Genomic DNA, 70,694 nt, shown 5'->3' with positions numbered 1-70,694 from the left:
CAAAGATTTGATCACATTTTCCTGGATGTAACGTTCTTTTAATGAAAAAAAGAGAGAGGTAATACTTATAGAAACACTACTGAGGAGCGGTGGCACCGCTCCTCGCGGGATGTGGCTCTGATCTCTAACTTTCATTTCTCGCCTTTGTGTTTTTTTTCCTTTCCCAGGCAAACAAACAACATGATGAAATTTCTGCGGATGATATATTGCCCGGTTGATGTCAGTGTATTAGAAGTGTGGTGTGGGGTTGATTCCGCAAACAAAGCCAGAATTGATTCTCCTTATTGAAATCCGCCACGTAATATCTGAGGGGATCCATCTGGACCGCAAAGCTCTCTCGCCCTCTATAAATAAAAGCAGACTGAAGAGGGGAGAGCGGAGGAGAGGGGGGAAAAGGAAGGAAAACGGGAGCCTCCCCTGGAAAAGGGGGGATCGACGTTGGAGAAGACGGAGGAGGAGGAACTTAAACAATTTGGCCTGCTCGGTGGTGCTGAGACTTCGGCGCTGCCAGACGGCACCATATGAAGGCATTAGCGAGACAAAACACCGCCTAACACCCAGTCCAACTTCCTAGGATCAATGAAGAGGCGTTGGCTGCGGTGCCTCTGCTCAGTCAGCCACTAACTCTCCTTCTGTCCATCCAGTGATCATCACCATGTGTGCACACTGTGGCCCCGGAGTTTGATGAGGATGATTTTCCCGTAGATGGGATGATTAATGTTGCTGCTCTAAGATGCTGAGTGAGATTGATGCTGCCCGCTATCCCCTGCATGCCTAATCTTTCATCCTTACAGTAAATATGACACAATGTCCATATGCACGTGGAAACGGCCTGATTACAAACAGCTTGCGAAGCCCTCGTCCCGTTTAATGATTACATCCAAAGGCACTCTGAGTCAAACGGCCGTTTCCCATAATGAAATTAGCTGGTCGCGCTATCTGCCCGCCTCTGAGCGCGAGGCAAGGAGTTTCCGCGAGGGTCACCCCAGCTAAGTAATCCTAGTTAAGCAACTCGAATGCAAATGAGATGTAAATCAAGCTAAAACGGAACACTGGTTAATTTGGCCTCCTGACATTGCAAACAGTCGCAGGGGGATCCGATGCAAATTGCATGCAAATGACAACTGACGGTCTTTGTCTCCATTGGCTCAAGGGTATGAGCCTACGAGCTCAGGTTCGTGTCTGGTTTTGTCTATGCAAATATTTGATGTATCCAAGTGGAACTAAAGAAAGTAAATACCCACTGGAGAGAGGGCTGGAGAGGTGGACGAGGTTCACAACAGGTCACGAGGCTGTCATCGCAAGAGCTGAGGCATTATACACCCACACCGCGCGGCCCCGGCGCGGGAGAGGAAAAATCCAAAACCTCAGACCAGAGAGCACGAGTGAGCCAGACGTTACATTCCAACCGCTCCGCGTTTACCAAAAGCCAGGACCCAGCTGTGTGTGATCCAGCCAACTCCTACATCATCTGGAGCCTTGCCTTATATATTCACTGCTCAGATCAAGCCCTACAGTACAAAGCCCCACATGTAATTTTGGCAATCCTACCAGGCCTGTATTAAGACCTGACAGAGAGCGTATCTAAATCCAAAGCCCCCTGGGAAGAGGTCAAATCTTTGTGGAGACGAGCCCCTAAAGACCAACGGGCTGGGCAGAATGACTTTCCTAGTCCATGTACCGACCCCCCCAGTATGGATTCCCCTACACAAGAAATTGATTGTCCCTGCAATCTTCTATCAACCATCAATATCAACCATCAAAAGAGGTGGAAATCAACTAGTGGCAGCTTCTGTTTGTGTCTCTTTTCATCTACTAAAAAAAAGCCATAAAATATGAGAAATGACCGTCTCCTTGCCTCTCTCTTTTCTCCATACATCACAAAGTGTGTCTCGGCTGGTTGTGCACAGAAGCGCACACCCACCCTCTTCAGGCTTCAGCGCTCTCTCGCCTCTCATTTACTCTGAACGGGGCGACTTCATGTGTTGCCCCACTGAACCGACGATTTGTGGCTTTGCTTTTGCATGCGCTGAGAAGTTAAGACAGGTTCAGCGTTTCAAGAGCCAGCCAAGAAAAACACGTTTATTAAAATGCTCCAGTGCTGCCATTAGCCAATGAAATCATATCATGAACAGAGAGGGCGAGGTGGTTGCTAGGGCAGGCTGTCGCTTCACATCAAAACTAAGGAGAAGCTCGTCACAGTGGTTGAATTATTGCACCATGTGTATGAAGCTGCCTTGGCTCATGCAAACTGCTAATCAAACTTCTGCTTCGGCCCCTGTCAAAACAGGACTAGAAACCAGTTAGCGACCGCCCCGCAATCACCCATCACAAGGGGAAAATGAGTACTGCTGGACAGTTGCGACTGGTTTCTATCAGTCACCGTAAAATCGATTGCTAAAAGCCAAGTCAAGCAGAACCAAGAGAGCAGTCAGTTAGTCCCTGCAACCACCAGACTCTTGGGAAGAATCTCAAACTGGCTGGCAACTGGTTGCTGGAGGTTGCTTACTGTCACTAGGTGAAAGTGGTCACAAAGACCCTTGCAAATATTTTGGTCACTCGTTGATCGCAGCAGTTGCCCTAGTTTGCATGGAAGATGCTGACTTGTCTTGTGACTTGCAGACTAGTTGCAAAGTGGTAGCGAAACTGTGAAGAGGTTGACACACAAACAGAGACCATTCTCCTTAAATGCTACATGTCTTTTGAAATGTGTTGGTTGGAGCACTGAGACATGACTTTAACAGTGAAGGTGAATATTTTCCATTTAAGGCTTGAGTTACAGTTTTTTAAGTTTCAGTAGTGCTTGCTAGTTAGTTGGGGAGTGATTGCACACAAGTCAGCACATTTCATGCAAACTACGAACTACAAAAAAAATCATCGTTATTATCCCTCGATCACATCAAAATTAATAAACAATAAACCCAGAAATCACAGAATTTTAGAAACTATTTGAAATCAGAAAACAGACTGGTGCCTAGGGTTGGGCAATATGTAAAAATCTTCCTACCGAAAATTTTCAGTCCAATAACTGCGATGCGCAATATATTAGCGCATGCGCAGACTTTTTGATGGGCGGAGCTATGTAATCATGCACGGACTGATTTGCGCGTTTACAACACAGAAGTCCAAACATGGATGAACTAATTTCCCCCCAAAATTGGGCTGTCAGTGTTTACGCGGTCATCACAGTTAACTCAGTCTGCGCTCCAGATGGGTTAATTGTTAATCGCGTTAGTCGTGATAACGGCGAGTTAACGCTGACAGCACTAAAAAAAATATATAAAGTCGCCAATTTGGGATGAAAGAGGTAAACCTTAGGATGTAACCAAAGCGGTGTGCCGGTTGTGCAGACGTATAGTGAGAGCAAAGTACTCAAACACGACTAACTCGCATGAGCATGCACGTGTCCACCATCCTGCTGAGTATGCTAGGCTATCACCAGCTTCGGCAACAAGCATTTGGGTGCACTCTGAGGGGGGTGCTGTTAAAACAGCGCTATTATGTTTTTTTTTCCTGTGGATTGCTTCTATTAGCTCCATCACTATTAGCAAACTTACTCATGGGCAAATAAATAAATAAATCGCCCTTGTAAAAACAATCGCCGATGGGCTCAGCCTATCGTCGATAGTCGATATATTCGTCCAATCGCCCAACCCTACTGGCGCCACTGTTTTCATGTCACATTCGAGCTCCAGTCCATAATAATCTGATATGTGGCTTTTTACTAGTGCTCATATATTCCACATATAATAGAAACCAAAGAAGCTGCTCTCAATGATATATTTTTGGGGATGTTTAAAATGGTATTAAAGATCTCACAATCGTGGCTGTTGAACCTAGTCATTAAAAGTTATTGGATTTACCGAACGTTGTGGGTGATCGCGATCACATTTCCAAATGAGACAGTCATATACAGCACTCATTTCAAATGCACATAAACTCTGCTGAGAAAAACATTTTACCTCGCAGGTAAACAAGCGATACATTTCCGTCTGTCTCTGACTCAACCCGTTAGTTCAGATTCAAATTAAGTTTCAAGTCACGCTGATTTTTTTTCTTTTTAATAAACTTATTGAACAACACCTCCAAACTTGAGCTGTCATTTATTGGTTGACTCATGCAGTGTCTCCCTCCATGTGGCAGGAGTGTTTTGGGACAGAGAGGGCAGACGACGGACAGAGAGTGTGTCACTTAAAACACTTTAAAATACATGGATGTGAAAATGTTCCATAGCCCATTTATTCCCATTACTCATGAAATGAACGAATCATTTGGTTCATATGGTCTAAATTACTCCTAGAGCAGAGGTCTCAAACATAAGGCCCGTGGACCAGAATCGGCCCGGCGAAGTCTCCAATACAGCCTAATGGGAAAATATGGAGGAGGACACAAATTTTGGACATTTAACTGTGTTTTCATATATTGAATACGTCTTTTTTTAAAATGAAGATTTCTGATTTATTAAACCTGTAATTAAATTTCTGTACACTGAGAAACTGAAGTTTCGCTGGTCCAAACCATTTAAGATCCAACTGTGTGTAACCCGGCAGTGTGAAAGTTTGAGTTTGACATCTCTGCTCTAGAGGGTTGAAATAAGAGGATGAAATGGTTTGATAAGAAGGAAAATATGTAACTGAACAGTGTCTTTTCGGTTCTTTGGGTGTGTGGGGGTTTCCATATGTGGACTGTTTAAACAACAGCTTGTGACTTCATACATTTTTCAACATCTTTAACTCTTTTTGCCATAAAGACGGCAGTCACTGCTGTATCTGTAGGGAAGAGGTGAACATTTTATTTTGTCAAGAAACATTTTGAGGAAAGTGACATTTGAGTCCAACTGATTAATACCCAAACACCTTGACGTTGCTGACCTCTGAAGGAACTGAGAGCCAAAGGAGTGCAAATCATATTATTATTGTTATTGTTATTATGGAGTAAAAACTCAGTGACTCAACATCTCCTGACCTCTGGACGAACTCCACCAGCAGCTGAGCTTAAAAGCCCACTAACAGAGTTTAGCGTGCTGCCCTTTCAGTCACTCTTTACATGAATGAAACTGTGCTGGACTGTGACAACAACAAGTGTGTGCAGAGAAAACAGGAAGAAGGTAAACAGCCAGTTCTGCTTCGGGCTGGTCCACCTGCACTGATCAGGCCTTGACGCGTGTATGCACTGTTTAAACTGCACTTACTTCTTTGTGAGATAACAAAGATGGATAAAGGTGTGGCTGCGAGTGCTTTTTGCATGTGCTGCTGCATCGCTGCCGCCCACTGATCTCTCTGTGCGCGCCTAGAGGCCCTCCAAGGCCGTGTGCGCAGCAAAACAAGCGCACCTGTGTCTTCGGTCTACGCCGCGCACCCCGAGCTTACGGGTGATGAATCAAACTACTCCTGTCCTGCTTTCTCACTATTCATTTCATTCATAAACCCAAAAATACTGCACAAGTCGTCGATTGGCTGGGGCGGCGCTACGCAAAAAGACGCCGAGCTCTCCCCCGCCAATGACAGACGAGTAGTACGCTCGCTCCCTCTCTCTCCTGGTTTTCATGCTCCCTCTTTAACCCTCTCTTATTTTTGTTCGCTCTCTCTCTCGCTTTCTCACTCCCAGCCTCAGTGCATTACAGCAGTCAAAACAACCGCCTGGCTGAAGAGAGCGTAGCGCAGAAACAAGTGCTGTGTTTTCAGGGGGATAAGGGGAAGGAACAGCCGGGCAAGCCTACCAACCTGCAGCGTCACATGCCTCGAGTCACTCCTAAAACCCCCTTCCCTGAGGGAGTGAGCCTTAAGTGATGATGACTTAGTCCTATGTCACACTTTAAGCCAAGCCATCTGTGTGTTTTGTCCAGTGCTTCAAAACCTTCAAAGCCACCGCACATCATGCACTTGCAGCCAACAAGGAAAAGCACTTTAAAAAAAAAAAGAAACCTCACAGAATGATTGATCGCCCGATTGACAGTTGTATCGACTGAACTTTAAGTGAGCCCTCTTGAGATGGGAAGGTGGTTGACGTCGAACCTAACTCGATATGACCCAATTCAACATTCACTTCCCCCCCTTCCTCCGATGTGCAAATCTTAAGCGACACAGAGAAAAGCAAAAAAAAAAGAAAGAAGAAGAAACAACAACAAGAGAAGCACACATGAATCAATAATAGCAGTGATCCAGTGACTTCATGAACTCGGTGTGAGTGTGCCACTGTTTGTGGGGAACTGGGTTGACAGGGTTCATGAGGGATTTTTAAGGTACCACACTGCCATCTATAGACAGGCTCGAAGGCTGTAGGCACCTGACGGATTACATCATCATGTTGAGGGCGATGATGTGTTTTTCTAAGATGCTGTGGCTCAGACAAAGAGAAGTAGGGACGGGGAAAAGAAGAAAAAAGTTTACAAGGTGCGAGTGCTTCTGTATGAAGAAAGAGGAACATCAGAGGCATTTCTTTTTTTTTTACTGAGCTTTAGAAGATTTTAGATTTTAGATCACTTTTTAAAAAAAGAACCGATTTAATCAGCGATCATCTGACAATAACACCCACATCTACCAACGTGCCACAGAGGATTTCAGCTGTGGAGCAATGTTTCAGTCTCACTAACGTGTTCTCCTTCCTCCAACCATGAAAGCCGGGCAAATACATTCAATGTAATTACCAGTCTCTCCTTTCATATCCAGTAAGCGGCCTAAGGATATGGTAATCTGATCAGCAGAGTCAATGATGTCAGTCAAACCTGCATTTTAACCCTGTTCCCCCGGCTCCTCTGAAGCCGCTAATGCTTCCAAAACTGATTCAGATTACATGTCTGATAAGTAGCCTGGGGCGATCTTGGCGACTTCACTTGAATGAGATGACAAACTGTCACATCGTCATGTCAGCAGGCGCCCGGTCCTTGCACAAGTGGGCACGGTGAATAAATATAGCTCCGACAGCTCAGGGAGGTGATGTTTGCGGCTGAAACAAAACCGAGCACGTGGGTGTTCGCTTTGACACCGAGCCTGTTCCTGCTGATTTTTTCCGTAAAGGATGACTAAAACTTTCCTTCCGCCATTTAGATTCAACATGACCAGCAAGGCGCCACGTTATTTCATCGCAACCCCGTTTATAAATTTATAAAAGCCGGTTCTCAGATGGGCAACACTATATGGCACAGTTTGAAAACAACACAAGCTTGTGAAAATGTAATTGAAGGATTCTGTGGGATCTCAGTGCCTCCTAGTGGCAGAGAGATCCCACTAGTGCACTGCACTGGGGGTTACACGGCAATTAGGATGGTTAAAGAAAACTCCGAAGCTTTGTTACTGCTATTAAACAGCATGAACACTAAACAGAACATGACTTGTTGTGTAGCAGGCCAGTGAGAGGAAACGTCAAGCTGCTTCATCCTGGCGTGTAGTTTGGGATCTTAAAAGCGCACACTGGGACTGTACCAAAGCAAAACAGCTGATCTCCCCACACCGTGGAAACATTTAGAAGTGGCTCAACTGCATGGATTTAAAAGAAAACACACTGCTCAAAGAAATGAAAGAAAGATGGACTCTCCCCACCCGTCCATGTCTGTCACATGTGGTCAGTGTGAACCTGCTCTCATCTGTGAAAAGCACAGAGGGCCAGTGGTGGACCTGCTAATTCTCGTATTCTATGGCAAATGCCAATTGGGTGCTGGGCAGTGAGCACAGGCCCCATTAGAGAGTCCTCAGGCCCCCCTCATGAGGTCATTTTGTACCTCTGGCAGTGCTCGACCTGTTCCTCCTTAGTCAAAGGAGCGGATACAAGGCCTGCTGATGGGTTAAGGACCTACGACCCTGTCCAGCTTTCCTGGAATCTCCGCCATGCTCTTGAGACTGTGCTGGGAGACACAGCAAACCTTCTGGCAGTGGCGCATACTGATGTGCCATCATGGAGGATTTGTATTACCTGTCCAACCTCTGTAGGGTCCAGGTATTACCTCATGCTACCAGTAGTGACACCGACCCAAGCTAAGTGCAAAACTAGTGACAATACAATGAAAACAGATGAGGTGGGGAATAATGTCAGTGGCCTCCACCTATGAATCCTGTATTTGCAGTGTCTCATTGTTGCCCCTGTAATGCACCTGTTGTTAATTTCATTAACACCAAAGCAGCTGAAACTGATTAACAACCCCCTCTGCTACCTAACTGACCACATCAATATAAAGTTTAATTGACCTGATGCCGCTCTGATTAAAAAGTGTTCCCGTAATTGTTTGAGCAGTGTATTAATGACTGCATATGAATAAAGCCTCAAAAGAAAACAACAGCAGATTTAATGGGAGTTATTCCACTCAAGGCCAGAAAAAAACAAACAAATTTCAACTCTGTTGAACTTCCCAGACGTCACAACCTTAAGCCAAAGGCACATTTTTAGAACATTTTTCTGCATGACCAACTTTGAGCATCGCTAACATGGATATATCAGTTTCAAAAGCAAAGCTCTCCCAGCTGATTGTCTGCGGTGCAGAGTAACAGAAACAAGCAATAGTGCCTTAGATCTTTTTTCTGCTTTCTGATAATTCACAGAGGAAAACTTGAAAACGTGCTTTTTGGGCAAACTTTAAACGATGATATCAACATGTGGGAGAGCTGGTTCATCAAAACAAGATCCATCTTCTGAAAGCTTACCTTTTTACCTTTTAATACCCAGCACACTTAAAATTATTAAAATAATTTTCCAATGTAGTGAAAATTTGAACAACCACTAATTTGAAGCCTTCAATGTTTAATAAACTTTACTTAAAAACATTATAAGAAAGTGTGCTTAAGTAGTCAGGGACAGTTCTCCAGGCTCCTTGAAGGACCATGAAAGCTCTTCTTGCTGCCTCTTGTTCCAGTCTCTGTTAAGATGATCCCATGTTTCAATAATGCTGAGGCCCCGGCTGTGGGGAGGCCAGTCCATGACTGGTTTGTTTTTGTCTTTTCCACTCGAGGCATGTTTTTAGTGCAACATGAAACCAAATGCTTCCCTGATGGCACTGAATGGTGAATCACAATCCAACAGTAGTTTGACAAGATCTCAAACACCGCTGTCTGAAATGCAAGCCGAACTATAACAGAGCCTCCACTGTTTTACCTCTCTCCTGTTTCTGTCTGTATATATTGATTTGAAACATATTTCAAAATTGTTCTTCATTTCATTCGAACTGTTGCCACCCATTTTCAGTCTTGTAATTTGTAATCAGTTCTGTAATTTGCCATATCTCAGTCTTTTCTCTTCCCTTCCTTAAGAATAGCTTCTTGACAGCCACCCATCCACTGAGATCCTTTCTAATGAGGCTTCAGTGAACAGTAGATTGGATCAACTGAAGGGCCAGATCCATCTCTCAGGTCCTGTGTCAGCTTTTTTTTGACCTAGTAAATCTTTGGGAATCAGCTTGTTGGCACAAAAATCCTATTTCATGCCACAGACTCATTAAATCGGAACTAATTGTGTGTGTGTTTTTTTTACAAGCTGCTTGTAACTGAGTGCCAAATGATGCAATTTCAAACTGGTTCTTTGCTAAGTTGTCTGTTATGTGGAGAAAACACCAGCTCATCTCTTGAGTTGGCGCTTATTTTTCCTCCCCCACACACACTTGAATGATTCATAGGTCAGTGTTACATGATCTAATTGATTAAGGCTTACGCTACAACTACTACACTACCACTTAAATCAAATACTCTGAAAACATTTAACAGGATTAGAGCAGGGGTGTCCAACTCCAGGCCTCAAGGGCCGGTGTCCTGCAGGTTTTAGATGTGTCCTTGATCCATAACAGCTGATTCAAATGGAAGTTCTCCAGAGGCCTGGTAATTTACTAATCATTTGATTCAGGTGTGTTGACCCAGGGTGAGATCTAAAACTTGCAGGACACCAGCTCTCGAGGCCTGGAGTTGGACACCGCTGCATTAAGCTGGGCAAACACTGTGCAATTTTTTCAGTCGCGTTATTCAGCTTCTGCTCAAACTGCATGATTGACTCGCAGGGGTTAGAAGTTCGTAGGTCACGATGCAGGGTCTCACAATATACGGCCCGATGCTCTGACGCGACCTGAGTGCTCACACTGTGCGTCCATAAAATGAAGGTTATAACAGAAATTCTGTCGCTCGCTCTCCCTCTCTGTCTTTCACTCACACAGACACACACACACACACACACACACACACACACACCCCACCATCAACTTTGCTAAATTGCTAATGAAAAACATTGACCAGGCAGCTGTGATTGAGCAGCAATGTCCATCCAACTCTTTTCACGGTTGTTGTAGTCGTGATGATTTTGTGAGGCCACATCGAAAAGGCTCAGATGAGCTTGCCAAAGTTCTACAAGTTGTGCCTCCATCGCTTGTGTCCAGATCACACGCTGCACTGCTTTCATTGCTGTGTTTGCACGTGCGCAGTGTGAGAGGCTGCGGTGACACCCTCACGACAGCCGACGGGATTTCAAACAGGTTTGATTTTCTTACGACCAAGCGATTGATGATCGGGAGCTGGTTGTGAGGTGTTAATCGTTTCTCGTTACCCCACGTATACTACACGATGCACGACACACGATGAAGGCGAAACTCGGGCCGATCACCAAAACGGTCGCACGACTGAAAAATCGGCTCAAAATGAGCCAAAAAATCGCAGTGTACGCCCAGCTTTAGAGGATCCGATGTTCATTTAAAGCTCTTTTTAATCTTGGTAGCTTTGCACGATTCAGACCTGTGTGTCTTCTACTTATACCGGATGCCTGTATTAAAACTTTCTTCTGACCCTTACAAACAGAAGCTCTGGGCAGCAGTTGTGATCCACTCTCAGTGACATCATAGAGAGCCACGAGTTGGAAAAACTCTTAAACCTTAACATTCAGTGCTGTCTGAATATAAGGAAAAGCATAATGAGAGTAATTTAACGTGGACTCACTGAAAAGCAAAATGTAATTTAAAAATAACAGAAGACAGAATAGACTTGGGAATTAATAAGTAAATGAGCTCAAATTTATTCAAGTTTTGATACAATATTTAACAGAAATGAGAGGGCGACCCTCAGCAAAGGTCTTCTGGCTACAAAGCTGCATAAGAGACACAGAATCAGTGGTAAAAAAGGCTCTCGAGTCAGAATGGATCTAACTGAACACAAAACTGATGAGAATACGTAAACAACAGTAAAAATAACATGAGGGAAAAAAAAAAAAAAACAACCTGAAGTCTGCTTTAGATCAGATCTTAGTGTCGAATTGTTAAAAACACTGAAGACAGCGTTTCTTTTCACAGCCTCCCGACTCTGCCAAGCAAACATAACACACATCGTGAAGAGACTAGCCCACTCTGTGGATTACAGAACACCAGATCTGAGTGCCAACAGTGGTTAGCCGTTCAATGCCTCGTAAATACAGCAGTTTAGCCACTCGAGCCGGGCGCTGTCCTAGTTTGATACTGACAACAAATGACAAGAATTCTGGTGAGCACTCGTGAGAGATGCTCAAGTGAGCATGAAAAGGGTTTAGTGTTACAGTCCTTTCATCAGCAGAAGCCCTTCATTCTCCAAGAACGATGACAAAACAGTTCACCCGAATGCAACGCGTTTGTTTTTAGTGGCGCTGAACACAACCTCGCTGAAGTGTGCGCCGTGAAAAAGGCACAATTTAAAATGTTCTGTAAACAAGAACGGGCTTTAAATGGAAGAGCCTCTCCTCGGTGCTTTTAGTGGTTCAGCGTGTCATCGTCAGACAATCCCACTCCTCTTAACAGCTAAGAGCGCGCACACAGGCCGCAGCGGTACCTGAGAAAGTGACCTGCTGAAATGTCTGGCATCATATTTAGTGTCACTTTAAACTGGCGATCAATATTAAAGCAAAGCTCTGGTACACATCAAACTCTGGACAACACTGTAAATACTAGAGCCCGACAGATATCAGCATTTCTAATGGCGCATCAAAGTTGAAAAGTGGAAAGAAGACAAATCTGTAGAGCATATTTTCAGTGTTGATGTTGCAAAATTTTCGTTCACCAGAGATCACTCCTCTGTGACTTCTCAGTAAGCAACACCTGTTTGTTACACCACAGACAACAAGCAGCTGATTTGAGCAGATCCAGTTAGAGTGCTTTTAAACTACACGTGCCAAATCTTACGGAAATGTGGTTTTACTAAATATTGCTGCTTATATGTCGGATTTTTAAATCGCCGAATGTCGGTTTAGGTCTTAATAATCCTACATCAGTGGAGCTCTAGTAAATACTGTGTATGAATCAGCCTTTAACTTCTGAAATTGCACCGGGTGTAAAAGCTACTCGAACCCTGAGAAAAGCCAACACGGGCTTAAACGCACACTGTGCTATGAGGCGTTCAGTTTAAGTAGGACAGAGTGATGCACTGTTACAGCACATCAGTAAACCCTAACAGTTATTGGTCATAGCCTAACCAATCAACATTCACCTGTTACTTTGTTATGTCATCACAAACGGCTTCATAGTCAAAACCTTTATTCCGTCACGCCGAGCCGCAAACTCAGTCTTAAACCGCACATCGAGACGATTCAAATGACCTCGATGCAATACGATAAATCTGAGGGCAAAGAGAGCACCGTGCCTGGACTGACACCGATAAATCGCCCTGACTTAAGGTATCTGAAATGAAAAACCTGGATCAGAGAAGGCCAAATAATGGACAGGTTTGTATATACCCATCACTGCAAGGTAATACAACACCAGCTGTAACTAATAAGACACAAATCTGCGTTAGTGTCTCCAACGAGTCCAGTGAATCGGTAATAAAGCACAACAATGTTCATCAAACAGTTGTGTACGAATGCCATCTGCAGCTGTTTGTCTTCACAGAGCTCCAACACAAGCAGCAAGAGTCTAATGACTGACTTTGGACAGACTTCTAAACCTTTGGTGTACGTCACCTCTCCAGACCAGTTCAGTGTCCGTATAACTGACAAAGCTCTGGGTTCAAATCAGAGTCCTTCTTGATGACACTGAAATACTGACATTGTGGAGAAGAGCTGTCAAACAGGCCTCAAAAACAGAAACAAAATGCCTCAGAGCGTGTGTCAGCTGCAGTCCAAAGGAGAAGAAACAGAGGCCTGGATGGCAATGGAATTACATGGAAGTTTGGCTCCTTCAACTAGTTTATTGGATCCCGTTGATATCCCGTTTACATGGAAATTCCATTTATTCCTTCACATTGTTCAGAGAAGCGGAATATCCAGAGGCAACTGGTCCAAGTCGACAGACGAGAAGAGGTCAGTGATGCCCTCCCCGTCAGCCACGCTCACAACGCAGCCCTCCTCATTGTGAGAGAAAGCCACGGGGGGAGTGAGAGCAACAAAACTGCACTCAGAGGGGGGCTGGAGGGAGGTGAGAGTGGAGGGCATAGGAGAAACGGGGGATGAGCGCTGCTGTGTCGGCTCAGACTGAAGCTTGGAGAGATTATCAATTCCACAACTGCTGTTAGCGTTTTCTGGAATGACATGGGAGTGTGAATGAGGAGACACCGGTGAGGAAGAAAGTGATCAAAATCACCCAAAAATCTCAAACCAGAGTTGGAGCTGGGCACAGTACTGTTCAAGGCTCCTGTGACAGCAAAGCAGTTATGGCGTCGTTTCCTCCTCCTCTGTTGCACCAGAGCGCTCTTTGCCTAATCTATGTGAGCCAGACGACAGGACGCTCAAATACAAGACTCACCTCTGGAAGACTGAGCGAAGGCCGCGAAGGGTAAATCGAGCATGGAGTCGCTGTCATTTAAACGACTTCCACTGCCCTCGTCAGCAGCTGAATAACCTGTGGCTTCGATAGGGAGGGGCTCATCGGAGCAGATGAACACATCAATGGGCCCCTGAGTGCTGCTGAGGTGGATCTGCAGGCTCTGAGCATTGAGAAAGCAGACATGTGGATTTTGATTAACGACTCAAAAACAGCAGCAGTTCCACTAGAGAACAGAAATGACTCTAATAACGTTACACCTCGTCCGACTGACATGTACCTCGTGTGGGTGTGGCACTACGAGTTGAGTCTCTGCGGGGGCTTTGATCACGATCACAGTCTGATCTTTCAGAGCAGGAATCCTATAGATATCCTTGTAAGTCAAATAGGCGTATGTGAGCCACAAAGTCAAGGAAGACAACATAAACAACAGACTGGTGTTTGTTTGCCGCTGGAGCTTAGAGTTCAACTGATTCCAAAACTCATGCACGTGTCGCAGCAGCAGTGTGGTTTCACCTACATCGTGTCAGCTTTTCGAATCATAACTGTACGACTGCAGGACACTGCATGCTCACACTGCAACATCTTGATGCATTCTCAATCATCCAGGAAAGTAAATCTCCAAAAGTTGAATCTGTTCATCTGGACGTAGCGTTTTGTGGGAGAAACGTTTCGTCACTCATCCAAGTGACCTCTTCAGTCTCAGCTGACTGCAGGTTTCCCCAAACCTTATAAACAGTACATTTGCATAATGACTGAAACCAGCCCACTGAAGGAACAATGGGCTGTGAGGTCAGTTCCTTAATCATAATATGCAAATTCCCATGACCACTGATCAACAATCACTGACCAAAACCCACCGATCAAAGAACACTGATCAATGGCCATGAGTACCATTCACAGAGAGTTGGGGAATGGCTGCAATCACAGCATTGTAAGGGAAACCTGCAGTCAGCTGAGACTGAAGAAGTCACTTGGATGAGTGACGAAACGTTTCTCCCACAAAACGCTACGTCCAGATGAACAGATTCAACTTTTGGAGGGTCACACTGCAACAGTTTCTTTATCACAAGGTAGACCTGTTCTCTTTACACTAATGTGAGCCACAATTCATAAAACAAACACCACCCCAAAAAAATCACTATAGACTCCTTAGGAAAGTGTTTTTTCCCCCTGCCACAGGAGAAGCAGATTTATCCCACTTGGGCTTCAATTTTCCTTTTAGCCAAGCCGGCAATTAAATACATTTGTGATGACACAGCAATCAAATGTGATCAAGTGGCAAAATTCACATATTTGTTGCCAACTACAAACATCAAAACTCACATTAACTACTGGCCACAATGTCACTGATGTAAAACAGACATTCCCTAACAAATATGACACAGCTGCTGCAGGTGGGATTTAACTACAAAATGACCCGCACGCTCTTTAACACAGGCACGGTGCAATCAGTCCGTCTGCGGTTATGAATTGGATGGCAGTTATTTTCAAACCTGCAGTTGGTCCGAGCCGATCTGCAATTGCTGGGAGACAAACTGCCCTCCCACCAGGGAACCAATCACCCTGTAATTGAAAGCGGGCGTTGTGGACCAGCTGGTTGCTGCAACTACTTGGAATCTGCCATCAAATTTGATTTAAAAAAAATAAATAAAAAATTCAACGCAATCACCAGACAACCACTGCTTTTTATTAACCACAAGGAGGCTGTGTTCCGAGACATTACTGATAATTAATTCCAGGTATTGTTTGTACTTTGAAAGCAAGTATTTTTCCTTGACTGGAACAAATAAACTATTCCTCCTTTATGCCAACAGCACACACACCACTACAGTAGAGACTGTCTCTGGTCAGCCATTATTAAACATTGACAGTTTACAAAGAAAGAAATGTACCTCTAGTGCCACCTGCATGTCTCATGGAGTCAATGCAGTTTGAAAGGCAGACATACTGAGACTTTGAGAACACCTCAGAGCTCCTGGTGCTGTTACTTTAACTGCAAACACTAATAGTTCTATCCTAGTAGTTTTACCCATCAAACCTGCCTTCAGAGTATTTCCTGGGTGACAATACAGAGTGAAATGAAGCTGAACAGACAAAGGATATCTGTGACTGTGGCAGTCCTCACACAGCTCATGAACCTGCTCCGTACAGCTTTGGATCAGCTGGTCCAGCTTCCTCTCCTTCTCGCCGAGAGCCTTCAGCTCGGGATGATAGTCTTCATTCAGTTGTCCGCCCCTGTGCACAAGCATTCAAAAAGACCCGGGTCAACAGCGAAACAAGCAACACTTAAGATATCCAATCTGCATTAGGAGCAGAAAAAGCCCCCTTGCCCTTCTAAATATACATTTATGCATAAGATGGGTCTATGGTTGTTACTTACTGGCTCAGTTTATACTTACCACCACTGGATGTGGTTTTTAGACTTCTTTTTGATGAGCTGGATCCCTTCGAGGACGTTTGTGATATCATAGATGCGCCTCTTAGAGGCGCCAAGTTCCCGACACACTACGTTTAAATCCAAAACCCCATCGGTGGAGCACCTCAGGAGCTCTGCAAACTTCCGGGTCAAGAAACCCAGTGACGTATCGAAGCGCGACCTCTCCCGCTTGCGCATTAGGGAACCGAGACCTGGAGGATAAACAGAAGGGTGGAGACTGAGATTTTTTCTTGCGGTAATGGCTGCACCTTGAGAGTGTCTCTTAACCCCCCTTTTCCTTAATTACCTACTCGGATCAACTCGGCATGGTTTGCCGTGATTTTCAGGATTTTCCATTAGGTTATAGTATCTGGTACTGTAGCTGTTGCCTCCAGGGGCAGGAATTGCCATAAGGTTGGCTGGTGCTTGTGTGTCTGTGTGTGAAGGTCTGTCAGAACTTTCTCTCAACAAGATAGTTTTACATGCATGTAGCTAAGATTACAGATGAGGCCGAGTTCAAAGATGGGCAGCGTCTGACTGCTCAGTTAGTGAATAAGGCTGCCATTCATGACCCAAAAACTTCAAAATGTTAATCCTTGTGATATTCATCAAGTCCCCCAAACTGTATCTGTCACTGACTCATTCAAGGATGAAGATGATGCCAATTTTGAGTTTAAGTTTTATACCAGCACAGTTCTGCAGTACACCAATGACACAACTGTCTAACAGGTAATATGACCAAAAACCTTCCAGTCCTTTCTTGTACACTAGACCTACAGGACATCTCATTCTAAATCCGTAGGCTTTAAGATGAATCTGGTGGCCCTTTGCATTTATAGCAGCTTCTACTGTTCTGGGAAGACTTGCTACAAGATTTAGTGTGTGTGGGAATTTTTGCCCCGCTGATCCAGCAGAGCACTTATGAGGTCAAACGCTGATGTTGGAATTAGAAAGTCTGACTTGCTGTTGCAGTCCTAGAGTCCAGTGAATACTTTACACCACTCTGTCTGATGCAAGCCTCACATCACCAAGCACAGGAGAACCATGAAGCTCCTGATGCACACTTTTTGTCCTGATGTTAATGCCAGAGGACCTTTGAAACTCTGCAGTTACTTAGTCAGCCTAGCTTGGCAATGACTTTTTCACAGTGTGTACTTTAGCACGTTGTCATTCTGCTCTGCAAGAGTGCATGCTCTGACACTTCAAGGCTGAGTTACTAAATACTTCTGCTTGCAATAAAACCACTTACAGCTGATCATTGAATATTTAGGAGAGGACCAAGTTCATGAACAGACTTTCTGCACCAGTGCAGTCCTATTATAGTACTAAGCTCTTGAAATAACCCAGTCTTTCACAAATGTTTGCAAAGGCAGACTGCATGAGTGAGTGCTTGATTTTATACACCTGTGGCTATGGGATTAAATCAAGCACCTCAACTGAGTGATTAAGCAGTGTGGCCCAGTTAGTCCATTTTTGAAGGAGAAGCACATCAAAGTATTCGACACCATTAACTTATCAACTTAAGTTTTTGCTACACACGCTACTGGAACAAAATATCACCCATTAACTATGCTCTCCTGTAAACTGTAAAGCTGCGTCTGAGAGGTTTTATCCATTTCTTCCTTGGAATGGGCATGTTTTTCCATCTGATAATCCAGAGCACAAGTTTTTATACATCACACAGCCTTACTGGTTTCTCCGGTGTTTGTCAGATGGACCTCTGGCAGCACTGCCTCCATCCTGGAGGTCTTGGGCGGGTCACCGTCTTCCAGCTCCAGCTTTATTCTTTTGCCTGAAAATATTTAAGACAACTTTAAGACAACTTGCTTGATATTGCAATGTCATGCAATTTGGGATGCGTTTTCCCCTAATTTGTCTCAGGGCTGCCATTTTTGCAGTAATATAAACTTGTCACTAACCCACTGCCTTTTACTTGAGAACCATGTAATTGTACGATGTGAGCACGTCTCTGCATAAACTAGTAAACTCATGTTGCCTTCACGGACTAATTGCTTTAGTTATTTCAGGCTGTCACTTATTACTTCGCAATTGGGGCAGAAGCTAGCTTCCCTCATCAGTGTGTGTGTAAGCTAACAGTAGGAACACTCCCCATCCCCCGCCCATGCTCAGCATGCAGCAGTTGTTTTGCAGCAATGATAAACAGCACCCCGTTACCGGGCTCCTTACCAATGTTTCCTCACACAAACTCGACGGCTGAAGTGTGCAGTCAGATTACACGTCACCCGAAGCCCGACATTTACACAAGTCCCCGACCATGGGCGAAGGTAAAACAAGCGTAAAGCTACCGGAAATACGCAAAAATTCGCGAACGGTCACAGTCCACCCTTCTAAATAAAATCATACTCACGGGAGTTTAAAAGTTGAACTTCTTCAATTAAAATATGACATCGTTGTGAAAATAGCATTAAACCTAAAGTATGAAATGATCCATTATAGCTAGTGAATGTTATATTAACTATTAATGCAAACTTTTTAAATTCTATATTGTGCCGTGTTTTTAACCAGTTTGAAGAAAATCTGTAAAATAAATAAATAAATAAATAAATAATAAAAACAGCAGAAACTAAACAATAAACATTACATTTTATACCAAATCTTACCATCTACAGTTATTTTTTTTACTACTGTTGATTATTTTAGACGTTATACTCTCTTTTTTTTTTTTTTTTACAACAAGTACACCTATGCAACTTTCAAACTAAATACTTTTTCGGACAAGCCTTTATTCTGAAAGGGTACTTCCTGGCTAACTAGCACGCGGCTGACCGATAATAACCTTAACTGATAAACCACCAAGTATTTAAGTCTCTCGCTGCTTGCGTGCCCACATCAGCTGCGAAACCGCACTTCGTTTCTGAATTATAAACGGCCGTAACAAATATAAGCCCTCGGGCTGTTTCGAGCTTCACTGACCCCTGGTCTCTGGTGCTGCCTACCTCCAAGAACTCCACTTTCACAGCGATTCCCCACACAGAGGGCCCCGACCTATTAGGGTCCACGCAACTTCTGTACACTCCTGTTGGGCTCTCCAAGAACAAGAAACCAGCTTTTCTTTTACCGTCAAGCAGAAACAGTCACTCTGCTATCTTATAATCATTTCTACTGAGCATCCTGACGGGGTTTTAAAGGGCTGTGTTTCAAGCTGTTAGCTGGAAACACAGATTTCCCGGTATGGTTTTAAACCAGATTTTCACGAGACAGGATATTGGCTATGCACGTTAGTGGTGGGCGGGTCGATCCAAATATCGATTGTATCGATACCAAGTCGGCATCGGATCGATACTAGCCTGGTGAGATCGATTCTTTACTTTAAGTTCTGCTCTTGTTTGCAGTGCTGTGCTTTCGGCAAAGATGAAACAGCCAGGTCGCCGGACTCGCCGCTCCTGTGTCAGCGCAGAACAGGCACACTTTGCTTCCCCTCCCCCCTCTTGTGTTTGGGTGTTGCGCTGTCACGTGACGAGACTTAGACGCTTTGGGGGTTGTTTCGTTGTTTACATATTCACTATATTTTCACCATTTGTATTATAGTTTCTCAACAGTACTTGTTTTAATTTGTTTACTGGTTTGTGTGCACAAACTTGATAACTAAACCACCACGGCAGACCCGATGGCATTTTAATGCTTCGCAGCATCATTTATTCTTACAATAATCAGATGGTTGCTGTAACAGTACATTCAACGGCTGCAGCTCTCCCGCTGCCAGCCATACACATCCCCACCAACAATAACAACACAAGCAGGGCACATTTTTTAAGCCGGCGAGGCATGATTGTAGGTGCCGTGCAGGTGAGTCCATCTCACCTGCTGGCATTTATATTAATGTATTATTATTGTAGGGTCTACCTTACAACATAAAGCGCCTTGAGGTGACTGTTGTTGTGATTTGGCGCTGTATAAATAAAATTGAATTGAATTGAATCTCGAATTGTGTTACCGTTGGCAATTTTTGTAGGTTTGATGAAGGGAATGGGAACAAGCGATATCTTTTTATGACAGGCTGCAAGTAACAAATTGCATAAAGGTACAATTTAAAATTGGTTCTTTACTCAGTTGTCAGTTGTGTAGGCAGAACACTGAGTTAGGTGTCTTTTTTATTCTTGAATGAGTCATAAAACAGTGTTAAGCAGCTTAACAAAATACAGCGAGAGAGAATACATTCCTCTATAAAACGGTCAGCTACAAGGACTGGACTGAAAATGGGTGAAGAAGCAGCCAATGTACAAAAATAAACTACTGCTCAAGAATACTTAGAAGGAAAAGGAAAATGTATTGAAACGAGTGGTGGCTCAAGACTTTTACACAATACTGCAGATAAAAACTTTACAGCAAAAAATGGCACAATATGCTTGTGTAAAGACTACAACTGTATTATTAAACATGTCTAATAATGAAGGATTTAAAAAAAAAAAGTGGATAACATCATCACAAAACCATCGCTGGAATCACAAGGACAGAAAACCTGAACTGTGTACACGTTCAAATACACAAACAACAGCTTCACTGTGTCCTACATTCAAATGAGTCCCGTTAGTATAGTGCAGCCATAGAATGAATGCGCTGCTTAAACTGCTGCCCACTGACAAAGCTATCACAGAACAGGTTGCATCTTAGAGTTTAAACCTTCCAACACATCATCCCTGAACTTTAAACTTTACACAAACAGCCAACAACTTTCAGTCATCATCATCACCAAACTTGATCTTCTTCCCCTGGAAGGCCAGGATTTGTCCTTGCTGCTCCTTCCTTCTCTTACTGGCCTCCCAGGATGGATGCAGTGCCTGCTGTGGTGCCCTATGTGAGAAGACACCTCCACCCCTGTGATCTTTTTGCCTCAGAACATCGCCTCTGCCTTGTCCCCTTCCTCTGCTAGCAGTAGCAAAGCCCTTATCCTCAGACTCGGGGTGTTTGCCATCGGGGCAGGGCTTGCTGTACTTAGACCCTGAACTTTTCTCCGGCTTCTGGAACTTGGGCTGTTTATTGAAATCTTTATTGTGTTTTCTAAATTTTTCTCCACCTCTCCCTCTGCCAGCACCTCTACCCCCACCTGCCTTAGTCCCAGCCAGAGAAGGACAGAAGAGAGACTCCAGCTTGGTCGCTTTTGATTTCAGCCTAGATTCAAGCTCATCGAGTTGACTCTCGAGCTTGTCCGAAGACTTCACGTTCTCAGCCGAGTCCTTTCCTGCCTCAGCTCTCTTACCCGCCGCCACCTCCTCCATCCCTTCGTCTTTTGGATTTTTCTTTTTCTTCTTGAACTTGCTCACTTTTCCTACAAAGAAGCCGTCATCATCATCGCTCTCCTCCGACTGCGATGACTGCTTGTGGAACCGTTCCTCCGTGCTGTCATCAAAGTACTCCCTCTCTTCATCACCTGACGACTCTAAATCACTCTCTTCCTCAGCTGGCTCAGCCTGGACAACGGGTTTCTCTTTTTTAACTGGAGGTTTATTTTTCACAATCTCCTTTATATCAATAGTTTTTACTGGTGCTGCTCTAACACTCTTAGGCTCTGTCTTTTTTTGTGCGTGAACATCAGAAGTTCCACCTTTCTCCGTTTCTTCTCTGACTTCGGCAACAGTTCCATCTTCACTCTCTTTAAGACATTCCTCCTCGCTGTTTTCCCTAAGCTCCTCTTTTCCCTCCTTTTTCTCTTGTAACTGCAGAGTCACTTTTCCTTCCACTGCCTTTCCTTGATTTTGCACTTTTTCCTTTCCTACTCGCTTCCCGCTCTTCATCCGCTCCTCTTTGAAGGCTTTCACAGCTGCTTTGATGTTCTCAATCTTCCTGCTGAACTGAGGGTGGGTGGCGATGCGAGCGATGGCCCGGTCAGATATGGTAGACTTGGGATTCTTGCAAACCTGCTCAAAGCTGAGATTCTTCTGTAAGGCGGTCTTGGTCACCTGTAGATAAGTTGGAAAAAATATTTCAAAATGAAAAGATAAAGAATGAAATGGCTTTGAAGTTGTTGCAGAAATGATTTGCTGAGAGGACAACAAGCCCACCTGATCGGGTACGAGGTTCTTCATGTCGTGGATCTCTTCCAGCAGTCTCGCAGCTCTTCTCTGATTCCTCTCCATCTCGGTCTCGTTCCCCTTCTTCTTCTTCAGCGCGCCAATCTGACGCGTCAGCTTCCTTATGATCAATGCCCTGACCCTCTTCACCTCCTTCCTCATCTTCACCACCTCGTTGTTGAGGTTCAGCACATCTGCCTCCTTTTTCTCCTCATCCTGACCAGGTAATGGATTCTTTTCCTGCTCTTCTTTTTCCTCATCTTCTTCCCTCTCACTTCCTCCTTCTTCCTCTTCTGTTTCTTCTTCCTCATCTTCATCTGTCTCTCCCTCCATCTCCTTCTCTTCGTCCTCAGCGGATGGCACCATTTTCTCCATTTTGTGCAGCATCATCTGTTGAAAAATAAATCCATATACTGCAATAAGAGTAAGCAGTGCAGCACTAGCAATGGTGTAAAAGAAAAAACTCACATGAGGGCGAAATAATCATTTTTTTCCCCATATTAAGTAACCAGAATGCAGACCGTCATAAAAAATTCAAAGTGCAGTCCACTGATATTTGAGGTTATTCAATATAGAAAAAAATGTTGTAATCATAAATATACATTGGTTGGATTGTTATTACATCTTCCAACAAACAAATGCATTCTCATAAACTTAAAAATAATCTATTAAAAATGCAAATGACCGATTGCCAATTTGTGGAAGCCACCATGTTGTCTCGTCATGTTGAATACAGTGGCTGAGCTAAACTCTTGTTTTTTTTAAATTAGTGTCTGCACCTTCAGATGATATGAAACATCATTCCTGTGTTTTATCACATGAGAAGGAGTCCCCTTCACCAAAGAACCGAAAATGCAAAGGAAAGAGACAACGCCACCACCATATGGATAAAATGTCATCCTCTTCCTCCTCACCTCAACCCTCTAAACGAAGTCAGGGCGCTAAGACATCAAAATATGCACAAACATGTTCATTTACTCCAGTTATTGTTGCAATTAGTTATTGATCAGTTATTGACACCCCCATATTTACTCACAGCTGACAACAGGTCAGCTAAACAACAAGAACAGCTGGTTATAACCTGACGTTACACCAGCTAACGTTAGGTTTGAGTGTCATAAGAATCACACTTTCTCTCTGATAAACAGTTTGATGACATCTTCACTCATATGAGAATTTATTCAGTAAGTGCAGCAATGTTGAAACCACTAATGCTAATGCCTGCTAACAGCAGCATAAACAGTAGTGCTTATTGACCAAAAGGTTCAAAATATCCTCAACAGCTCACCTCTGTATCGCCATCATCAGTCAGACGTTGGCCTCACTGACTCGTATCAGACTCCTTTCACAAAGTTTTTAGGATACTAACTGAGGTAAACAGCAGACTGGCAGCTTACGCTCACTACAGGTGAGCGGTGGTCACAGTTGTTTGTCCTACAGCGGCCACCTTAGTTACAATCTACTGATGGCTAGGGGTGGGATTTTACACACTTCACCTGTAAGTGGCTTTAAAGGAGAGGCATGGTACTCAAAGAATCCTGACTTGAAATCTATGGGAGCTTTCCAAAACACCAAAGTTTAGGGGGTGAAGGGTGGGGTTAAAAACATTATTTTGGGGCAATGGTGACACACTTTAAGTTGATTTATCAGATTAGATAGATGCAGTTTTTATGTACAAGTAACCACTGAAAGTAAAGTAAGTTTTTAGCTCATGCTTCAAAACAACTTTCCTCTGTGGCAGAGTGGCATGACGTCCCCTAAGAAGGAGTTTGTTTCTGAAGTCCTCCCCACACCAGAGATAAATAACATTAAATACACCACATACTGCTTTATCGAAATGATCTCTTTTATGGAGCTTTGATCTAAACAGAGATTGGAAACAACTTTTCTTACTACCGTTCTTCCGAAAATCCAAAAAATGTGCTTAAATACCCGGCCGACCCTTACAAAACAAACGTGGCTGAACACGCATGGACGCGTTTCACCACAAAAAATTAGCAATAAATAGCTCGCTCTACTTAAAACACGATTAAACCTGGCAACAAATCCAAAAGAGCATCGCTGCAAAGTTTTATCACGACACTTACCTTTCAAAAACGACAATTAAAGAGCGAAAACTGAGCAAATCGCTTGGACTAGCTGGGAGCGGCCATGTTTGGGACGCCTCCGACAGCGGCGTGACGTCAGACGTCACCGAGTCAACGCCGCCGTGTCGTGAAAGGGGGAGGGCCTTCCGCGGACTGTTTTTATTTATTTCTTTGTTTCATGTGCATAAAACAACAACAATGGTGGATAATTGAAGAAGTGTGAATATTAGAATGAGCGAATGACGTGTCCAGTCACAGTTACCAGGCCGATATCACAAGTGAATCAACAGGGGGATGATGAAGCGGCGCAATGCGGACTGCAGCAAACTCCGACGGCCGTTAAAACGGAACCGAATCACCGAGGGTATATATAGCAGGTACAAAAAAGGGGGCCGGGGGGACGTTATTGTATAACAATGGCGCCTCGTTGCATATGTCAAGACAAGGCGGCCAGTCTCTGCTCATGTTCATATTGAAGCGCATTGACGCTTTGTTCTCGAGCTGAATGAACATGCCCGCTTATTGTCATAATTATAGGCCTAGTGTGGCATCGTTTACACGGCTAGGCAGTTCAATTCAAATTCGGGTTAAATGTAAAAGAATAATGCAAATTGCGTTCAGCGGTCAATCCGCTTGACAAAAAATCCCAAACAAAAACAAAACAAAACCGTGAAGTCGTGGGGGGGAAAATCCTGCTCGTGCTCGAGATGACAGCAGCAATGTCAGAGGCGCTCGTTTTGAAGTGGAACGGGTTCTCACCTGTGCTTTGTCTGCCAGACACCGGGGGCTAAATTTAAACACGTCAGTGGAAACCGTTAGCAGCAAACAAAACGAGTCCCCGAACCCGGACCGTAAAAGCCACACATGATTCAAGTACGGTTCGCAATTTCAAAATAGCATGGCCTTTCCTATAGACTGATAGATGGCAGGCCAGAACAGCTGTGCAGCGAGCTAGCATGTCCAGACATGAAACTCTGTACATACTGTTTTGCCCCTAAAGGTGTTTGGATGGTTTGAACATTGTTCTGATCTTTTATTGTTGGGAATAACTGTATGCGTCCGCGCTCTCTGCTTCACTGTTTTTTTTAGTGGTATTATTATGTTAATTTTTTCTGTGAAATTAAATATTTTTAGCTTTTATAGTGTGAAAGATAAATAAGCTCCACTTGTGTACAACTTTCCCACCTCTTTCATCAAAAACGGAAACTTTATGCTTTAAGTTTTTGTGGTCTTCTGCAGTAGACCTGAAAGTCACATGCTCACTCAAAAATGCTGTTTAGTGTTATTTGAGCTTCTGTTCTGTTCACACAAAATGCTGTGCAGCCCCATCATAAAGTGAGAAGCTTGGTCAGCCTTGCTACAGTGTTAGACACCCCAGGGACCAGGTGATCCTCAGATAATGAGCAAGCACTTGGTGGTGGGGAGGAAGAACTCCCTTTTAAGACAAAGAGACCTTTGGCAGAGCCAGGCTCATGAAGGGGCAGCCATTAGGAACACTAACCCCCAAAATTGGCTGGGGACACTGTGGGAGAGAGAGACGAATGTCTGTGCCGTGCAATAGTTTGGTATAAACACACGGAGTGCAGAGGAGAAGCATTCAGCCCCAGGAGCTTATAGCAGTATACCTAAGGGATAAGGATGGTTCAGGGAGCTTTTAGGCCAACCGGATAACAAACTACCAAAGCTGAGCCCAGAAGTAACAAATGAACGTACCGGTTTTTCAGCAGGAGGCAGGATTGTTCCTACTTTTGCCTTCAATCCTAGAGCTAGCACTGCAGGTCGCACTGAAAACGTGGTTCCTATAAACACATTAGACTGTTGCATAAACTTGAGGCCCACATGACTGTCATGAAACTGTATCTAAATCCACAATAAGCCATCTCTAGTGGCTCCGCTTTATCTCCTTTTTTCATCTGTCTGTTCACCTTCCTTTTCCCCTGTGTTTTCCTCTGTCTCCTCTCCACAGCACGTTCCTGTACCTGAAGTTCCTGGTAGTGTGGGTGTTGGTCCTGCTGGCTGACTTTGTGCTCGAGTTCCGCTTTGAGTATCTGTGGCCCTTTTGGCTTTTCATTCGAAGTGTCTACGACTCCTTCAGATATCAGGGTCTGGTAAGAGCTTAGTTGTAATGACCCTGAACGCTCCTTCCACTGAGTATAAATGCACGCTGGAAGATGAAACATCTAATATCTCCATCTTTTTCTCTCCCACGCTTTTTTAGGCATTCTCCGTCTTCTTTGTGTGTGTTGCGTTTACATCAGACATCATATGCCTCCTCTTCATCCCCGTCCAATGGCTGTTTTTTGCTGCCAGCACCTACGTATGGGTCCAGTATGTCTGGCACACAGGTTAGTCCAAGTTTTTTTTTTTTCTTGCTTTCTTTTTCCCTTCTGGCAGCCAAACGGCCACTTTCACCTCAAATACTCAGTGCGCAAGAAATTCAAAGCTGCCAAGTTTCTTCTTTGCTGACTTGATTTTTTTCCCCGCGTCTCCTCCTTTCATGCAGAGAGAGGAGTCTGTCTACCCACTGTATCGCTGTGGATCCTGTTTGTGTACATCGAAGCTGCCATACGATTCAAAGATCTGAAGAACTTTCACGTAGACCTGTGTCGGCCCTTTGCTGCTCACTGGTGAACATCAGTTTGTTCTGCTTTTTGCAACAATTTTCAATGTTCAGTAGTAAAAAAAAGAATCATGACTTCCTTCATTTTTCTAATAATTGTACAAAGTACCGATTGCTTTCACTGTTTTCCCCCCTACCTACCAGTATCGGCTATCCAGTGGTGACTCTAGGCTTCGGCTTTAAGAGCTACGTTAGCTACAAGATGCGACTGAGGAAACAGAAGGAAGTGCAAAAGGAGAATGAGTTCTACATGCAGCTCCTACAGCAGGCTTTACCTCCAGAGCAGCAAATGCTGCAGAGACAAGAGCGGGAAGCAGAAGAGGGTAAGTCACAAAAACACAAGATCACAAGGTTCTGTAATACTTTTCAACCATTTCTTTCATGTATATGCTGATACTATTGTATGATCTCATATTAAATAAGTGTTTCAAATAATAAAATCAGTGTATATGGACCTAATCCCTGCCCTGTCAGAAACTCAGGTTTCAGACAGGATGGCTAGCCATCATTTCTTTCTTTATCCAGACCGTTTAACCACAGACAGTTTGCCACTGTGTCACGGGGCTATTGAACAACGTAATCGCTAATTATTATTGAAGCTTTCAATAGAAGGCGTGCTTTCGCGCATGCAGTTTAGAAAACGTCTGCACACTGTTGTCCTCTAGCACTTAGCTTTACTTAAGAACTAAGAGCTTTAGATATGAGGCCATCTGGACTAACAAGTGTCTAATATACCATCAGAAGTATTGCGTGCCAGTCACATTGTGGTGATTAATGGCACGTCAGTCAGTAATTTCCCAAAGCTGGACGCACCGGCAGGCATCAGCATTAACTGTCCGGTTGTCATGAAGAGCTCATTAAGTTGCAGCTGATTATAACACATACTTGTACAGGATGTCAGTTCAGGCTTCAGACACGGATTTCAATCTTTAGCAGAACATGGCAGTCACACTTGTCATCGTGCTGCTTCTTGTTTTGTCCAGTGAATAATTCCAAATGTAGAAAGTGAGGCGTCGAGTACAGCACAGATCCCATACAGAGCGTTTAACCAAGTTTTCTTTCTTTTTTTTTCCTATTTAAAGCTACAAATGACAGAAACCCTTCACATGTAAGCAATGTAAGCTGAGAGAGTGAAGTCGCTGTCATTTTACATCATGGGCCACAAACAGCCCACTTTGATCTTAAGCAGGCTGGACCAGACCAGTGAAACTGTGATTAAAAAGTGGGTAGTGGAAAAACAGGAACTTTTTTTTAATCATTTAATTGTTTATGTTTTACTCAATTACTTTGGTGTAGTTTGAATGCCAATGACGGGGAGGGACGTTTGTTTTGGTCGATTCTGGCCCCCTGACCACATGTTTGATACCTCCTGGCGTTATAAGCTGACTGTTCATGTTAAGAATTTGTATAAAAACAGCTTGGAAAAAAAAAACCTAAAGAATTTTCAAAAAGAGAATAAAGAAACAAGCAAATGTTCTGACTTTAATACTGCTATAAATGTTGAGCTGTTCATAAGCTCAGATAGACGTAATCAGCCATCGCTGTATATGAACAAGGCTGGTATCCTGCTTGTGGATATGTTACCTTTCGGGCTTGAAGTGGGAAATAAACAAATGCAGTAACAGTAGCAGTTATTGATGTTAAAGGGGATGGAAGAGTTATAAGAAGAGAGTACTTTTTGGCTAACCCTATATATGTTTCACACTCCTTCTAAAGGCCTGTTGGTCAAGCTTTAACATCGGAGTTGGGTCAGTGTCGGGGTAAGGATTTGGCATTCGCATGTGATAGTTGAAGCTGGTTGATCACATTCCTAGACTAGGTGATACAAGCAGACCTCATCTCATCATGGGATGGTTTCTGTACAGCATCATTTCACTACATGGTGTTATGTAAACTAGATGACGCAATGTACACCTGTTTAACTTAACCTTTCAGTTTTCATCAGAAAATGCTGATCTGGCTACTACTAGTCATCACTTTCTTAGAAATTCACAAGTTGGTGGTTTATGTTTTGAAATGCTCTGCTTTGCTTTCAAACCACATACAAACCGAGATGCAGAACTAGACCCTGCTTTTTTTCTGCGGCTCGGCCCAGATTTTTAGAGTTCGTTTGACAGCGCGTACACCTGCTGAGACAAACTGAACAAAACAGGAAATGCACCAGATTTGGTCCCCCCTAAACAGGTTAGGTCTGAAACCACACTTTTCTGTTAATACAAAACAGGAAACTCGGCTACTGCCACAAGGCTGTTTTTTTTTTTTTTTTACACACATATATATATATATATATATATATATATATATATATATATATATATATATATATATATATATATATATATATATATATATCAGCCATCACTCAGTCTCTGTTTATGACCAAATATGAATCCAGTTTGCATTAGTATTTGCTTCAATTCATCTACTATGTTTTTCTATCTGTTCTAATGCTGTATTCAATTGCTTTCATCCAGCTGCCTTAGCTAAAGGGATCTCAGAGGTAGAGCCCACAGTGGTGTCCCAAAACGGAGCACCTCCTGGAAAGAAAAGCACTTCAGTAACGTTACCTGAGCTGGAGTACCGGGAAAAAGGGAAGGACACTTCTGCAAAAGAGGGCAAAAAACAGAACACAGTTGGAATCAATAACAACAGTATTATACACGCACTGGACTCCAAACTACAGGAGACGGAATATATTGAGAACTACGTCGGGGCAAAAAGACTGAACAACGACCTGGCAGGTGACAACACGCACGCCGACACCAACACGCATACTTCTTCTAAAGAGGAAATTGGGGGGATGGGGAAGAACTACAAAAATGCCAGCGGAGGAGGCGGAGGCAGCAACTCGTCACCTCGGAATCACAGTTCTGCTAATGGCAGCGTGCCGCCAGGTTCCTCAACTAATAAGAATGAGAAGAAGCAGAAGGGAGCAGGGAAGGGGCAGAAGGATCCGGTGGAGAACTGCATCCCCAATAACCAGCTGGGAAAGCCAGACGCTCTAGTGCGGTAAGACACCCCCGATATCATGTTCCGACATCCATTTTTTACTTGGATACTTTGAGAGACACTCACCAGTTTACTTTTGTCTACCTCTGCTGGATAGCCAGCTAAGTCATATTTCAACACTGAAGCTGCTAAAACAAAACTAGCGTTATGTACTATATTAGAACAACTCTACGCTGAAACTGATTCTTTTAAGAAGTGTGTTTGCTAATATTGCCGTGTCCCTTCCCAAAGACTGGAGCAGGATGTGAAGCGTCTGAAGGCGGATCTTCAGGCCAACAGGCAGCTGGAGTCGGAGCTGCGGAGTCAGCTTTCCTCTCTGAGCAGCCAGGATCGTAGCCTTCGCTCCGAACTGAGCCAGCTGCGCCAGGACAACGAGCTGCTACAGAACAAGTGAGTGCATGTACACTTAATAGTCAGGACCACTGCAGTCAAAAAAAAAGATCAGTATTTCCAACTGAAGCGATTCATATTTGACTGTATTACTCTGTTTTCGGACCTCCCCAATGTTCCATATGCATATGTGGAAAGCCAGAAGAGGCAACAGCAAGCTGCCGGCGCAGAACAAAGCAGGAAACACAACAGATATAATACTGATTATCTAAGGCAGGAAAGTCAAACTCATTTTAAACTGTGAGCAGCAGCCCAATTTGAGCGGGGCAGACCAGTGAAACACTCCTCTCTATCAACATAAAGATATTTAACGGTACACCTAATCCCTGCAATAGCTTGGTATTAGAAAAGTGAAAGAAATATTTTGCCAAAACTTTTTTTTCCTTACACATAAATGATAAGAAATACAGAAATTGTTCTGGTAGCTTATTGTAAAACAGAAAGTTGTTTAATTTTTTTCTTCTTCTTTTTTTATTGCTTCGAACCCTTTGTAAAAAACAAACAAACAAACAAACAGAAATTTCTATATTGGTTAAAAAAAACAGGACGTTTATTGTTATTTCATTGTTTATTTGTTATTTTGATGTAAATACGAATGGCTGTGGAGGAGGTCTTTATCTCCTAAATATTTTTTATCCTAAATATTTTGGAAACATGTCTAGTGGGCCGGTTGGGAGTCTTTGGCAGGCCCAATTTTGGCCCCTAGATCTTATGTTTGACACCCATAATGAAGATATAACGTGAAAGGAGAAGCTGGGGTGGAGGTGGGTTGTAAAGTGGTTTGCAGATAAGATATTTTGGGGAAGGCAGTTTGGGGCAGGAGAAAGGGTATGACCTTGTGTGGCCGATATAACCTCAAGGATAATTGTATATCAAGGAAATATGTCCTAATGATATTTACAATGATATAGAAAAACACATTTTATTCTTGATCACAGCTTGCACGCTGTTTCATTTATTTTTTAGTGCAAACAAAAGTAAGGGGATTTTCCATCCTTGTATTCCAAGGAGTTACTGTCATTGATGATGCACTAATCTGATCTAATCTTAAGTGTGAATCTATTGCCACAGGGTGCCAGTAGCAGCATTAAAGTTCATTAGTAGTATAGCACATTATATATAGTGACACAGCGTCAGATAAATGTAAACACAAAAGTAGCCTTGTAGTGTTTTCACTGGAATTGAGCTGATCTGCCTGGACTGCGGCAGAGCTCGACTTTTGTAGCCTGCCTGCTAACACTATGTGTGATTTGCATTTTGGTTTGTTTTTTTTCTGTTTTTTTTCTTCACAGTTTTTCAGATTCAAGTTTCTAAAGTCGTGTTCCGCTGAAGAGAGGCAGATTAGTGCCATTTGTTCCCATAATGCGACTGTAGGAGTGTAGATTTGTCTTTAGAATCTCAGTGCACATTTATTTTAAACTTCATGGCCCAAGATCAGAGCAGTGAACATGCATCATTTTGCACTAAAGTTCGAGTTTGGCTCATCTGTTCAGCTCGTTTCCAGTTCTATATTTTTATTCATAGGAAGTGTAGAGAAATTTGCATGAGTCACAGTTTAAAATAATCCCCGTTTATCTTCTACTGGGCATTGGTGCAGCTCTTTAGTTCATCCACTGTTTAAAACAAGCTGTTTGAGCTTCTCCCTCTTTAAGGCCACACTCCTTTTAAACCAACAGAAATTGAGTACTTTAAGTTATTGGTGTTGGCCACAGAACCATTTTCACAAGTCCTTTTTGCATTTTGGCTTAGTGTGTCGTTCATCTGAGATTGTATTTACCTCAAACTTAAGACCTGCCAAGGACTAGGTGATTTTTAATGTGAGGATATGTACAACTTTATAATTGTAAAGAAGGTGTGCTTTCATTTTTTACATTACTATATAATACTTTTCAGTTCAGTTTTTTTATATAGCACAAAATCCCAACAACAGTCACCTTAAGGGTCTTATATTGTAAGGTAAAGACACTACAGTAATACAGAGAAAATTCCAGCAATCTGACGACCACCTATGAACAAGCACTTGGAGACAGCGGGAAGGAAAAACTCAATTTTTAACAGGAAGAAGCCGCTGGCAGAACCAGGCCCAGGGATGGGAAGAGAGAGAGACAGGACAAAAGGCACACTATGAAAGAGAGCTAGAGATTAATAATAACTAATGATTAAATGTAGCGTGGTTTAAAAATACATAGAGAGTGAAAAGAGGTCAATGAAGAGGAAACATGGATCATAGGAAGCCTTCAGGAGCCTGGGCCTATTATCAGAATAACATCTAAATAAATACAACAAATATTGTCAATGATTTCATCGGTGACTATTTTTTCCTGTGTTCTTCAGGCTCCACAGTGCTGTGCAGGCTAAACAGAAGGATAAGCAGACCATCTCCCAGCTGGAAAAGAGACTAAAGGCTGAGCAAGAGGCTCGGGCTCTGGTTGAGAAACAGCTGGCTGAGGAAAGGAAGAGGAAGAAGATGGAAGAGGCCACTGCCGCTAGAGCTGTAGCCCTTGCAGCTGCAACCAGGTACAAGCCCTCACTATTTTGGTCTTTTGACTCTTAGCTGTTTTGTTTTGGGGGGTTTTCAGCTCCTAAAAAGCTTTTTTTCCTCCTCTGCCCAACAGAGTGGAGTCGACCGATTCGCTCCGTGGTCGTATCAGAGAGCTGGAGACAGAGTGTAAGAAGCTCAGCATGGATATGAAACTCGCAGAGGAGCAGATTAGAGACCTGGAGGGCAAATGTCAGGTGAGCCTGAGAAGCAGATCCTTTCCTTTATTATCACTGCGCTTTGTTCTCGTCAGTGTTTGCATACCAGGTTTAAATTGATTGGAAAGTACATTATTTAATTGCTATGAATATAAATGCAGTTAACGGGCTGCTGCAAGACTCCGGCATATTTTTCCCCTGTTCTAAACGCTTAGTGTGAGTAACTGTTATTTTATAGCATAATAATTTTGTCTCACTTTCCTTTTCTGCTTCTCTCACTCCTGCCTCACAAAGGAGCTGCGCAAGTATAAAGAGAACGAGAAGGACACCGAGGTGTTGATGTCAGCGCTGTCTGCCATGCAGGAGAAGACCCAACACCTGGAGAACAGCCTCAGCGCCGAGACCAGGATCAAACTGGACCTCTTCTCTGCACTGGGGGATGCCAAGAGGCAGCTGGAGATAGCACAAGGTAGACTGCTGCTGTAGGAATCCAGTCATTTGCTCCTGAATTTCTAGTTATCCCTTTGAATGAAGCACTTGCCTGCTCACAAGAACAGTGTCATTTGTAATAGAGAGGATGAAATTCTAACACAATGACTAAATGGCTCTTGAAGAGAATATTAGAAATGAGGAACTATTTTTATGAGAAGTGTCTTTTCAGCAGTTGAGATGCTCTTTCTGCTGCTGAAACTGCACTGCTAGGGGCGCAGCAATTCGAAACTTGTTCCATAATCTTTTGTAACCTAATGGCTCGACAAACCTCCGTCTGTCTCTGGGAGCAAAATCGATAAACGACAGCCGCTACAGCAACACCATAAATCCCCAGCTACACGAGTGTAAGGAAGCGTTTGAGGGCTTGCTTTCGGCATCACAGCGTGGCTTTTTTCCTAGTTTTATCTAGTGATTACTTTCACATATCTTATTTCAGTGATTGCAGTGAGGATCATGTCTTCATTTTGTTTCATTTGTATAAACACAGAAGCAGCAAAACAATTAATTTCAATTACATTTTGCCTCAAGGCGCTTTATGTTTTAAGGTAAATGCTCTAAAATAATAATGATGAAATTCCCAACAATTGGACAACCTTGTTATCAGCAGTACTTAGACACAAAGGGAAGGAAAAACTCCCTTTTAACAGGAAGAGAAGCAGACTAAGACCGTGAATCGACTGATTAGCTCGGCCTTTCTGTGTGGAGTTTCCATATTCTCCCAAATTCAAAATGCTGGTTTAACTGGTGACACTACACTTGCCATAGCTGTGGATGTGTCTGTCTGTATTTGTGTGTTTGGATGGGTCCATCTCGGACACAGGCCCCACCCACCTGTTATTAAAACTTCCTGTTTTCAAGCTCATCTAATCTGAAGTAAGACGTCTCATAGAGAGTGGGAAGAGAGCTAAAACATGCCATACAAAGACTGTTTTAAAATGAATAAGATGAATGATAATTATTTTAAACTATGAGGGTCAAGTGTGTAAATACTTTTTTAAACAGTAATTGATAATATTGATGGTGTTTTTATTGAACACAGTGCTGTAATTCATTACACCTCACGTGAGAGTGTTGTTGTCAAGTGCTGATTTAATCTCAGTAAACTGCAGTTAGATTTTAATTAAAGAAGGCAAAGCCCAGGTGAAACTGATCACCTTTAAAATATGTTATTAATTCCACCGGTGCTTGACTCCATATCTTCTTCTTCTTACTATTCTTTGACTTGGTGAATTACGGCATTTTTAGCTAGCTATTATGGCCCTTGGTTGCATAGTGTGGGACTAGCTACTCTCCTTATGGTGGCTGTGGTCTCCAGATTTGAATGACATTACTACAGGCTAAAAGCAGGTCTTCAGCAATGTTACTGAAAAACAGTAGATAAGTTAGGAAGCCACTGAAAAATTACCCTGAAATCATGTTGCAAACTGCATGAAAGCCACGGGCTGTTAATATTTTTGTTGCCCCTGATGTTTAAAACCATCACAAAAAAAATTTGTTTTTTCCACAGTGTGTCTTTGTTTTGACCCCCCCCCCCCGGGGTTCTTCCTGGTAAAATGTAGTTCTTCCTTCCCACTGTCGCCAAATGCTCGCTCATAGGGGGGTCATTTGATTGTTGAAGTTTTGTCTGTATTATTGTAGGATCTTTACTTTACAATATAAAGCACCTTGAGGAGACTGTTGTTGTGGTTTTCTTGGAATAAAGTAAAACTGAATTGAAATGAACGTGGCTTTAATATAACTGGGAAACTGGTCTTGTGAACCATCACTGCCTACCTAATAATGAGTGATAAATCAACAAGAAGATGAGAGAAATTAATCTAAAATCATGATTTGTTATTTTATTTTATTGTAGTTTAGTTTTTTTCTTTTGGTCACATTTATAAAGGTGATCCCGTCCCTTTAATATTTCGGGCTGTATTAGCCCAGAAAGAAGTCAGAAATGAGGCTTTGCTATGAGGGCTCACCTAAGGCTGTTTGATGTTCGGTCTGTTCGCCCCTCTGCTGTTTGTAATACTGTGAAATGAACGTCGTGTTTTTCCCACTCATCTCATCTCATCCAGGCCAGATCCACCAGAGGGAGCAGGAGATTGCAGAGCTGAAGCAGAAGATAGCAGAGGTGATGGCAGTGATGCCCAGCCTGTCCTACTCGTCAGATGGCAGCAACCTGAGCCCTGTGACCCCGCACTACTCCTCCAAGTTCATGGACAATAGTCCCTCCTCCCTGGACCCCAACGCCTCAGTTTACCAGCCCCTTAAAAAGTGACTCTGACATCCACATTTGTCAGACGGGACTTTTCCTTTATTTTGATCTCAGTTCTGGTTTCAAGTTATTTTGTATTATTTTTGAGCTTACAAGGCCCCGGAAAGTTTTTGCACTTTCAACACGCACACACAGACACACACAGCCCCTCCATACATCTGGGTATTCACTCTGGGTGTTTTTTGTTTGGGTTTTTTTTTTCCTATTTATTTTAGGGGCAGTTGTTGGTTTGTTCTTTTTGGGTTGTCTTTAGTTTTGAGGGTGTTTTTTTTTGTTGTTGTTGTTGTTGTTGTTTTGTTTTTGATTTAGCCATCAGACAGCGTGATCTGTTTGAAGGTTGGAGAAAGGAACAAACATTGTTTGGCCAAATGTACTGAAGAGCCATCAGCATCGCTTCGTGTCAGTCTTCTTTTAGTGTAAAGCGTGAACCTCCCTCACAGGCATATATTTCTTTCTCTCTCTCTTTTTCGTCTGGAGTAAACTGACAGCCAGGCTTTTAGTTTAAGAAGAATTAGCTTCTTTCTTTTTCTTTCCATGATGGTTTGTAGATGACAGAAGGCATGCTTTCAGTGCAGATGTGAATTCGAAGCTCACCTGTAAAGTAAAGCCCTGTGAGAGATACATGAATGTAATACTGTTCATGTTTTGATATCAGCATTAAGTTAAATCAGTGATTGTTTGTTTCGGGTTTTTTGTAATGTTGCAGTTGAGTCACGCCGATGTACATTTCTTCTGATTTAGTGATACTGAACAGATGATCATTTGCTGTGTTTCTCGGATACACTTTTAGTCTCTCGATGCTGGAATAGCGGTTTCTCCAGGATTATCAGTAAGTGGATGAAGCAGATGTAGACTACTACTCCTTGATTGGACGTGGCACTGCCGTAAAAAAAAAAAGAAAAGAAAAATGTTCCATCAACATTTAGTTGTTTGCTGCAGACACCTCTCTTCTTCTTCTCCCTTCTGGACCAAATTAGAACCGGTTAAGGCCATATCGTTCATTGGATTTAATGATGTCGAGGTAACCACCCCGCCCCTCCCGTTACCTTTATTTGGGGATCTCACAGTGCCTTGCAGTTTCTCTTTTTCAAAAAAATGCAGATATATACTTTGCAATCCTGGGATCTAAAAGCTTCAAACCTGTTTTCTCGCTGTCTTTATCCTGTTCATCAACTCACACGCGTTCATCAGTATTCAAAAGCTGAACCGATTACGTGTCATATCACAGCTAATTGACCAGCTGCGAATTTAAAGGGAAAGCCTAACTGTGGTACATGGTACGCATCGTTTCACGGTGACACAGTCTTGGTATGCCAAACACCAAACCAAACTGATTGTCTTGCCCTCTTGCCGGCATTTTGTTGTTTACAGCGATGTACATTGACTTATTGAGGAATGTTTTCTTTCTTTTGTTTGGGTTCTTAAGTGCCAAGTGTTGCCGTTCTGTTTCCATCCATACTTCGATTGATGTAGCTAGCATAATGTTTGCAGGAAAAAAAAAGAAAGAGTGCTGTTATGATTTGTTTTTTTTTTGTTGTTGTTTTTTCGGTTTTGTTTTGTTTTTTTGTCATTAGAACATATTCGGATAGTGTTGTGTTTACAAAAGGTTCCGGGCCGATCATGATGAAGCAGCAGAAGCAGATGGTCAGTCGGACTGCTCGTGTTATTCGCACATTTATTTATTTGTGACAGCCTTTTTTTTTTCCTTCTTTTTTTTTTTTTTTATTGAGTGACACTTCTTTGATATTTCCCATCACGATCAGTTGGTTTCCAGTGTTTCTAACCAGGAAGGATTGTGTGAATGTGTCGTGTTGGGAAAAGGTTACCCCTGAACCATTTGACCATGTTGTGATGTCATGTTGCCTACCTGGGGAAAAAAAAAGGAAAAAAAAAAAGTATTGTTTGTGGATTGCTCTGGCATTGTGAATTCAGTTCTCAAGTTGCTTTTACAAGTTTGTGTAGAAGGAAGAGAAGGTTTAAAAAAAAAAAGTGCTTTGTTTTATCTTTTTATTGTTCCACCATGTTTTTGTTTTCTTTACTCAAAGTGATGGTGGCTGTGTCACACTTTTCACTTTGGTCATCACTATTAAAGAAAGTCTTGCTGGTGGCAACGCAACGCTGTTGAGTCTGTGTATGCGTCATGTTCTGTGTGTGGACTTTCACAGGCCTTTTACACAAAACCTATCACAACATGAGGACAGTGTGATCTGCAGAATTTGCAGCGTAAACAAAGAAACGTACCAGTCGATATTCTCAAGGAAAATATCAAAACTTGTGAAACTTGTAATTTGTATGTGCTGTTTTCTATTCACACTCATTTAAAGCAGTAGCTTGAGCTTGCTGACACCTCCCAGACCTTTAATCTGGGTTTATTTGTTTTGTTTATGTTGTTATCGTCTAAACTCAGACAAAAAACACATGCCCTATAATTCTATGGTGCTTTCAGGTGCTATTTGTAAATGCCTACTCTGTTTTTTGGTTTCCCCCCCTCCCAAGTAACCTGATATAAGCTTCATTCACTCATAAGGTAGACCAGGGGGGTCAAACATAAGGCCCGGGACCCAGAATTAGGCAAAGACTCCAATTCAGCCCTACTGCACAGCTTTGGAAAATGCGAAGGAGGTTATTCATGGTACTCCAAAGTAATTAGGTAATTGATTTTTTTTTTTTTTTAATTAATGATGGAAATGTTCCTTTTCTCCACCATCTACTACATAGATTTGTTTTGGTTTTTGGTTTTTTAATAAATAGAAATAATAATGGATACAAAGGATATACACTCTGTATCCATTGCACACAATACAATGTATGCACTTACAATCAATTTATAAGAGTTGTGCTGAGATCATTCACTTACTAGAGCAACATTTCTTTATCCTGCAGAGAAAACTGAGACAATGTTAAGATTACACTTCTTATGGTGGCCCTGAGAGGCCAAACAGACTACAATTTAAGAAAACACCAGCAATAATATTTAATATTTATGTGGCTCTTCCATATGAATCGTCTCTTCTTTTTTTAATTTATTTATTTAGCATCCTTTCAGATTCCACGTAATGTCCCATATAACTCAAATGCAGCACCACTCCCCTGTTCGGCTAGTAAAGCCAGTGTTGTGCAAAAAATGATTGCTCGTATTTAAATTGCTATAAATAAGTTTTTGTGTCTATAATATGTGAAACGTGTGAAATGTATCCCTGATGAATGATATCAAGTCATCTTGAGCCACAAACAACATTCCTGTAACAAGGCAGAAGCCGCAATCAGTTTTTGGCAGTGACTTTTATATTTCCTTGACTTATCCAGTTAAAAACAAACAAACAAAAAAACTCGCTGACATTAAAAATATATTTTTTGCCAAGAGGACAGCAGAAATTGCAACAAATATAAGTTGTGTAAACATATTTTAAGTGAACAAAAATGACCGGATTGGTTATAATGTAAGTACAACAACACAGAGTTATAAAGATACTTGAAAAACAGGTCATTTTTAATTTTATATATAACCCCTTTGTAGGAAAAGATATTACACATAAGAAACACACGGAAACACTGGAAGTCAGTTTTTGGCAGGCGATGACTTTTTGGCACAACACCGGGATTTCTGACTGCACTGGAAGGCACCACAGGTCCATCCTCTCTCCCCATCAGCAGTCCGGTCAACATTTCTCCTGGAACACTTCGGGGAACTTCACCGACTCTCTGCACTTTAACACACCGACATGGATGCCCTCAAGTCGGCTGGAAGAGCTATTATCCGGAGCCCAAGTATGGCGAAACAGTCGTGGACTGCCAGCAAACACAGAAGTAAGAAATACTCGTTAAATTAGCTGAAGGAAAATAAAAAATAAAAATAAAGGGTAATACCTTCTTCTTCTTTACTGTTACCAACAAATTTAAAATTCCGCCTAGCCGGAGTTTACTTTGCCTGTACCCAGTTTACCTTTTTTTCTGTGACAAATAGGGAATAATTAAGACATTTATAGGCTAACTTGACCAAACTTTGGTTTTTGTTTCAAAAACGACGTATTGTGCTGTCGGCTGTCACAGCGGGGTGGTGAAGAAGGAGTTTGACATCTCTTTTTTCTTTAGCTTGAGCAGTTACGTCTCTTTTAGTTTGTCAAAGGAGGGTAAAGGTAAATAGTTTCTCCTGCTTAGTTATTCTTTTCTGGGGAAACATACAGCGGTTTCTTCCTGTGGAGGCTGAGTAACTGTTTGCAATGCGGTTTATCATGGTGCAGGAATTTTCCGGGAATTCAAGTTATTTTAAAATGAGCGTCAACCACAAAAACTAATTAGAAGTTTTCTTTCTAATTTGTGTCATTTCTCGTGGATTATTCACGTGTTTCAAGACTGATTTTTGCGTGTGTTTTCACGGTCTTTTACTCAGGTGGGAATTACACCAACTACTTCTTTTGCTTTGTGTTTCGCTAACTAAAAAGGTATTTTTGGATTTGTTGATAATCCCACCTCCCTCTTTCCGCCAACCCTGCCAGAGGAAGTTCAGAGGTCATCGTCAGCAGTAGATCTTATTATATTTATATTTCCCCCATTGTTTGTTGCTGAAGAGCACTTTGCCAGGGCAGGAGCAGTCCCATGCAGCAGCATTAACATAAAGCTCCTTTAAGAAGGCATTGGCACCCATTGTAGGACTCAAGGGCCACTTTGTAAGCTAAATCTCACTTGATCCTGCCTGTGAAGTTGTGGGGTGGGGGGAATGACCGTGTGGCTTCCAAAGCATGAAAAGTCCACAGCCTGTAACCAAGAGGACAAGCCAGGAATGCTGCGGGGCGAGTCTGTGCACTGCCCCTGTTGGCTTCAAGTCACACTGCTGCTCTTTTGTTTTCCTTTTTTCTTTTTAAATTCCAGAAAGGCTACTGTCACATCTGTAGAGACATTAGAGAGTGACAGGGTGGATAACATAAATACACTGCATTGTTGTGTGTAACCTTAGTTGCTCACCAGGGAAAAGGCAACGCCGCAGGAATTTGAGATGGACACTTCCATGTTTTGCCTGCACATTACCGCGTTAATGGATGAGGCTGAGATGTTAATCTTACATCTTACCAGCTGTCGGTGGAGAGGTGATATCTGACTGTATTACATCTGGCAGTTACTTCTTTCCACAGTGCGAGTTTCTTCTTCCTGAGTTGTTTGTGTGTCTGTGGGAGGCGTTCTGACTGGAAGTGGGCTATTCTGATTATTCTGATTGTTCGTGGAATTAACAGCTTCCTGTAAGTGTGGCTACTGACCCACTTGTCATAGAAGTAGAGTATTGAAGTGTGGTCGTAGATTACCTGGCTGCAGGGCACACATTCTTCACCAGCACTGACCCATATCATTCATGCCGGATTTTCAGGTCTGACGTTGCCTTCGTCAGAATCGTCCTACATTTCCATGTACTCAGGGTAGGGATTACTTTGGGTGTCAGGTGAATGCAGTACAGGGCTCGAGCACCTGAGGACCCTGGCATCATTTCCATTAATGAGGCTGTATTATAAACTGTACATAAAAGACGGTCATAGTCACTGTGACATCACCAGTTGGTTTTAGGATACAGGTAGTTCGGCTGCTGCCATGATGGGTTTTTTTTTTGTTTTAGTTTTTTATTATTATTCTATAGGCTAAAAGGGTGTCAGTAGAGGAATCGATTAACTCAGCATGCATTGCGTTCTCGCTGTTGATTTTTTTTTTTAGGTACTCTATTAGATTTGTTAACCTGTCATATGTCAATCACCAGTAACCTTCTCTGTCACTGGTACTCGCTTGCCTTTAGTACAGGGTGCATCAAAAAGAATGATCAGATTTCAGAGTGCCGACTGTAAGGCGTGCTGTTAGAAAGAGCGGATTCGTGAGTTTCCCATGGATGCCAGTAGGTAGAGTAACAACAGCAGTGGCTGCAGTGACTACAGACAGCTTGACTGTAGTGCCTGGGGGGGCGCACCTTAAGTGCTTGCGAACATTGTAAGTGTCGTATGTAAAACTTTATATTCAGCCATGTATTTTAAAATTTTAGGTTTCTGTGTTCATTACTTAAAAAAGAAAAATGCTTTTTGTAATCGGATGATTCATTTAGAAGGACCCTGTATAGAAAAGTTGTGATCCACCTACGTCACGTCACTTGTATGCCTCTTTGCATATTCTGTTTTCTCACCGTAAGTTTGTGTTAGGAGAAATACACTCAGCTTACCTCGCTAAGACTTCATCCTCTCTGTTCTTTTGCCCTGGCTTAGACGGCCTATGGTATCAGTGTTAAGGGGACCCCCAAAGTTTATTTGTTTGTGTTGAAGAGCCTTTTTTCCAGAATCCTCTCCAACAGGCGCCGCTCTTTAGCTCTGACTGGTTTTCTCTGCAGCTGTATTTCTGTGGTTGCTCTAAACTGGCTGTAATGGACTTTTTGATGAATAAATATGACTTGTATTAAAATCATCCGGAACGCCATGAGGCTGAAGTTGGAGATTCAGCAGGTGGCATTTGATGTGAATGCAACAGCGCTGATCAGTTGTGCTGCATTTCTTTTAGCAGTGATGCTTGCATTTAAAAATCCATGGCTCCTTTTTCCTTTACAACGTTACTGTCTGTCAAACTGCTATGGCAGGTTATGCACCACATTTATGTAATTATTTCAATTTTATTATATTTTATTCTACTATATCTATATTTAATGGCTAAACTTTACCCGTTAGCTCTTTAACTGTTATGTTGTTATCATTAAGGTAGTGGCTAGCGGCTATGGCTAGTAATAAAACAGTAACATTAATGCTGGAGCTGCACAGCCAGCGTCATCAGTCCTGCCTGTGACTAATGTTAGTAGACTGTGTTATTTTAACAGGATAAAACAATTTAATGGTCTCTAAAAAGAGTTATGTTTCTCTTAAAGTCTCAAAATGAAGCTGAAAAAAGTCTGTCATCAACTAGACGGAAAACAGTAGCAACCTACTGTACCAACTCTATTTGACCTGCAACGAACATATGGGAAAGTCAGCAGAAGCACAACACTACAGCCTGAAAGTAATGTTGTTGTTTTTAAGCTACCTGACAATCTTAAAATATCTGTCATATACATTTACCTAACAGTAATGGTACTGTATTATTTTGCAGTAGTTAGACAATTTAAAAATGCTCTCTTCAATGATGTTTTTTGTATTATACTACTTTTTTTAATTTAAATTTTTAATGAAAAAATATGTCTCATCAATTTATCACAGTTTTCCCCATTTATTTCAAAATGGTATTGCATATTTTCCTGTGTATGAATTTTTGTGATGACAGTCTGCCAACCTGACCACTGCAGAACTGTGTTTGAGCCATAAGCAACAATGGATGTTGAGCCAGTCTAACAGTACTGTTAAACTAAAGTATTTAGTGACACTTTTGTTTGAAGTGACATCTTCTTGGGACAGCATCTCACCTGAATGCACTTTTTCAGAATCTTGTTTAAAGTCAGGTTTAACATATGACAGCTTTACAGGCAGTAGTTGACTTTTTAATTTTTTTTTATTCATGTTCCACTTGACTGAAGCGGACAGAACTTGATTGGTCCATTTTGTGGAAAAAAGTTAAACAAACCACAGAGAAGGTTGATAGCCACCACTCTGATGCCTGTTATCTCACATAGAGGGTTTAGGTTTTGTTGAGCAAAGCTAATGCAAAGAAAGCCTGGCTATGTGGCTAAGCCTGCTTCATACACTCCTCAGATGAAGGCAACCCTGTTTGTTAATGTGAGCGTAGCCCACCAATCAGAAGGCTGGCCTTCACTGTAAGTTTATACACAAGAACCACTTCTGCTCCACAGCACCCTCAGGATTGGAAAACTCTCTGTATAATATAAGTACTTAAATTAAAAAAATTATGTCGCACTTTTCATAGGTAAAAATCATAAGAAGTTTCACAATAAAACACAAGAAATGTGTACAATGTCTAATGAAATGTCTACATCCCATCATAACAATGGAAAGCAAATATGTATTTATATATGTCATCATAATCCTGCTTGTGACCACGCTGTATGAAGAGCAAACGGCTGCTGTTGTAAACAGGAAGTGTCTCTTTCTGATTTTACAATGTGATCCTCTCAAAATAAAATCATATGAACATGCTTCTCCATAGCTGCCCTATTATGGGAGAAACATTGTGTAACTATTTGAGCCAAATGTGTGTAACTGGTTTAGGAACTGGCCGATGTAACAGACAGGAAGCTGAACAAACTCATTAGGAGGGGTGTGTCCTCAGTGTGTAGTGGGCTTTTTTCCCCCTTTAACCATGAAGAAGCATTGCTTTTCTGAAAGCGATGAGAATGCAGTTAGACTTAGAATTTATCTCACCTTATTTTGTCTAGGTTTAAAGACCTTGCTTGGCACATCAGGTCGTTTACTGATAAACATTTCAGATGCATTCTGCCCCTAATTTACTCGACTTTCCATCTGCAGAGACTTCCAAATTGACACGTTGTCACTAATGTGTTTGTTTTCCCTACATCATTAGAATCCCAAACATAAACTCGGGTGAATTTGGGACTCTGTGCATAATAATTTGAGAGGCATGCAGGCGTAGATCAGTGAAGGAGGGAGGAAAGTGAAAAGGCAGCAGAGGCTGAGTAAAAGATAATTTGGCACTGGAGGAGTCCAGAGTTGTAGGACCACAGTTGGTGGTTTCCCCAGTGATCCGGTGTTTGTTGTAGACACACAAATCAGCCAGGATGCAAATTGCCTGTCAGTTGGACCTTTCTGGATCAGCGCCATTGTTGTCACAGTTTACAACGAAGAGTTATTTTGGACTCAGACAAATGAAATGGATACTCATCCATCAGTGTTGGATGTATTGGATATCTATAGAGCTGAAAACTGAGGCTCTGTCTTCCAATTTTTTTCTCCTCTTTTTCTTATCTTTCTCACATTATACCAAGACACTTCCCCTAATACTACAGTGAGAAACCAGTGAGTAAGTGATTATTTGCCACATACGGGTGTGATGTTAGTAGCAGGTCACCTGGTTTTTCTTGTTCTCAGTTGACTCGTGCACACAGCTGTTTCCTTTGACGTATAACGGTTGCTGACCTTTTATCCTCAAAGCCTTCTGCATTCTCGGGCTGAGTGGTGCCTGGTACCGTCTCTGCTGCTGGTGGAACAAACTAAAAACTGGAACAGGTTCTTTATTACAAGCTCAATATTAGCCGTCCAACACTGTCAGTGTCTTTCCTGAGCACAGTGGAAAGCATGCACTGAAACCGCTAAAAGGATCCATTTCTGCTTTGTGTAACTAAAAGTTTTGATGTCCATGATGTCTAAAATGGAAAACATTAATATCTGCAGTTACTAGCATTACATTTGTTACGTTTTTCACTCACTATAATTTATTCCTTAATGTAACACATTTACAAGAAGCAGTAGTGGATACAGAGAAAGGATTTTCTCAGTAATCAGTGTGTTGTAGACCCTTTAACCTGGTTACATTTCAACAGAGCGTTTCAAAGACTCCCTGATTCCACTTCTCTCATGAAATGAGCGAAACATGAAATGTTTACCAAAAGAGAAGCTGAACTTATTTGTTATGAAATTTGTTTGCAGCTATTTCCAGGTGGTCTATTATGCTTTTGTATATTACTGTTTTCTGACAGTGATGGACGCTCATGTTAAATATGGTCAAGAGTTTCACATAATAGGGTCAGCGTTTGTACAAGCTCAGTTTTTCTTTCTACACTTAGCTCTGTGTGATGTAAAAGATTGGGAGCTTTCTTCATATGATCAGCTGCTTTACACATAGACTGAATAGGCCTCCTCTTGACCACTCTTATAACAACCAACCACGTCAGGAACGTTACAGAGTAGGCATGCTGAAAAGTAATAATAATAAATTTTATTTCAAAGCGCCTTTCAAACTTTCACTTAACAATAGAATAAAACACATTATAGAACAATGAATACGAAGAAAAATAAGAAAACAAAAGCACGAGGTAAAATAAACAGACGGTGTCTTCTGTCTGCTTTTGGAACGTCCTCTAGCCTTTGTTCCAGCTGTTTGAGGCCTCAGAGGTGATGATTAAGTGATATTTTGACAGTGTGCCCTGACAGCTTTAGTTGCTTACACAAATCGACTTGACTTGATGGTATTTGCTGGTATTGATGACTGAGGCTACCTGCCTCTGCCTTCAGCACCTTGGTATGGCTATCCCCCAGAGCCTTTGGGCAGCTGCTGAGAAGATGTTCCAAAGAGCCTCTTCCAGAGCAAAGGGTGCAGGAGGGTGTCTCACTCTTTCACCAAACTTCATGCACTGCCTGCACCAGGAACAGGACCCACTTTAAGTCTGCATGCATGATGTTTCCCCAGGTGATCCTGTACTGCAGGATCATCATCTTGTTCATGCTCCTCGCTGCCAGAGCCCCAGTGTTCTGCCAGTTTCCTCTTCCTCCACACCTGCTACGATGTCTTCCTAGAGTTGGTGGTGTTCCTCCTTGAGTTTTGCTTTGTTGACGTGGGTCTGAAGTGGGAACTAGCTAACCCAAGTTCACTCTACTTATCACCATGGTGCCCACCAGTGCCCCTTGTCTGAGGCGTGATTCTGCTTTCCCAACCTTGGATCTCTTGGCACTCCTAACATAAACTCCAGCTGATGACGCTCTGCAGTCCCTGTACTTAAACGCTCTATGTTTGATTATTTTGTAGCCGATGTTGTTACTATAAATAACGGGCTGATGATAACGATGATGATGATATCTGAGGCTTTCACACATGCTTTGGCTGTGTTAATATGAACACCTGTTTTTATAATCGCGTACATGTGACAGAAAATAAGGAAAATCACTTTGGGTTTCCTTCTAAGACTTTAAGATCTTAAGATCTCTTGGTCCAGGTTGACAATGTGTAGTCTGCATTCAAAATGTATGTGTGTGAACATGTACCAGCATGAGTGTGTGGTATGTACTACATCCCAGAGGAGGGAAATGCTAGGAGGGTGAAATTCTAGGTAATAATGGTGGATTGGGGTTTTTTTTTCTCTTTCCTTCACCCCCCTTTTTTTTTTCTCTGATGAAAGTGCAAACAGTATTACAGGTTCAGGGTCGGCCAGCGCCACACAAAACCTGATAAGAAATCACACAGAGGTAGAAGCTGTTCCTTCAGTAGTTACACTTTAAACAGTCTTTTTCAGCGAAATTTTAAAAAATGGAGACAGTAATGCACTTTGAGAAAGACACATGATTCATGGTGTTGGAGGGATCGCTGATGTTACCACGCTTTCCTCTTATCACAGCGTGTCACAGTGCATGCACAACTTGCTCCCAACTCTTCATGTTTTTTATTGTCGAGCCCTATAAGCTATTTGGAAGATGAAATATTTACTTTACGCCTCAGCACCTCTGACCTAGATACCCTGCTTTGCCTTTCCTCTTCAGCGAGGGAGCACATGAAGTGGCCCAACTTTAAGTTCAACATAGGCTGTTTACATTTCTTCTGATTTGTGTTTTTCTCAAAGTCTTTGAATGTTGCACGAGCCTTATTTATTTTGGAACATGAATCCTGAGAAAAAGCCGATAAATATTTGATGTTTGCGATGCTTGATGTTTGACAAGAACGTCGTTACAGTTGATCAGAGTATCGGCCGCTCACGCTCTTCTCCGCAGAGCTCCCAGAGAACTGGACAGACACGCGGGAAACCATCTTAGAGGGCATGACCTTTAACCTTCGACATCTCGGCATGACACTGGTGGACCAACCCAAAGGAGAGGAGCTGTCAGCAGCTGCTGTAAAGAGGATTGTTGCCACGGTCAGAGATCGCTCATTCACAGTTTACATTATCTCCACTTTTGACTGCTCTGCTTTGATTTCCTGCAAAAATCAACAACAGCAGTGTAAGAAAAATAATCCAGTAGCTTTTAAGACTACCGCTTTAATTATTATCATTACTTTTTTTTCTTAAAATTGAACATCTAAAATTGTTAAGCTGTCGTAAATTTCACAAACATACTGACATTAAGGCTTTCATCATGTCCTCACCACCGTCTGCATGTTTATAAACTCTGGATCAAATTGAGTTTAAAGCTGCTCTCTGTATCTTACTGTGCCTGCTTCCATACTTCCTCACACCAAATCCTGATAAATAGTAAATGCAGGGTTTTTTGAAAGTGTCTGGTGATTAATAATGTACAATGTTGTCTCTAGCGTACCACCAGAAATAGACATTGTAGATGAGCTGAGTAGTCCATGTAAGCAGTGTGCGAATGTTTTGCATTTCGGTCTTAAAACAATCATCAGTTTCCGCTGCGTTATTTTCCCCATGACAGGCTAAAGCCAGTGGGAAGAAACCTCAGAAGGTCACTCTTAAGGTTTCTCCTCAGGGAATTGTCCTACATGACAGCTCAACAAATAAACTTCTGGAAAACGTGTCCATATACAGGTATGTGTAGAACGACTGGTTTTGTAATTTTATTTCATTACTTAAATGGTAAATGGCCTGTATTTGTATAGCGCTTTACACTACATTCAGTCATCCACCCATTCACACACACATTCACACACTGGTGATTAGGGATGGGTATCGAAACCCGGTTCTTGTTGAGAACCGGTTCCCACTGTTTCAATTCCTTGGAATCGTTTGCCAGTTTTGCAAACGATTCCCTTATCGATTCCAGTCGCCCCGAATGACGTCACCACGTTGCGGAGCGTCATTTACCTGGCAGGGCGCCTAAGCGGCTCAAACGCTCAAAAGTTTGGTTATACTTTAAGAGAACGGATGACAACGGGGCAACTTGCAATAATTGCAAAGTAGATATTTCATTTAAGGGAGGAAACACTACGAATATGCAAAAGCATTTCCTCACAAAACAGGCGATAACCTTAAATGAATGTCGTGTTTTTAATTCTGCTCCGGACTCGTGAATCTCAACCCAGCAGCAGCGGTAACGTTTGCACGTCCTCTCCCGTTAATGCGGCAGGTAAATAATCAGCTAACAGTGCATATTATGTTAGCGCGATCTGCCTTATTACAAAACCTGCCATTACTGTGCATTTAGGTGACCGTGATGAGAGAGGCAGAGTCTGGCTGGCAGTTCTCGCTGCAGTCTACCGGTAGCGTCTCCTTTCAGGCCATGATAGACGTATGTCACCAAGCAGTGACTAAGTTTGTGGTCAAAGGCTTGCACCCATGTGCCACAGCAGATGCCCCCGATTTTCAGTAAGTGAATGTGTTTAATTGTAGGCAGGGACATTACTGGATATTCTTTTGTAATTGCTACAGAATAATTTATGTTATACTTTGTTATTGCTACAGAAGAATATTTATTTTATTATTTTACATTTACAATGTTTTTTCCTGGGGACCCTGTGACACCCCATGGAAGAGCCGTAGGCTGGATCTCTTATGATCTCACTGTTGGGTTTGTAAGGCCATGTTACTCCTAAATTTCTATCTTGTTCAAAGAGAAGATATAAAACAAAGTTCTAAGCTAATCGACCTTAGTGTTCTCCTTTTTAAAAAATAAGAATCGATAAGAGAATCGATAAAGAATCGAATCGTTAAACAGAATCGGAATCGTGAAAATCTTATCAATACCCATCCCTACTGGTGATGGCAAGCTACATTGTAGCCACAGCTGCCCTGGGGCGCACTGACAGAGGCGAGGCTGCCTGACACTGGCGCCATCGGGCCCTCTGACTACCACCAGTAGGCAACGGCTGAAGTGTCTTGCCCAATTACACAACGACCGAGACTGTCGGAGCCGGGGCTCGAACCGGCAACCTTCCGATTACAAGACGAACTGCAACTCTTGAGCCACGATCGCCACAGACTTAAGTCATTTGAAATTGATTCTCCCTGGTGGGTGTCATTGAAACCAAAAAGTCACATACGATTTTCAAATTAACGCCATGGGTGCATCTACTAAAAGTCTCAGACGAGTTCCAGTGTCAGTACCGTGACCTAAAGGTCCAGTATAGGGGTGTGTACTAGGAGGCTGAGGGGAAACACTGGTGGTTGCCAGTGTTTACTCATTTTCTTTAAATCAACATTGTATTAATCTTTGACAAAGACATACTAACACGGCTAAGAAATGGAATATTAACAAAAATGTGCATTTAATGCAGGTCAATCCGTCTTCAACTGTTTTTTAGTCTTTCTGTGTAAATCTCATTTTTGCTTCTGGAAAGTTTGAGCGTATTTGTGCTGTCACAAAAAAAAAAAGCGAAGAGCTGGATCTCTGTACGATGTTTGTCTAACCTGTTGTCTCTGGTCTGCAGGATATCCTACTGCACGGTGGATAAACTGCACGATAAAGTCTTTGCTTATATCGCACAAAACACCCTGAATGGAACCCTGGAGTGCAACGCCTACCTCTGCTCAAAGAGGAAAGTGGTGAGTTTAGAGCACGTAGACTACCAGTCAAAAGTCTGGACACACCTTCTCATTTAATGGTTTTTCTTTATTTTTGTGACTACTTACATTGCAGACTCTCACTGAAGGCATCAAAACTATGAATGAACATGTGGAATTATTTTGTAAACAAAGTGTGAAATAACTCAAAACATGTTTAATATTTTAGATTCCTCAAAATAGTCACCCTTTACTTTGATTACTGCTTTGCACACTGTTGGCCTTCTCTCGATGAGCTTCATGAGGGAGTCACCTGAAATGGTTTTCCAACAGTCTTGAAGAAGTTACCAGAGATGCTGAGCACTTGTTGGCGCTTTTGCCTTCACCCTGAGGTCCATCTCATCCCAAACCATCTCGATTGGGTTTAGGTCAGGTGACTGTGGAGGCCATCTGGTGCAGCACTCCATCACTCTCCTTCTTGGTTAAATAGCCCTTACACAGCCTGGAGGTGTGTTTGGGGTCATTGTCCTGTGGAAATATAAATGGTGGTCCAACTAAACGCAAACCGAATGGGATGGCATGTTGCTGCAGGATGCTGTGGTAGCCATGCTGCTTCAGTGTGCCTTCAATTTTGAATAAATCCCCAACACTGTCACCAGCAAAGCACCCCCACACCATCACACCTCCTCCTCCATGCTTCACATGGTGGGAACCCTGCATGTAGAGACCATCCGTTCACCTTTTCTGCATCGCACAAAGACACTGCAGGTGAAACCAAAGATCTCAAATTTGGACTCATCAGACAAAAGCACAGATTTCCACTGGTCTAGTGTCCACTCCTTGTGTTTCTTGGACCAAACAAATCTCTGCTTGTTGCTTTTCCTTAGTCGTGGTTTCTTAGCAGCTATTTGACCATAAAGGTCTGATTCGTGCAGTCTTCTCTGAGCAGTTGATGTAGAGATGTGTCTGCTACTGGAACTTTGTGTGGCATTTATCAGGACTCTAATCTGAGTGGCTGTTAACTTGTGATTTCTGAGGCTGGTGACTCAGATGAATTTATTCTGGGCTGGGCGGTCCTCATGTGAACCAGTTTCATCGTAGTGCTTGGTTGATGATTTTTGCGACTCTAGTTGGGGACACATTGAAAGTTTTAGCAATTTTCCACACTGACTGACCTTCAGTGCATAAAGTAATGATGGACTATCACTTCTCTTTACTTAGCTGATTGGTTCCCAACCCCATAAAGAAGGCAAGAAATTCCACAAATGAATCCTGACATGGCACACCTGTGAGGTGAAAACCATTTCAGGTGACTACATCATGAAGCTCACTGAGAGAAGGCCAAGGGTTTGCAGCGCTGTCAACAAAGCGAAGGGTGGCTGCTTCGAGGACTCTAAAATAAAAGACATGTTTAAAGTTATTCATTAATTTTTTCTTTGCTACATAATACCATATATGTTGCTTCATATATTTGATGTCTTCAGTTTGCATCTAAAATGTAGAAAGTAGTAAAAATAAAGAAAAGACATTAAGTGAGAAGTGTGTCCTAACTTTTTAACTTTTCAGTCCAAATTCAAAGTTTCTCAATAACTCAAATATTTAGCACATCTTTCTCTGTGGCTGTGGGGGATCATCACCTTCCTGATGATCTAATGACCCACATTCAGCCATCATTCATCCTGTAACTGGCTCTCTCGAGTGTCTTGCTGTCACCATAGCTCTTCCTCCACTTCACCCTTCATCCCGAAGAGGAAATTCTAGAAGTTAAGCTCCTGTCGTCTTCCTGTCTTTTCCTTGGTGTTGAAAACAGAAGGGCACTTTTCCTCTCATCTTACTTGCTTCCTCACGCCGCTCTTTTTTCTGCCAGGATAACATGAGAATACTCTGCTTCCTTAATATGTGCTCCTCTATCTATCAGTGGGGTTCTGAAGAGATTTGGGATGACCTCTCTGTGTCCTCTACTCAATGAGAGGAGTGCTTCAGGACTCATAGTTCAAAATAATACCTTTTTTTTTTTTTTAATTACGTGACCATGACATAAAGTTGGAAAAAAACTGCTGGTCTTAAACTAAAAAAAACAATAAAAAGAAGTATATGAGGATCACTTTAAAAAAACAACTAAAGCAGGGAAATTAAATTAAGTGAAAGCGAGCTGCAGTTAGGTTCATAATGTGTTGGACAAAGACACTTTTTTTTTTGTAGTTTTTCCTCTGTACAGTGTTTGATTTTTAAAAGAAATAATCAAAATATGATTGAAGTAAAGTGTGGTTGAAGTGCAGACTGTCACCTAATTCCAGGGGTTTAATAAAAGTTTCCATTAACGGCTCAGCAGTTGCAGCCATTTTTATTCAGTCTCCATTTCCAGAGGCTCAATAGTAATCGGACAGTTGATTGTCATGCAGTTAAAGCCCTTGAATTTAAGCTGAAAGTCTCCACTTCAATCAAATAATAATTATTTGACTTAAAGCCCCAAAGTGACCTTTTTTCTTTTATGTGACAGTGACGACAGACTGTGGGCAGAGATCAAGGGCTATCCTTTTTTTACTCACATCTTTCAGTCATATAAATATAAAGCATTACTGTTGAATGGCAACATTTTATAACCATTTTTACAGCTGTCCATGTTATAAATATAACTTTGTCACCTTAGATAAAGCATTTAGAACGTAGTTTACAACACTCTCTTGATGGTCATGCAAAGTTTTCTTGGACGGTCAACAGCAGACGCAGGAGCAGACATCTTTAAGTTAGTACTCTGTTTTTCAGCCTCTGTTTGTGTCTTTTTCTCCTGTCCTCCAGGCTCAGGCTGTGGCGTTAACAGTAGCCCAGGCCTTCACAGTAGCTTTCGAGCTGTGGCAGGTGGCCAAAGAAGGTAGGCATCACACACTTCTCCATTCAAGTCCTGGAAATGACCGCATATAGGCACCGTCTGTGGAGGGGTTGTTTTATCAGGAGACTGTCTGTGTTTGTCCTTGTTTCACCAAATATGTTGATATGTGCTGTAAACAGGTCCTGACCTGCTTGTGTTGTGTTTCCTCTTATCTCCTTTAGAGAAAGGTAAGAGAGCGAAGTCTGGGTCCGCTGGAGAGGCTAGCAGCAGTTCTCATTCAGAGAGATCGAACAGCTTTGGGAGTTTGAAAGGGACAGGTAAAAAACAAAAAAACAAGATGTAAAGCATAAAGGAACTGTAGCCATGAGGTCATTTGTGTTATGTAGTCATTCACAAATGGTGTCAAAAACCAGAAAGGACCCTGGCAAAGTTGTTTTCTTCATCTTTTTGGCTGCAAAATGAAAGAATAAAACTTCATCTAATAATTTTGTATTTGTTACTGATGCTCATGTGGGAAACACTTCAGGAAGTATTAAAACTTAAGACCCTCCTACTGTTCGTACACAGAGGTCTGAGGGATCTACTATTTTCTGAAGCTTGATTGGTCAGTAGGTGATTTCATACTTGTTGATCTCATGTGAGAGCAGGGTAGGTTTGCAGCATAAGTTACCATAGCAATGTCCAGATAACCCAGGGTCAACCCCAAAGTTTCCTAGATAAGACAAAATTCTGCTTTGTAGCTCAGGCCTCTGGTAGCTTTTTATAATCTCACTGACATGTGGTGCTCATCATTTTATCCAGTGTGTAAAATTCTTAAACTTCCCAGAGAATTTCAAACAACCTCTATGCTCACAACAAACGTTACAAGGGGCTTTGGCCCCGTGTTTGTACTTTCGGGCAGCACAAACAGGCGAGTGGTCCAGTTTGTGAGCACAAGCCATGTTGTGTGGCCGAAAGTTCTCAGATTTAGTTTACGTACTGTTCACAGAACGTGATCATCTGGGAAATAAAACTCCATGGCACATCTGCCTTTTTTGTTTTTCACAGTAGAGGGTATGTGGTGCTTTAGGCTTTTATTCGTCAGTCCTCACTGGTTAAAATAATTATTTTACGCCTGTAGTCCCATGGTCAAAGAGTTATATTCCCGCAGACACACAGGCTTAATAGACATGGAAAACCTTTGCATGTTTTAACATTATATTGCCACAGAGAGGCAGAAACAGACATAGCACAATGATCTGATGATCTGCCCCATCATCATTTTTAACTGCCCCCTCTGTCACTTCATCCTGGTGTGGAGGCTGCACTGTGTCTTGCTCTGATCTGTTATTATAACACCAATCAGTTGTCATTCCATCTCTTTTCTATTAGATGTGGCTACAGATATCTTGTTGGACTTGGAGAAGAGTGTGAATGTGGCAGTGGAGACCAATGGAAACATTGGAGAGGATCAGCTGGATAACCACAGACAGACCTCCGAGTCCAACAACAATCCTGCCTGGGTAAGTTCGTCCTCTCGCTTTGTGTCTGTGTTGACTGTGAATCACTTACAAATGACCGTTCTTCCATACTCAGATGTTGACCATCCTCAGTTTGAGAGCTGGATTTTTCCCGACTCAGTTTAGATCTCCAGCTTTTGTTCACATTGTTTAAAATGTTTTAAGTACAGTTGAAAATACTGAGATTTCTCTAAGTGAGTCTTAGAGTGTGAAACCTTGTTATTTCCCTTGTTTGTGCCAACACCACACACATATTACATGCTTTTCCTTGAGTTTATGTTAAGGACTGATTGCTTTTCTTGCAGGAAATAGAAGATGGTTTGGATGAAGCCTTCTCCAGGTGAGATATTTGATTCTAAATTCTTAAAATAATCTGAAATTAATCCTAGGTGATTTTCTTTGATCATTGTTCCCAAAAAAACATCCCCAAAAACACAAAATCTGCCTCTACCCCTGTACTGTAGTTACTACTTGTACTGCTTGGCTCTTTGTCGCCACTTACTGGTGATTTCAGTGTACTGCAGACTACAAACCCTCCGTTCTCTGACAATATAAAAATATAAATGAAGGGATAATCTCAGTAGAAGCTTCACAGTTGGTGAGAAATGATTTCATAGCTGAACTTTAAACTGTCCTCAATCTGCTGTGTGTTTGTGTCTCCAGCTGTGCTCTGGATAGCTATGGTTCATTTCCAGGTAAAGTTGAGCAATTGTTATCACAAGCCTTACATAGAGTGGTAGTCCCAGTTACTAACCTGACATCAGTCCATTTCATTCAATCACCTCCAAACCCGAAAACCCAGATTACAGGTCGGAGACGTGAGTCGCTCGGGGTAACACGACCTCCTCCGTCTTTACTTCCTCTCAGATGCCTTTGTTGTCGATGGATTTTGTGTTTGATTCAATGTATTGAATTTAAATCAAAATGAAAAATGTTATTGTCTCAACCCATTTCATCATCACCACAAACATGACTGTGTCTGTGTGATAACCCTCCTCTGTGATGTGTAGTGTGTGTTCTGGCTGAAGCAGTGGGGATGGTGCGACTCCACACAGTGGGGCTTTTGTCGAGCAGTTCCCGTGTCTGAAAGTGGAGCAGTGGGTCACTTGAACTCACTTACGGATCAACACCGTTTATGCCGCAGTTCAAATGAAGTGAATGTCTTGAAGTAATCCCACTGACCTCTGCCCAGACTCTGCAGACATTGTTATCCCAGAGAGAAAGGGATGTTTCAGCCAAATCGGAGCAGGCCGAGCGTGTAGTTACATAAACGAGTCTGAGACGCTGAGCTGCAGTGAATTAAAATCAGTAGAAAACTGAATGCTGGGAGTCGAAACGGCTCTTCTTGCTATTAAGCCCTGAGGGTTGAGAGGATAAGAGTAGGAAACAGAATGGCGGCTAGTTCTCATCATACTGCCCGATAATGTTTACATGAGCTGCTGTTGCCTCCTTGTTTCTTCTATTTTATTTGACTTCATTCTGATGGAGGTTGAAGGGAATTTCCCTCTTTTTCTGCCTCAATATGGGAATATCGGAGTTTAATTTTAATCCCAGCTCTGTTCATCATCAGACTTCAGTTCAATTCAATCTAATTCCAGTTTCCAGGCAGAGGTTTTGTTTTTGCCTGGTTGAGACCATATTCAGCACAACTCTGTCAACAGTCAGGGCTGTGCTGAACTCATTGGTCCCATTTTAAAGAGACCAAAAGCAGTGATGAATTCAGCTGTGTTTCTTGTGGATCCAGATGTTTTAGTGGATTTGTTCAGGATTATTTTGTCTTTTGTAATCTCTGCCAAAAATCACACCACAAAGCTGTTTTAGGACATTATTTAGCTGCTGTTTGGGTTTTTGTTTTGTTTTTTAAAAACAGCTCTTTATTTGTGATTAAAATTGTAGAGTATTTGGAAAGAGACCTGTACATTACTGGTTTGGGTCTTTTCATGGGATTGGTTCACACCAAAGTAGAAGAACTTCTGCTTGCTTGCATTCTTTTAAAGGGGAGCTGTTGTTGACCGTTGACGGTTGTTTCTCTTTCCCTCAGACTGGCAGTGTCACGTACTAACCCCCAGGTCCTGGACATTGGGGTGACACCCCAAGATTGGCTCACTGAACCCGACTGGGATGGCACCAATGGAAACACTCCCAACACTGTCAGCCCATTTGAGGATGACTTCTTGGGCTTCTGACCACTGCTGCACTGCTGTGAGAGAGTCAACAACTAAGAGGGGGGGGGGGTGCTGTCTTCCTATGAATTAACCAGATATCAATGTGTATTTAAGATGAGTTTACTGTACATCTGCAAGGGAATGAAGTGTTGTGAGCTCTGAGATGAAGTTTGCCCTCTCCACCTTGTTGTACTCTTCACATGAGCAGTTCTTCCTCTTTCTTTGTGGAAACGGCACAGGCCGCTGCCCCTGTGCACCAAAGCAATAGCAGCCTTTAATGTTACCCCATCTCCTCCCATATTACACTGCACAGCGTTACTACTAACTTATGTTCTTCTGTCAGCACTTGTTCTCCTTTGTTTACTTTGTTTTCCTGTTTCTCTAGGTTTTGGCATCCTAATCAGTGTTTTTTTTTTTTGTATGTGTTTAGTTCTAATTTATAGTTGAATAATTATTTTTTTATGAATGAAGTAAGTATAAATTCTGACTGATATACAGACAGTAACACCGGGCCTTAATAACAGCAGGACAATCAGCTATTCTCTAAGTGAAATCTGCTTTGGTTGCAAAGAATTACAGTTGTTTAATGTCTATAATCTTGTTGCACTTGTATTTATATGAAATCTCCTAGTGACTCATTTACAACACTATAAGCTTTGCTGTTTCAGTGCAGCAGTGTAACAGAGCTGAATGAAGCCCAGGTATGTTCAGTCTATTGTGGCCATTTCATTTTGCTGGAAATATTCCAGTGTTGTATAGAAATAAAATATAATCATGAATATATCATTTTTATAGCCGTGTTTTGGTCTTGCACTGTTAGATTCATTTGTAAAAATGTAGAAAAAGAAAAGGAAACATTACTGGAAGTATGTTGAAAGTTCTTGAGGTTCATATAGATAGATATAGATTAGTGCTGTCAGCATTAATCTCGTTAAAATGATGAGACATTAGCTCGTTAACGCCGTGCAGGCCCATGCACAGGGCGATCCTCGTTAACTCGCTAATGGAGATTTTGCGGTTATGGCGTTAATGTCATTTTAATGAGATTAATGCTGACAGCACTAATATAGATGGATAGATGGATGTACAGCTATATGTATAGATATAGATGTCTTTATTTATTTAGTTAGTTATTTTTTTTTACCAGAACACGTGAGAAAGACATGAATTTGACAATTTCCACATTGAACATTTCCATATTGTTATTGCTGCACTTCACAGGTTAGATTCTTTATTTTCCTCATGCTAGAACTTGGTTCAGCTCCTCAGCTTAGACACCTTTGGATTGTCCTTTCCCCTTTTTAAGCCTACTGTCTTCCCACTGGCTACTCATCATAAACAAGAGGTTTGAAGAGAAGGTGGGTGGGGCTTCTGTGGTCAAATCCAGACATGACCATATAAGGAATGTCTGCTCTCATTTGAGGAGCTGACTGAATCTTTTTGTGTTGACTGTCACGTTTACTTTATCTATAGCCTATAGTGCATTTAAACAACAGAGGTGTATTTTGTTGTATTAACTAATTACTTTGAAAAGTAAAAATCAAAGTGATTTAGTGGTCATCAAAAGTTTTTCATCGCATAAATTTTGACACACTGCTCTCCCCTACATAAGCTGCTTTTACAGGTTAAAAGTATCTGTATTATTATTGGTATCAGCAATGCTTGCTCTATATTTACTTGGTATTGGATTGATACTAAAATCTGGACACAGCAATAGTGAAGCCTTTGGAACAGCTACAGAATCATACTATAAGGAAGGACCCCTTGAATGAAAGTTTGAGTCAATGCACGGGCAGCAGGGGGCAGCCCTGTGCTGTCAAATGAAATCAATCCCACGCAGTACACTTGAGATGACTGCTCTTTGAATTTTTAGCAGCATCTAATGCTGATCACATCTTCAGCTCTGGACCAAGACAATCATTTGTGCTCTCCACTGCCACACAATGATGTCTAATTCTGTTTATGAAGCCCGCCCTGTTGTCCTCGATTCGAAGTGACAGCGTAGGTCAATAAATGCAACTTTATGAGCTCTGAGAGGGCTTGTCATAAAGAGGAAAGGATGCTTTGTGTCAGATTGATCTATGAACCACAAGCAAGAGCACATGATATCAGGGAGAGAGGACACCGGGACCTGTCTGGCTACCCCATCACACACACACGTTCCTTGCCACGTTCTGTATTCGACCCATGTGTGAAGAGGACTCTGGAGGGCTGAAAGTCACGCGGTCTCCCCCCTTTCTCTCTCTAACAGGCTGTGGCTCAGTGAAGCAGGGGCTTTTTTACAATTCGTCCCGACAAGCTTACTTAACCACCTGCATTATTTAACAGTCTTTCCTCAAAGGGAGCTCCAGCTCTCTGTCTCCACTCTCTGTAAGTTTGATGAAAGCGTGCACAGTGGAAAAAGAGAGAAAGGAAAAAAAAAATGCCAGGCAAAAGTCGCCTCTCCCTCAAAAAAAAAAAAAAAAAAAAAGGGACAGGTACTGTAAGCACGAACACTTAAAAGGCAATAACAGCTAAAGACTCAGCGAGCCTTTGGGCATCAAGGTCAAGCGACAGCAGGTGGATAAAAACTGTGGTATATGACATATATTTAGAGAAAACTCAGCGGACAGTTAGATGGGAAGATTTAACTTTTTGTGTTGGAATGTAAATATATATATATATATATATATATATATATATATATATATTACATTAAAGTGAATATTACATTTTCTGAAGAACACTACACCAGGGAAAACCTTCTAAAAGGAAGTACTCATCTAAAATTCAGGTACCTTACCTGTTTTTCCTCCATTGCTCTGCTTTTAAGGTTTCTGGTATAAACCTTAGTGCATTTCTTAAGGGGGAAAAAACACAGAACAAATTGCCTGCAAAAAGGTACTTCTTCTCCTCTAAGGTAGAGAGGAAGATAATATATATAAGCACTTTTTTTGTTTTGCCTAGAGTAAGATGAAAAGTTTGATATCATAGGTGTGAAGCTACACCAAGTTGGGTATTTTAGCATGCTGAGCTTTGAAAGTGAGCTACACAGCTGTAGACTAACTGAACATGAGGACAGAGGAGCTTGTTGGAGGGTTTTTTTTGACTGTCCTCTCCCAAAACAAACCAGCAGTGAATATTACTTTAACCTTGTACTGATTTTACCCTGATTTAACCTCTGTTGCTGTAGAGGTCAAACTTGCTGATCGGTTAGCTGAAATGGGTTTATTCACAAGGCCAAGGCCGATAGCATTCATATCTGTTAATAGCTAAATACAGTTAAATCCATGTGTTTTTGAACAACAATGCCTGCACACCACCACAGTGGATTTTAACTTAAACGGTCAATGTGTGATTCAAATTTTGAAAAATTAAAAAAGTAAACAGACAAACTATATAGGGTGCCATTTGTAAACTGAAACATGCTGAAGCAGCATTTTTCCACATTTAGCTCAAAACCCGACAAAAACATGTTTTTTCGAGTCATTTTTTACAACATTTAGCAAAACATTTGTAATTTTTATATTTAAAACACAATTTTAAATGGCAAATCTAAATGTTGAAATTAAACATTATATTTAAATCAAAATATTATATCTAAATAAATTAGCTAACACGCAAATTTATTGTACGGATCAACAGAAATACTAAAATAAAAGCTTTACGAAAAACCTCCGGCGCTAAAGCGTGCCGGTAGTGGTCAGGTTGTTTCTGCTCCCCTGACGGTCACTTCTCACCCCCATGAGCTGCTTCACTTCTTGCCTACCAGCATGTCCAGCGAGACCTCCACTAAAGTTCTATTTTGACTTAGGAAATGTTACTGAATAAAATTCTTGTTGCACACTAAACATCATTTGCTTTCTGAAGGTCTGTACAGCTCATATCATATTGTCTCAATTTATGAATATCCCAGGTAAACTTGCTTAGCTGAGGTCCCTCTATCATCTCATAGCTGTAGGTGTCTAAAGTCATTAAAGCCTAAAATGGTTGTATTCACAAGATAAAATCACCATTCAAATCTAATAAAAACATATCATAAAATGTGCAAACTTTCAAACAAAATAAGGTTTTTAAAAAAGCTGCAATTGTCCAAAAAGATTTCTATTCAGGATTGTTTGAGCACCACATGTCTCCCTGTTACCCTAACCCCAGCTTCATACCGAGCATGCACCAAGCACCATTGATCTCGTCCTCTCATTCTCTGAAAGGAAAATACTCTTAATTGCTTTCTAACTGTTACGCTGCTCGCCGTGGCCTTTTCCCTTTTTCAATCACACACGCTGATGGAAACATGCAAGTGCAAACATGCTGCAAGAGGGACTAAAACAGAGACTGGGCGATGGTCATAAGCATGTTGAATACAAGTTCCTGGCTTATACTCAACAGTAAAACCTTGCAGGTAAACAGACTTTGCAGCGGTCAGCGAGGGTATATGTTGGTTATGTCATACGCATGCACACAAATAACTTCACCGAGTGTGTGCTCAGTGTAATTGAATAGCTGAGACAAGCACTGCAGTAAAGCTGGCACAGCATCGAATAAACATTTACACAAACTAATCCATAGCTTTGGAGAAAATTATTCTACAGTGGCTGCAATTGATTCGGATTTTAATTCGCATATCTGATAAATTTCATCCATGAGGGGACCTGCTTGCTGTAGTCCACGGGTTAGAAACATATTTGAATTTCACGTCCTTTTTCCTTCTGTCAGTCGACTTCAGTGGCTGCAAAGGGAAGCAGCAGTGAGAGGGTGGGGTGGTGGGGGTGGTGGTCAGTTTAAAGTGCCACAGATGAAGAATGAATGTGTGTCCCTCTTTGCGTCCTTGTCTTCATCTTTGACATCCGTGGCACATCAGACAGACACCATCCAAGCTTCAGCCATCCAAGGCAGGCACCGACAGAAGTCTTCGCATCATTAGGCTCCATCAGCCTCCTCTGACAATCTTTGCAGTCATCATCTGCCACTGCTGTTTACTCCATTCATTATAAAGCAAATATCACCGTTTTATTTGACACAGCAACCATTAGCAGCTCTGTGTGTGTGTGTGTGTGTGTGTGTGTGAACACCTGCGGTCGCTCTCTGGAGCCTCAGTCTAATTTATGTTTCGAGTTCCGCATGATGCCCTGGATAGTTGGGAGTGTGTGTGTGTGCAAGTGTGCGAGTGTTCCTGGGTTGTTATATTGATGCATGGCGACTGAAGATCCAGCCCAGTAAACCAGCCTTGAGTTTGAAGGCCTGGGCCACATCCATTGCAATCTAACCTTGTCACACCCCATATGCTGGAGGCCAACTTTGGCCACCCACACCCTTCATTAGCATTCAGAGCGATAACATCTGCTTTTCCAAAAGCTCTGATATACAGATCTTTCATTAGGATCACATCAAGGCTGGAATGAAGCATCACCTGCCTGCTGTTTAATGGATATGATACAGTTTGATCATTAAGATACTTATTATTTTAACTCGGGGTCCATTTGTGGAACTCTTCTCGCATCTTAACGAAATAACATAGTGTGTTGGGTGAAGCTCTGTACAGTTTAAAGAGGACCAATATCATTCTTGTTTATTGTATTGCCTGGCCTCGGTGCAGCCTCCTTCTGAAACAAGCTCTTCTAGTATGTTCCCTCTCAGGCTAGACACCCTTTCAAACAACTTTTGTCTGATTGGCTGCCCCTCATAACCAACAGGTTTTAAAATCAGAGTCACTAATTAGGGATGTCTACTCTCACTGACATCATTTAGAGTAAAAACAGTAAAACATATTAATTAAAAAAAATAGTTTAAAACCTTTTAAAAATAGCTAAAGCTATCACAGGATTGTGAAGAAACAATCACCTAGACTTTATGTCCAAAAAACATCAGAGCATTCTCATTCCCAATACGTAACATACCAACGATTTGTTACATCCTGAGGAGTCCCATAGCAACGAGAAAGGTACCCTTCGGCGTCCTTATGAGACGCTCGTAATTCTCAGTTGAATCCAATAGAATGCCACTCGCGGCAGCAACACACGCTCCAGCCGTTCACTCCAGCCCTAACCCTAACCTTAACCATAACCTTAAGCCTATCAGACAGTGTTTTCCAAAGTGATTCACGATCAGAACGTAAAACACATTTACATGTATAAACGCCTCTCATGCCTCCGAAGGCGTAACACACCGACCATTTGTCACATAGCGTCGGTATGTGTTGGGATGAGAACCTGTTAAAAAAAAATCTGTGTATGATGTTGTTGAGAAATCAACTGAAACTGAACAGGGCCAGGCTGTACTTTGATGTAATACCACTGTCTGTCACAAGATGGTGCAATGAGGCACTTCAAGTTCAACGATGATCCCGGCAAAAGGCAAAGCGGCTTGATGTTTGGGTGGAAACCTAAAAGAAGTATGAAATGTTAAATCCAGTATGCATCTCACTACTAGAGATGGACCGATCCGATATTACGTATCGGTATCGGTTCAATACTGACCTAAATTACTGGATCGGATATCGGCGAGAAATAAAAAATGTAATCCGATCCATTAAATATCAAAAAACCTCACAAAACTTGGGACACGGCGTAACTCGGCTCATAACCGTAGCACGTTGCAGCAGTATGCGTCACGTGATAGTGCGGCTGTGTGTATTTGTAGCCTTGCTACCAAACCAGCATTTCATCTCCGAGGAAGTTATTCCAGAGAGAAGTAAAGCAAGTGTGTAAGTTCATCTCTGAATGTTTGTAAAGCGTTCCCATGTTAAGCTTAACAACCGATATATGGAGCGACTGCCTCTCTCTCTCTCCCTCACCTTCCTGCGGCTACTTCAATCGTGAAACTGATCAATGATCAGCTGATCGGCTTTTCTGTCGCGAGTCCGTCTCTCTTCTTTGTTTTTGGCCCACTTTGCACCAGAAAGAGGAAACCAGCGGCTGAACAACAGCAGCACGTTTAACCTTGATAAGCTGTTGTTAGAATTTATTTAATATTACTTTCTACACCAGGATATTTTTCTACGTAGCTGACGGCTGGTAACTGTGCAGGGGCGGATCTAGCAAAGTTTAACCAGGGGGGCCGATAGGGCATTAACAGGGAAAAGGGGGCACAAAGACATACTTTTGTTTCTTATTCTCATTTAAAATGTCTAGCTTTTAATAAATAATTATCTGAATCTTACACCCAAAGTTTTAATCTGATGTAAAATGTATAGAAGTCCATTACTGTATATAGTAACTGTTAAGTCTAATATACCCTAGTAAGCTATAGTACTTTTTCCTTTGGGAAGATACCATCTGTGAATTCTGCAATTCTGTTGAAGAAAGATGTTGAATCTATTTAATTATTCTTGAAAAATAATTTATTTCTGTGCATTTTTTTTCACCCTGCATCAAATTAAAGTTGATTACATCGATTAAGCATCATGAGGTGGAGGGTGGGGGGTGGTTCCCTATTTTTTTTTGCTGGGAGTTTGTAACCCTATTAGTTAGGTTGCTTAATATTTCTGCTAAGTACTCTTTAAAATACCAGAATAGGGAGGATGGAGCAGGTTTAAGTTTATTAGATTGATCAGTGTTGCTGAACTATGAAATATTTTGGGTGCAGTGTATTTTTTACATGCAGGTATAACAGAATAGCTTTAGTGTTGTTGTTTATTTAAACTTGAGTATGAACTTATACAAAATGCAGCAAGATATTAAAAAAACAGTTTTATTGATTAAAAAACACACTATATCGGATTCATATCGGTATCGGCAGATATCCAAATTTATGATATCGGTATCGGTATCGGACATAAAAAAGTGGTATCGTGCCATCTCTACTCACTACATCGCTGGCAAAATGCTGCCCCATGAGGGTGAAAGCTGAAATTTATGGACTGGTTGTTTAAAAAACAAAAAGACAAAAAACAGTACCTTTTCAAGCATCTTTCTCTCTCCGAGTGCAAAAAGAATGCTGGGTAATAATATATTTCAAGATCTTTACATTTCCGTATTTTTTTTATTTTTTTTATACACTTAATGAGATTGACTTAGACTAATTTGGTACAAACTTGGGAGACTGTCACATCGACTTTTCGACATAGTCACAAAATAAATCACAGTGCATCCAACAGCTTCTTCTCTCACAGAGGAGGAAACAAGCTTTGAACTTTGAAGAAGCTTGTTTAAATTTAAATATGTTAAATCCAGACATTTATTTCTTAACTATGTCATATTCTGCTTTTCAGGCTTACTGCGAAAAGTGGCAGCAGCTTACAAGCCATGACTTCTCGGTATTGATGGCTCTACTTTTCTAGTGCTGGTGATGGCTAGTGTTAGGCTTGGTTCAATACCTTTTTCTTCTTCACAGCATGAATACGAGCAAGTGAAAGTCCCTATTTAGCATGAGAAAGCGACAGGGCTTCTTACTGAATGGAGTGCCCTTTTTAAACTGAATTACATCAGAATTTTGATATCTCTATCAACATATATATATGTGTATATATATATATATATATATACATATATATATATATATAAAAAACTTTAATAGTTTTCCTTAATTTGTGTCATGAAATGCATGGTTTCCATGGCATCCAAAACAACCTAGTCTGACTGTGAGCACAGAAGCCCCACCCACCTGCTCTTTCAACCTTTTGTTTGCAAGAGCAGCCAGTCACAAGAAAGTTGGCCTGGGAGAAAGTACTGATACTAAAATGCTTTGTTTCAGACGGAGGTCGGCCTGAGGCCCAGTCCAAGGTCAATAAGGATTATTTTGAACTGTGTGATTGATGCTAAGCTACTGTAGTAGATCCAAGAATAAAATAAGGGCACTCAAAAATAGCTACATGACCAGTGGGATGCTTGTTTCATTCATTTTACTTCCCAAATATCCATATTCCACTACTGCACTGGTTCTGTCAAAATGTCTTCCTGTCTAAACGGAGTTCTTTCTCCCCACTTTCACCAAGAACGCTATACTGTAAGGTAAACCCCCTACAATATTAAAGGGTCTCAAGATGATTGTTATTGTGGACTGGAGGTATATACAGTAAATAAAAGTGAACTGATCATGTGAGTGAATCAAAAGCTGTAAATAGTTACAATTTTTGCTTGATAAATGACTAAGTATAAATGTATAATTATTACAGATGTACAGCGAGTGCAGCAAACAAGACGACACATTCATGGTGCTTTGAAAATATTTTATTTCTTTTCCGTGTTGATACATAATTAGACATTTATATTTTCATAGAAATAGTATATTTATATATATATATACCATGGGTGTGAACAATAGCAGAGTCATGCTAGCCCTCATGAACAGGTTTTATCCCATTAACATCAAAATGGTTCAACAGACATGGTGATTGTACATAAAACACAGACTCACATTATTCTGCTGTAAATCCATGCTTCTTGGTTATTTGCTTTGACATAATGAACAATATATGCCATAAGTAAACGGCCCTATTCTTCTCTACACTATGTAGGGCCTTGGGGTGATTATTCAAGGTTCTCAGTATTCAGTCATCCAGTCTACAGTACAGGCAAACAAGTGGGAATTGGCTCTTTTTTAGCCATGCCATAGGCTTCGGTTTGAAGATGAAGAGGAGTTGGATTTAAGGCCGGGGTTACTGAGAAGCTCACGGATATTCATTATGTCACAATGACTTAAATTACATAGTTATATCTGGGTTTATGACGTACAAAGGAGAGAGGTTGCGAGTGTGAATGAGAACTTAAAAGTCCTCTGCTGCAAGTATGAGCTGCTTTCAGGACACCTATGGACACAAAGTGGAGTATGAACTGGTGAGTGGATCGGATGCTGTCTGGCCAATGTGATAAGTTGTCAGATTTTCTGTGGCGCAAATGTTATTTTTTTTTTTTACAATTTCGCTAGAGTAGTTTCTGTCCATGATGACACATTCAAATCCAAATTCAGACTCTCGTCACGCCGCAAACAAAAGACACCCTTGTTAAGATTCGAACTTGTCGCCGTGACTGAAATCGGAGGTTCGACTCAGCGAACCCCACCGGGTATATCGATCTTTCCTGCCCCTCTGCGTCTGTCACTCATGAGCCTATTCCCTCTGATTCTCTGACTCATCCTCCCCTCTGTGCGTGTGCCTCACTCGGTCTCTGTCTTTGGGTCTCTCTCCCAGTCTCGAGCTTCATATTTGCACATGCCTCATTGGACGTTCACCTTGAGCAGCTGTTCAGTGGCTTCCTGCAGCCTCAGATAGACAGAGACTGAGCTGTTTGGGACAGGCCTACCTTCTGCTGCTTCTCTCCCCATGTGTCAGTTTGGACTGCAGCCAGTTGGAGAATAGACATGGTGGATGAGTGAGTGTGCGTCTATGTGAGCTTGGATTCGACCGCTATGAAAATTACCACTTCAGCTTCGGTAGCTGCACAATCACTAAGTATATTTGTACTTTTATCACCCTCAGATTACGTTTAGTGTTTACCCCCGTGCACCCTGATTAGGGGAAAGTTCCCACGTCATGTACGTGACATGAATACTTACTATACTCGGTACTTACAAATAGCTTAATTCTTTTTTTCTTCATGAGTCAAAACTAATATCAATTTGGATCTCTGCATCCAAAATAAAAAAAGAATTTCATCGTATTTTTGGACATCATGGCCACAATTTAAGCAAAAAAATAAGAAAGTTTCCTGGATTTGCGTTGTCAGTGAATTTATGGTTTCATTTGCAGTAATAGCTGCTCGTAAATGGAAGAAAAAATGTCATTCTGTCAAATTAATCTAATGTTAGAATCAAGTATCAGAAAAGGTTTCAGTGTTTTTCTCAATGATAACAAAGAGGAATGTATTACAAGTGATATAAAAAAGCGACGTTAAAAAGAAGAGCAGATTTAGTTTGTTTAATTTGTGTTATAATAGCTTTTGTCCGTTTTGCTATTTTGTCCATAGACAGTATAAAAGATGGGTGTAGCTTCCCAGGTCTGAAAAGTAAAGCCAATAAGACATGCCTTAAATATCTGTTTTGTTTAATGGCCACCAGGGGGCGACACCAAAAAAGACTCCTGGTCCCATCGACCTCTGGACATGCTTTTCTGCTGTGCTTATGGTTACTCGTTTTGGGCCATAATGAACAAAAACAAGGTCATTTTTATAAATCTTGTTTTAAGAAAGAAGATTATCCAGTGTATGTTCATTGGCTAATAACTTGTCAACAGTAAGCTGGCCAATGAGCATGCAGTTTCACAGTCAGACCTGCTTCTTTCTCACCATAGCTGGTTTCAAAACACCAAGACTGCAATGAAAATCCTCAGTAGAAGAAATCAAGAAGGGACTTTGCAAAGCAATGCGTAACATTACAGTATGTCCACCTTTTATACTGTATATTTCCTTCAGATCTAGTCTGTAGAGAAGATGATGCCCTCATCTTTAAGCTCGCCTACAAACCTCACTGGTACTTAATTACTTCTACCAGAGCTGTAGCACCAGTTTTCGAGTAAAATTGGGGATATGTGCAGTGATGTGGGGCTGTTTGCACCAGCTGGTTTTTACGAAGCCTGATCTTACCTCGGTGCACATACTGCCTTGCTTAGGGGAGGGTAAATCAAAGGAAAAGCACATCAGTGGGCACCAACTTAATTATTGATGTCTTTAGAGAGGATTCACCTGCGTTGGCCTGGTTATTCAACATAGAAAGCAGTGTGCTGACTGGAATATGGCCCAACACTGTCTTGGGGTCTTGAAAACAAGGCTACTGGACTTCTTCAGTTCTAAAACCAATCATTAATTTAGCTTAACCTGTTGAACCCCAATGCTCCTGATACCAGGGTCAGAGGGAGAACATCCGGTTTCACAGGCTGTGCCACTACGTCTGTCATTTAAATACAGACATGTATGACATCCAGAGAAACATCAGAATCTCAGCTAAACGCTCACAAAATCATTTTGATTACCACCAATCAGTTTAAACAAGAAACAATTAAAGAGCAGGTAAACAACTTCTGCGAAAGATGTTAACACAAAGCGCAGCTTCCTCCGTTCTTGTGATGGCATGTACATGGACAATGTTTTACTTCAGCAGAATCAATCTTTCCACAGAATGTGTCTTAGAGAAAATATTAGAATAATAGAGAGGTCTACAAGCATGTCCACCAGCACAATAGGAATATCCTTCCTGTCCTCTTTTACGCAGTTTTAGCAGACCTTTTAAAAAGGATGTCAAATGGGAAACAAGAGGGCTTTTTAAAAATACTTCCAGATTTGCTGACTGAAACCTTTCTCTGCTTTCCTCTTTGTCCACATGTGCAGACGGAGCAACAACAGCGAGTCTAACGCAAGTTTCTAAAAGACCAGCTACACTTCTCTTTGAAAAAGCCTGACATTCACTTCCCTGGAGTCTATTTTGTTTGACATGCTTGTTCTTTAATTCTGCTGTGCTCTACAGTGCTGGTCATGGTGCCCTACTTCTGTCATCGCCTCAAGTATCATATGCTCCCCAAAATCATCAGTCTTCTCTTTGAATGTTTGCCTTTGTGCCACTTAATTTAGTTTCTTTAATGTCAGCAGTGTTGGGAAGGTTACTTTTAAAATGTATTCCACTACAGAATACTGAATACATGCCCCAAAATGTATTCTGTAACGTATTCCGTTACGTTACTCAATGAGAGTAACGTATTCTGAATACTTTGGAATACTTAATATATTATCATGCTGTTTACAACTACATGAATGTCCTATTGCTGTGATTTATTACTGTTACTGAAGGTACGTAGTACGAAACGTAGTAAAGGGACCTCTGGCTAATACGTCCGGTTCCGTGTCGGGCTGGTAGCCGAAAACTAGCTTTACATTGTTGTCTGGGTCAACTTTGCTTGCGGGAGACAGAGAGGCGTTGAAAGGCTGCTCCAACGGAACTTATTTTTTCCGGAGGAAAACACGAACACAGTGTACAGTTGAGTCTTACTTACAAATGGGCTCGTCAGGCACTCTTCTTGGCTGCTGTGGTTATTATTATATTTACATGCTTCCAGCTCCCGTTTTTGCTCCGTGACAGCTCGGACTTTTCCTTTCTCTCCCTCCCTCGCTCACAGACACATAACGGGTATGGTAGTCCATTCTCCCTGCAGCACGGACTACACTGCCCATCAGGCTACATGCTTCAGAGCTATGCCTGTAGCATTCTGCCTTTTAGCTTAGCACAACAACAACAACAAAAAAGCGCTCTCTCACCCAGGAAACACGCAGAGAGAGAGCGCGTCACCCTGTAACCATGGCAACCGTAACGCTGCCGCCTGGAACAACATTACGTAGCTGTCAAACAAACCCAAACAGTCCTGACCCGCGACAGTATGAAACAGGGAAGTACCGCCGTGTATTCCATTTATTTCAACAAAGTAACTGTATTCTGAATACCACCTTTTTAAACGGTAACTGTAACGGAATACAGTTACTCATATTTTGTATTCTGAATACGTAACGGCGGTACATGTATTCCGTTACTCCCCAACACTGAATGTCAGACAGTTTGTCCCTATACTCTACTAAATTATTATTCATTCGAAGTAATTTCTTCAATCTCTCTGCTCTGTAGACACGCTTGTTTTACATCAGTATGGTTTAAGAAACTGATATATGAATGAATTTGTTGATTTTTTAATCTTCATCCCACATTAAAGAGTAACCAATGTTTCAATGCTTTCTGTGATCAAAAGTGTGAAGCCTATATGCCTCGATATCGCAGGCATATAAATTAAACCACCAAAGATCAGCAAAGATGAGATTTTATAGCTGCTGTTAAATTACTTTTGTGGATTTTTCCTTCTTTCATTTGGAACACCTTTCCAATGTCCATTCACTAAACCTTTCCTCTGTTGAGCTACACTCGTCTTCCCTGTACAACTATTTGATATTATTGTTAACACTAGAATTACTGAGCCTTTTTTCCCTGGTGCAAGTCCCTACTACTAGATTTACTGGCCTGCGCAAATTTGCGTAAATTCCCCCCGACCTTAACACCTCTTGGTACCCCGCTGAGATTTTCACAGGTCGTCAGCTCCATTGTTCTCCTGCTTTTGTTGTGCAAACACACCTCCCCAACCCCTAACCATGAGAGATTCAAGTTTTTCCTTCCTGCAAGGCTACTTTCCTTCCTTACCTGCCTGCATGCCTGTCCATAAACATATATACACAGAGTTGTACATATATTTATATATTTATATAGCCACACCTTATATAATATGCATAAAGTCTAGTTATACACACAGACACATCTATATCATATATACAC

General features: G+C 41.8%; 4 protein-coding genes and 1 long non-coding RNA gene across 8 annotated transcripts in view; 3 read left to right on the top strand and 2 right to left on the bottom strand.

Annotated features, from left to right (window-relative positions):
* Window positions 1–1,779, top strand: part of LOC120435756 — a 2,937-nt gene extending 1,158 nt beyond the window's left edge. Inside the window, exon 3 of the long non-coding RNA XR_005609890.1 lies at window positions 168–1,779. This is a non-coding gene — a long non-coding RNA (uncharacterized LOC120435756). The remainder of the gene's footprint in view (window positions 1–167) is intronic.
* A 9,171-nt stretch (window positions 1,780–10,950) lies between these two features.
* On the bottom strand, window positions 10,951–19,496 carry e2f3 (E2F transcription factor 3). Of its 3 annotated transcripts, none has more exons than XM_031734420.2 (7): window positions 19,058–19,496; window positions 17,791–17,892; window positions 16,084–16,312; window positions 15,788–15,919; window positions 13,962–14,076; window positions 13,664–13,844; window positions 10,951–13,439 (listed from the first exon to the last, which is right to left on the bottom strand). In XM_031734420.2, exons 2-7 carry the CDS (start codon window positions 17,837–17,839, stop codon window positions 13,168–13,170), a joined length of 978 nt encoding a protein of 325 aa, XP_031590280.1. In that variant the 5' UTR covers window positions 17,840–17,892; window positions 19,058–19,496; the 3' UTR covers window positions 10,951–13,167. The 3 variants fall into 3 exon arrangements, with proteins under 3 accessions (XP_031590280.1, XP_031590281.1, XP_031590282.1); XM_031734421.2 differs by lacking the exon at window positions 19,058–19,496 and adding an exon at window positions 18,288–18,403; XM_031734422.2 differs by lacking the exon at window positions 19,058–19,496 and adding an exon at window positions 18,020–18,222.
* Window positions 19,497–20,151: 655 nt separating this feature from the next.
* srfbp1 (serum response factor binding protein 1) lies at window positions 20,152–25,089 on the bottom strand. 2 transcript variants are annotated; one of them, XM_039605608.1, is made up of 3 exons: window positions 24,976–25,089; window positions 22,121–22,519; window positions 20,152–22,018 (listed from the first exon to the last, which is right to left on the bottom strand). In XM_039605608.1, the coding sequence occupies exons 2-3, from the start codon at window positions 22,517–22,519 to the stop codon at window positions 20,795–20,797; spliced, it is 1,623 nt and encodes a 540-aa protein (XP_039461542.1). In that variant the 5' UTR covers window positions 24,976–25,089; the 3' UTR covers window positions 20,152–20,794. The 2 variants fall into 2 exon arrangements, with proteins under 2 accessions (XP_039461542.1, XP_031590283.1); XM_031734423.2 differs by lacking the exon at window positions 24,976–25,089 and adding an exon at window positions 24,217–24,355.
* On the top strand, window positions 24,369–37,814 carry maco1a (macoilin 1a). Its single transcript, XM_031734418.2, has 11 exons — window positions 24,369–24,593; window positions 26,183–26,324; window positions 26,435–26,561; window positions 26,720–26,843; window positions 26,981–27,159; window positions 29,311–29,845; window positions 30,077–30,235; window positions 32,570–32,752; window positions 32,851–32,971; window positions 33,227–33,401; window positions 35,485–37,814. Exons 1-11 carry the CDS (start codon window positions 24,511–24,513, stop codon window positions 35,685–35,687), a joined length of 2,031 nt encoding a protein of 676 aa, XP_031590278.1. The 5' UTR covers window positions 24,369–24,510; the 3' UTR covers window positions 35,688–37,814.
* Window positions 37,815–39,244: 1,430 nt separating this feature from the next.
* Window positions 39,245–57,261, top strand: ldlrap1a (low density lipoprotein receptor adaptor protein 1a). The gene is made up of 9 exons (XM_031734416.2): window positions 39,245–39,491; window positions 47,303–47,445; window positions 47,963–48,075; window positions 49,914–50,028; window positions 52,786–52,858; window positions 53,038–53,133; window positions 54,188–54,318; window positions 54,621–54,655; window positions 56,357–57,261. Exons 1-9 carry the CDS (start codon window positions 39,407–39,409, stop codon window positions 56,499–56,501), a joined length of 936 nt encoding a protein of 311 aa, XP_031590276.1. The 5' UTR covers window positions 39,245–39,406; the 3' UTR covers window positions 56,502–57,261.
* Window positions 57,262–70,694: the final 13,433 nt, after the last annotated feature.

The sequence above is a fragment of the Oreochromis aureus genome, linkage group 22 (assembly GCF_013358895.1).
Source record: "Oreochromis aureus strain Israel breed Guangdong linkage group 22, ZZ_aureus, whole genome shotgun sequence".
Taxonomy (NCBI): domain Eukaryota; kingdom Metazoa; phylum Chordata; class Actinopteri; order Cichliformes; family Cichlidae; genus Oreochromis; species Oreochromis aureus.
Note: the sequence above shows the minus strand (reverse complement) of the source record. Positions and strands in the feature narration are given on the sequence as shown.

Excerpts from the sequence above, each read along its gene's own strand:
- e2f3 (XM_031734420.2), bottom strand. The coding sequence starts at position 17,839 with ATGGAGGCAGTGCTGCCAGAGGTCCATCTGACAAACACCGGAGAAACC. Across the intron at positions 16,313-17,790 it reads GACAAACACCGGAGAAACCA|GTCTCGGTTCCCTAATGCGC; the intron begins GTAAGGCTGTGT and ends TTTATCCTCCAG. Across the intron at positions 13,845-13,961 it reads TAGTGCCACACCCACACGAG|AGCCTGCAGATCCACCTCAG; the intron begins GTACATGTCAGT and ends CTCAATGCTCAG.
- srfbp1 (XM_039605608.1), bottom strand. The coding sequence starts at position 22,519 with ATGATGCTGCACAAAATGGAGAAAATGGTGCCATCCGCTGAGGACGAA. Across the intron at positions 22,019-22,120 it reads AGAACCTCGTACCCGATCAG|GTGACCAAGACCGCCTTACA; the intron begins GTGGGCTTGTTG and ends ACTTATCTACAG.
- maco1a (XM_031734418.2), top strand. The coding sequence starts at position 24,511 with ATGATGAAGCGGCGCAATGCGGACTGCAGCAAACTCCGACGGCCGTTA. Across the intron at positions 24,594-26,182 it reads ACCGAGGGTATATATAGCAG|CACGTTCCTGTACCTGAAGT; the intron begins GTACAAAAAAGG and ends TCCTCTCCACAG. Across the intron at positions 33,402-35,484 it reads GCAGCTGGAGATAGCACAAG|GCCAGATCCACCAGAGGGAG; the intron begins GTAGACTGCTGC and ends CATCTCATCCAG.
- ldlrap1a (XM_031734416.2), top strand. The coding sequence starts at position 39,407 with ATGGATGCCCTCAAGTCGGCTGGAAGAGCTATTATCCGGAGCCCAAGT. Across the intron at positions 47,446-47,962 it reads TAAAGAGGATTGTTGCCACG|GCTAAAGCCAGTGGGAAGAA; the intron begins GTCAGAGATCGC and ends TCCCCATGACAG. Across the intron at positions 53,134-54,187 it reads TGGGAGTTTGAAAGGGACAG|ATGTGGCTACAGATATCTTG; the intron begins GTAAAAAACAAA and ends CTTTTCTATTAG.